The following is a 72,089-nucleotide window of genomic DNA, read 5'->3' on the forward strand; positions in this document are numbered from 1 at the left end:
CCATAGAAGCTTCACTGAAGAAAGTGGATAGAGGTGTTGGAATATGTAGACATACAGAGACACTATGGCTCAACACAGTGGCATGTACTTGTGAATTTCTTGCTTACATTTGACATATATACATTTATGTATGTGTACCACGGTGAGCATACATATTTGCATCTTATAAAAACTCATCCTCTTTGGGGCACCTGGGTGGCTCAGTGGGTTTAAGTCTCTGCCTTTAGTTCAGATCATGATTCCAGGGTCCTGGGATCGAGCCCTGAATCGGCCTCTCTGCTTAGCAGGGAGCCTGCTTCCTACTCTCTCTCTGCCTGCTTCTCTGCCTACTTGTGATCTCTATCTGATAAATAAATAAAATCTTAAAAAAAAAAAAACCTCATCCTCTTTAACAGCATTTTCCACTTTGTATCATGCTGTCAGCTATACTGCTTATTTAAAACTGAGGACAATCCTGAGAGCCAGAGAGAGGAGCATTATTCTCATTTCATTAAAGATCATCTGTAAAATGGCACATCAAACCAGATCATTGGATAGATGAGGAAGCTGACACCCCGAGTGCGAGAGGGACTTCCTCAAGGTCACACAGCCAGTTAGTGAAGAGCTAGTGTTAAAACCAGATCCCTGCCTCCTTTTTTATACCTTGGGAAGGACCCTGGGTGGGAGGCATGCCGCATGATGTGCAGGGGGTCCAATGCCAATCATGTCTTGCGTTTGATAGAATCCTACTGGTTAGGTGGGCCCCAGAGAATGCAGCCAACTGCTGTGGTCACTGAAGGTAAGGCTTGTGTTCTCCAGAGAGGCAGAATCAGGGTGCTGAGGCTTATCTGATTCTGGCCACACTTGCGCTGTGTGTAGGTGTGATCATTGTAATGCAATATTCATACCACTCTCTTTTTGTTAGTTTAATTTCATTTTAGTTTATCAGTAGTAAAATCCCTACTGGCATGTCATTTAATTTGCTCCCTGTGCTAATGATGATTCTGAAGCCTTTTACAGAAATGATTATATGGTAATACCAAAGCCGATGGTGGATTCAAGCCATCATTTACAGTAATAGGATCATAACGAAGCTCCCTGGGGGATTTCTTCTTGTAATACTGTTGGGAAGCGGGGCAGAATCTGCTCAACTTCATCTCACATTATTAGAAGATCCTCAGTGGGGACTTCTCACGGGAAGAGGCCCTCCCTGGCTTTGACGTTGAGGCTCAGGACAAAATAAAGTGTGGTAAAGCAGTGGCTCTAGGGTGAAGCTAGAGCTATCAGCAGGGCAACTCATGAAAAGGATGGGATCAGAGAAGGTGGTGAGTAGTGACTGCCTCTTTCCATGCCCACTTCCACTTCCCTGTGTAGAGCCTTGGCATGCAGACTGATATGTGGGGACATTCAGAGGAGGGTCATTCTGTGCATGGCTTTCCAGCAGTACTGTGTCCCACCCCAGTACTGATGTGCGGTATGAGCAACATCAAACCAGGCACTGAGGACCGAATGAATGAGATCCCATTTCTGCCCTACAGAGTGGGGACAGATGCGAGCACCTGAGTTTCAAGGGCTGGAATAGATGTTTCTGTGGGGGATGGGAGCCGGGGGAGGAAAGTTTGTACTTAGTGAGCATCCAGGGGAGGAGGGAGCTGTCATCCTGACCTAGGGGATCAGCAAAGGTTTCCAAGAAGTAGTTGAACTGTGTCTTAAGAACTGGTGGTGTTTTCCTGGCAGAAATGGGATAGGGCTCAGAAGAAGGTCATTCCAGGAAGATGGGCCTTGTTAGGCCAGAAACCCTTGGGGCTTCCTATTGTCTGAAGGGCCAGGTCAGGTTCTGTGATGAAGCTGGAGCTGTCCTGTGACTCTGTCATTCTTTCCTGCCTTGCTTCAAAGGACCATAGAGGAGCCTCCAACCAGGTATTCCACTGTTCCTCCTTTGTTGTAGGGACCAGCAGAAGTGTAGAGAGGAGGGAGAGCTCTCATTCTTTATGGCTCAGAGGCAGACCTCAGACCATGGGATAAAGCTATGGGAAGGCAAGTTCAGGCTCTGTAGTTGGGAGAGCATTCTAACAACATCGGCAGCTTACTGTTGAAATAGACTACATGGTGAGGTAAGGAGCTCCCCCTCAATCAGTGACTTGCCCAAACACCAAAAGCTAGTTAGATTTGGGTCAGGATGCTCACCCAGAGGGCCTGACTGCAAAGAGGGTGCCCTTTTTACTACCCAGAGGCCTGTGGCTGCCATATATAAAACACCACAGAATTCTAAGCCTAGGCTTAGTCCTGAGCTAATGGAGGTGACAGACTTGCTGAATGTGTTACGTCTTGGTTCCAAAATAGTGAACAAACAGTGAGCCATGACATCAGGCTTTTCCTTTTATTAGGTCTTAGAAGACTCAGAGGTCCTGGGAACATCATCTGCAACCTCACTGAAGAATGTGGTAAGAAAAATATGTGTGTGTTGGGTGGGTGTGCATCGCTGAGGTTGCTGCTTGCTCGTAGAGGGCTCAGAAGCGCTTCTGGAGGGCAGTCTGGATGTTCTTCAGCAGACCCCACTTAGCTCGGTTCTTCCCACGCCCATCTGGGGTTACTACCTGCAATGAGAAGCAAAGAGCCATGACACCAGCCACAGGGAAAATAGTAGCTTCCAGGAGCTCGGCCAGTACCACGTACCAGACCCTCACACGTTATCTCATTAACTCCTCATGATGGCCACATGAAGCAGGTGCCGCTGACCCCCTTGTATGAATGAGGACACTGAGGCTTAGGAGGATCAGGTAGCTTTTCATTTTTCTAAAGTCATACTCCTAATATGTGGCGAGACTGGGATTTTGGAGACCAGTTTCTACTTCCTTTAAGGCACTGCATTTAACTGAGTGCTGTGACTTCAGGTGGGCTTCTTCATAGAGCAGCCCTCCAGAGTGTCCCCTCAGTCCCTGGAAATTCCTTCTGTCATAGCTGTTATAATTTGTAAATTCCATTAATTCAGACTCTTAACAGACGGAACGACTTGACTGTGTTGTAGAGGTGATGATAAGTCTTTCATCTCTGTAACCCCAACACTGGTTAAGGTAAAGAGAAGGTTCTCAGAGAAGTGGATGAAAGGTGAATAGAACCACAATTTGTAAATCTGCCAATTGCCTCTCTCTGATGCTTTACACTGTCTTTGATTGCCATGAACTGTCAGAGCTATCTGGAAAGAGCAGACTGTGCTGGGCAAGTGTCCTACAGATCTAACCAACTCAGCCTACAGTGGCTCTCCCTGCTTTACCTTGAAGGTGCTGGGTTTCTCCAGGCTTCTGGTCTGGCAGCATTTCTGTTCCTTCCCAGTACACATTTACTGTAGAGGCATTTAGGAAGTGAGGCTGAGATCCAAGGATGAGGGATAACGCACTGGATCAGTGGGCTCTATCTAGATAGATCAGGACTCACAGGGCAGATGGGGTAGGGATACAGTTTGGGTGGTGAAGAGTGGTGTTTGTACAATGTCCCTATATGCAAAGCTTTTAACTTTTTATATTTGCATTCAAAAGGAAAGGGCAAAAAAAGACAGTTATTATCATTATGCCGTTTACTTTTACCAAATTTTTTTAATTTTAAAGAAAACAGGGCTTCGGGACGCCTGGGTTGCTCAGTTGGTTGGACAACTGCCTTTGGCTCAGGTCATGATCCCGGAGTCCTGGGATCGAGTCCCGCATCGGACTCCCGGCTCCATGGGGAGTCTGCTTCTCTCTCTGACCTTCTCCTCATTCATGCTCTCTCTCACTGTCTCTCTCTCAAGTAAATAAATAAAATCTTTAAAAAAAAAAAAGAAAACAGGGCTTCATACAAGGTAAAGATCATATTACATGCATAACACTAGGTTGCCCATCGCTGGATAAAGATGGAGATAATGCAGAGAGACAGCTTTGGTAAAGATAGTGGATATAGTGTAAGATATACACATCAAACTATCAGGGGTGATAATGAAGGGATAACAGGGTTGTGGTGGGGTTGGGAATTGACTCATGAAACATAGGGGATTTGAATTCTGCTATAAAGTAGTCAGGGTCTCCAGAGAGAAAGATCATGTGTGGTGTGTGAATGGGGCAGTGAGGATTGGGGCATGTTTATGAACAAAGGGATCAGATGAAACAGGACAAAAGAAATAGAGAACAGACCTTGAGATACTAAAGAATTTGAAATGGTAGTTGACATCCTCTTCCCTGCCCAAATGCTCGGATGGTTTTCCAAATGAATTCTAACAAACTTTTAGGAAAGCGTTGTTAAGAAAACAGGAAAAGAGCAAAAGTTGCCTACCTCATTTTATAAGCTAATAAACTATTGTTTCTGAAGCCAGATAAAAACAATATAAGCAAAATATTATAGGTCCAGTTCACTTATGACCATAGGTACAATAATTCAAAATAAAATATGAGCTAACTAAGACCAAATATGTTAAATAATCACATCATGATCACACAGGGTTTATTCTATGAACGCAAGTCAAGCTTAACACCGGAGAATCAGTGTAATTCATTTCATTAAGGCCTGAAGGAGAAGAGTCATATGATTGTCTCAAACAATACAAAAAAGGCATAAGATTGTACAGCTCTCAGAAATTTAGAAGTAGAAAGAAATTTCCTTAATGAGAATTATACTACCAAAGCTAAATACAAAATCATCACAGTTCAATGGAGAAGCATTAAGATCAGGAATAAGACAAAGATACCAAGTATTTCATTTTGTATTTTCTGTAGGACTCATGCTTCTAGCCAAAAGTATAGGGAAAGAAAAGGCATAGATGTTCAAGGATTGTAAGATAAAGCTATAACTATCATTATTCATAAATGATAGGTCATAGCCTAGAAAAACAAGCAAAATCAGCTGATAAACTCTCAGAATAATAAAGAAGTTTATCAAGATTGCTGGAATCTGGGACACCTGGGCAGCTAAGTCAATTAAGCATCTGCTTTTGGCCTGGCTCATGATCCCAGGGTCTTGGAATAGAGTCCCACATCAGGCTCCCTGTCAGTGGGAAGACTGCTTCTCCTTCTCCCTCTGCCCCTGACCCCTCATGCTCTCTTTCTCACTCACTCTATTTCTATCTCAAATAAACAAATAAAATCTTTTTAAAAAGATTGCTGGAATAAAGATTAATGCCTAAACACCAGTAGTTTTTATTTTAAACCAGCAATACATTAGAAAATATAATCAAATCTCATGCTCTCTTTCTCACTCACTCTATTTCTATCTCAAATAAACAAATAAAATCTTTTTAAAAAGATTGCTGGAATAAAGATTAATGCCTAAACACCAGTAGTTTTTATTTTAAACCAGCAATACATTAGAAAATATAATCAAATATAAGATAATATTCATAATATCTACAAAAGTCTGCAAACTATTTAGTTTATCAGGAACATATAATACCTCTATGAGAAGAATTTAAAAGCCCAAGTGAAGCACATTGAAAATGATTTGAATAAATGTCAGACCTATTACAAAAATATCAAATGACTCCAAATTAATTTAGAGATTCAATGCCTTCTTAATCCAATTCTGTTCTGGATATTCTTCTTTTTTTTTCTTTCTTTTTTTTTCAGGAATTCAATTTACTTACTCCAAAATTTATATGAAGGAACAAATTTTTATGATTATTTAAATAAACCTTAAGAAAGAAGGGTAATGGGCAGATTTACCTTAGCAGTTCATCAAGTCAGACCACAAAGCTGAGGTTAAACAATAAACCAGTGTGGTATTGATATAGAAACAGACAAATATACCTACAGGAGGCTGTAGAGAGCTCAGAGACAGACCCCTACATATATGTCACTTTATGTAAGATGGTAGAGATACCTTTACCATATACGAATGAAGAAGATATTGCTTGGTGGATGCTATTTGGAAAAGTGGCTCACTAGATGGTCAAAAGTAGTGCATCCCTATGCAGCACTACATGGATGAGCTCTGGATGGGTGAAAGCTCTAAATTTGCCAGGTAAAACTGAAGTTAATAAAGGAATTATGTGGGAGATTATCTTTGTGATCTAAGCCTATGGAAGGACTTTCTTAAACAAAACTTCAAAAGGTCAAACCAGAAGGAAAAAATAATTGATGAGTTTGATCATATCAAAATGGAAATTTTCTGCTGTTTCATGAAATACACTGTGAGCAAAGTTAATAGACAAATGTCAGAATGGAGAAGATATTAACAATGTCTAAAACCATTATCTGGACTATATCGGGACACCCTGCAAATCACCTAGAAAACGAAAAATGCAATAGAAAAATGGGCAAAGGATATTTTTCAGGCTATTTAGAGAAGAGGAAATCCTGAAAACTAACAAGTATATGAAATGAAACTTCAAACAATAAGGAGACAGCACTTTGTATATATTGGATTAGCAAAATAATAGAAAGCTGGATCGTGCCCACAATGAATTTGGGCCCTAGGTTATGAGGGTCCTTGTTCATTCCATATGGACCCATACATGCATCTACTGACATCAAGTATGCACGTACTCTACAACCCAGCAATTTCACTCATAGTATATATCTGATAAGGGCTGAATTGTGTCCTCCCAAAATTTATACCTCGAAGCCCTATCCCTAGTACTTCAGCATGTGCCTATACAGTTGACCTTTGAACTATGCAGGGGTTAAGGGTAGTGACCCCCTGCACAGTTGAAAATCCATGTATAACTTTTTAGTGCCCCAAAACTTAACTACTAGTAGCCTACTGCTGACCAGAAGCCTTACTGATAACATAAAAGGTCAACTGACACATATTTTTAATATTTATTATATACTATATTCTTATAATAAAGATAGAGCAAGGAAATGTTATTAAGACATCATAAGGAAGGGAAAATACGTCCTGCACAGTAAAAAATCAGTGTATAAGTGGACCCACACAGTTCAAACCTGTGTTGTGTAAGGGTAAACAGTATTTGGAGGGAGGACCTTTATTTATTTATTTATTTATTTATTTGTTTATTTATTATGTTGTGTTAGTCACCATACAGCACATCATTTGTTTTTGATGTAGAGAGGACCTTTAAAGAAGAGATTAAGTTGAAATGGGGTCATTAGGGAGGGCCCTGATGCTTATAAAAGGACTGGTGTCCTTATAAAAGTAGGAGATTTGGATACACAGAGATCTGCTAGAGGTGTTTTACACAGAGAAAAGGCCATGTGAGGACACAGGAAAAAGGCAGGTGTCTGCAAGCCAAGGAGAGAGGTCTCTGAGAAAACCAGACCGGCCAACAATATGATTTGGGATTTCTGGCTTCCAGAACTGTGAGAAAATACATTTCTGTTGTTTAAGCCAACCAAATTTGTAGCATTCTGGTATGGCAGCTCTAGCCAACAAATACAATGTTCCAGAGAAATTCTCACACCTCCATCCTGCCCACAAAGTGTTGGGGAAAAGGCTCTTCACTGCAGCACTATAAGAGGTCACCTGAGTGTCCATCCTGACAGAGTGGACAGGAATGTGGTGCCCAAAGAAGACGGCATCAGGAATATGGGGCTGAGTGTGCAAAACGACAGGGCTAGAGCATAAAAACCCAGTGTTCATGGATAAGAGGTAAGAAACAAAGTAAGCTTTGTGGCCCAATACTGTTTGTGCAAATTACCAACACATTCAAAAGAGTACACACCATGTAAGAACTGATAAAAGCAACAAGATCCACATAAACAGTTTTGGAATGGATGTCTGGGAAGGAATGGCCACAAAAAGGAATACATACAGAGACAAGAAAAGGGCCTTGCATAAACCAATGTTGAAAATGGATCATGAACTGAAGTGTATGATTAACTGAACCCGCTGTGGATGAGGTTAAAAATAATAGGTCTGGCTTGACCTAAATTATTCTCACTCCAGGGCTCAAGTCTATGTGCTGAGCAAGTAGGGAGAGACTAATAGGGTTCTATTTGCATGAAGATTGAGGAGCTCATGGCAAAGAACCAATTCTAAGGAGATAGAGTGCAAGCCCATTTTTATTTCATTTCAGGGCAGGAAGCCACTATGAGTATGTGTATGGTGTGTGGTAGGTTTTGGGCAGTTATTTCTGAGAGTGGAATAGTGTTGATCCCTTTGACTGGCCTGCAACCCCACCTCCTGAAGATGCGGCTATCAGCCTAGACAGAAGGTCTGATGTAGGTACTGAGGTAAAACCACAAAGTAAGATCCCCAGAAGGCTGGGCAGCCTGGCTCTGTGCTTGGAGTTCCAGCCTGGGCAGGAAGGGAGCAGCACTGTACCAACTTGTAGCAGCTGGCAGGGCTCCTGAGCACATGGGAGACACACCAGGGGTGGCTCCCAGTACAGATGGAGAAGGAATTTGAGAGGATGACTGGGGGCAAGGGTGGGAGCATTTCCTAAAGAGCTATCAGGAAAGCCCCTGAACAGTAGCAGTTTGTGATAATTGTTGGGCCTGAATTTTTACTTCCAACTTTGATATAACAGGGGACATCTGGTTTACAGACTGTGACAGACAGAGTAATGGTCCCCAAAGATGCCCACATCATGATCGCGGGAACCTGGGAACATGTTATGTTGCACAGCAAAGGGGAATTAAGTTTCCTCGTCAGCTGGTTTTAAGACAGAGAATATACTGAATCATCAAGTGGTTCCAGTGTAATTATGAGTTCTTCGAGTTGGAAGAGAGGGGCAGAAGAGAGCCAGGGAGTGTGAGAAGGTGTGAGAAGTGTGTGTGTGTGAGAAGGACTCAGCCTGATGTTTCCAGTTTGGAAAATGCAGGAAGGGGCCATGAGCCCAGGAATGTGGGCCGCTGCTAGCAGCTGGAAAACGCAAGAGAATAGACTTCCAGAGTCTCCAGAAGAAACACAGCCTTGCTCACAGCTTGATTTTACTCAGTGACACCCATTTTGGAGCTCCATTCTCCAATATAAGATAATAGGTAAATATGCATAGTTTAAGATGCTGATTTGTTACGGTGGTAATAGGAAACCAATGCATAGATGGAAAGTTCGATTTGTCACGGGAAGTCTTCCTGGAAGTTAGCAGAGATTTGAAGTCAGAGGGAGACATAGTAAAGAGGCTCTTTTCAGAAATGAAATGGGGTTGGTGGTCAGGAGGGACCCTGGGGACCAGAGGAAGAGCAGGAGGAGAAACAGGCTAAAAGATACATGACTTGTCTAAAAAACACATTTCTCCATTCCTTCAAAACTATCAGTTAGGCTCTTGGATGTTAGAGGTAGAGGGCTGTGTGCCAAGAGGAGTGAGAAAGACCAGCAGGACACCTGCCATCCTGGGGCTTATAGCCTAGTGGAGTTGAGGCTAGGCACACCAGGACAGGCAATGCCCAATCTTGCCTCTCAAAAAAAAAAAAAAAAAAAAAAAAAAGTCCCATTCTCACTGTTGTTGGCTTGGACAACAACATTCTCCCAGCATGGGATGCCTTGTCCCCAGGGTGGGGCCCCCCTAGCCCAGACTTAGCTGAATCTGACTGTGGAGCAGAGGACAAAGAACTCCAGCTTGGATAAAACCTAGGTTCCCATTCAACTCCTCCTTCAATTTACATGAGGGCAGACACTTTCCTTCCTGAGACTCAGTTTCCTTATCTGTAAAATAGAGGCAATAACTCCCCACCCCCAGTGGTTGGTAGATCAGTGATAATAGACAGGGTCTGACATCGAGTCAGCCTTCAATAAATGGGACCTTTAAAAAGCATTCAAGTTAATTTTCATGCTTCATGTATTATACTTCCAATAAAATCCCTTAAAATCAGCAAGTCACAGACTATGAAAATCAAATATGAAAGGTGTTATTTCACTTCCTTTTCAAAAGTACAGATGATGGAAATATTGTATTTTGGATAAGAAATGATTCGGCTACCTCATTACAGCATTTTAAATGAAACCTTTCAGGAATACCTGCATAGAACCAGTGCCAAAGGAAAAGTATTTCGATTTTATAGGAAAGAACTGAAGTCATTACTTTTATGAAGCTTTATAAATGTCATTCAAACACACCATCTTATTTTCATTTGCTATTGAAGCCTTTACTTATGCAAATCATGACAAATGTTAAGGAAGCCAGTGTTTCCCCTAGAATGCTAATATAATCACAAAGAGGGAGGAAGAATTACTTCTGAAGGAAAAATCTATACTGCAGCTTTGTGAGTCAGATAAAAATGAAGCTTCCAGAAAACCTCATTAATTAGTGCTCTGCTCATTTAGAAATTGTGTTAAAAAGCAAAGAAACTGGAATGAGTTTCTTTCCCATATAGGGAGTACAAATTAATCGCATAAACACAATTTTAGGGGGAATGTTATTTCTTGACTGATTGCATAAAACACTTAGCTTTCAGGCTTCTTATGGTACTTTGTAATTATTAATTTTATTTCTTCACTCTTTAATTTAGACATTCATTCATATATTCATTTGTTTGGTCACATTTTCAGTCATGTATTCATTCAATAACCATTAAGAACCTGCGATACGCACAGTGCTGTGGTAAGCATTGTGGGAGAAAGAGAGATGAGTTAGACATGAAGTTTATTTTCAGGGTTTGGAGCTCAAGATGAAGGACAAAACATCTACCTAAAAAGGGCCAACACATTTCAGTCTCTCAACCCCTGTCCTTGACCCTAGCATGGAAAAATGACAGGAGATACAGGGGAAAAAAAAATTGTAACAGCATTGAGTGCCCTTCATGGGCAAGACATTTTTGAGGTATTCCTAAAATATTAGACAGCGGTGGGAATTAGAGGAAGGAAAAATCCATAGTCCAAAGGACATACTGCAAATTATGGTAGCAGGTATGGGTGTTCCATGCTTGGGAGAGAAGGGTGGCAACAAATATTGGGCTCTGAGGCACCTGCCTGACAGGGGATCTGGTAGGGGTAGAGCAAGAGGAGCAGCAAGCATGACTGACTTTCTCATCCCACTTCCTTCCCAGGGGAGCGTCTGACCTCTGTGGGAGCAGGAAGGAGTACACGAGAGTACTGACCCCAGAGTCAGTCCGGAGGGACTAGAGAGCCTCCACCTTCAGCAGATTTACTACTGGTATACTGGCCAACAGCATAATCCTGCCCCTCCCCCTGCTTCCCCAACCAATCAGATTGAGGTAGCAACCAATCAGATTCTCTATTGCAAACATTGGACCTGACACAAAGGAAGCATTGCTAGTCAGATTGTGTTGGTCACACACAATCTGGGCCCAGACAATTGGGCCAGAAGTTGGGCCGAGACAATTCAAAACTACAAGCAAGCTGAATTTAGGGGAGGAGATACTACAAACTAGCTGAAAGTGGTACAGATTCAGACAGAAGCAGACATAGAAGGGTGGGCAGAGGGAGGACAGACAGAGACAGAGAGACAGAGAGAGGAAGGGAGAGGAACAAGCAATCAGTTCCTTGTCAGGTCCCGTGGGGATCAGATGTATGTCCTGGCTGGAAGTGGTCTCATGAGACTCCTCTCTGTACCATAATTTCCCTTGTCAAATGCTGAAATGAATGGACTATCTTTCCTCTAAAGAATCCCCGATTAAGCCATACTAATCTTATCCCAAAGAACATTATCATGGTTATACAGTAAGATAGCTCTGGGAAGTCTTGATATTTTTCTTCCTTTTCTTCTTTGAGTATCAGTAAAATTATACTCATGAATGTATATCCCCCGGGGATATAAAGAAGAGTCAGCCTTACATCACAAAGAAGATAGGAATAATCCTGTCCCTTCCTTTTGGGAGACCATGCTCAGTGGCTATTCCTTGATTTTCAGATAAACAGTAAATAAAAATTTTTAGTATAGCTATGTCCAGAATATTGCATGAGACACATTTATACTAAAATTATTTTTTGTATGCATCCTGTATTTATGTTTGTTGAATTTGGTACTGTACAATTGCTCTGAGTCACCACCAGGGCTAATAATGAGCTCTTTTTTTGTCCTTCTTATGCCACAATTATCTGTTTAATAGACCTGAGGTCCTTGAAGGCAAGGATTATATCTTACTTTCTTCTGAATCTCTACATCCTAAAAGACCGCCTGGCCCAAATGTTTTTTTAATCTAACTGAACTAACAATTTTCAGGCCTCATTTGCCAAGTTGGTTGAGGCCAGCAGCCTTCTCTTTCACCTGAGTTAACAAGTTTTCTGGGATTAGAGGGGGAAGCCACACAGTAGGTTCTGTGATCTTGTGATCATCCTAACAGAGCTGCATCAGAGCTGGTAAAGATAGTGTGTCTTAGAAAAAATGTGCACAGTACCTTGCAGATGTCACTCCATTGCCCAGGACCATTGTCATTGATGGCTCTAACTTTAAACAGATACTCAGTGTTGGGGGTCAAGTTGTGCAGCTCCAGACTCTGCTGCATTATATCCCGAATTTGCCCACAAAGCTCTGTCCGCACATTATTAGGAGGAGTAGTAATGAGTTCATAAAATTCCATCTCAAAGGAGTCCACGTCTTCTGTTGGGCATGTCCAGTAAACCTACGAAGCAATGAACATGTGTGTGTGATACTAATATACACCATTCAGCTTTCTTTCCCATAAAGATTTGTGTCATTAACTATCAGTGAGATGAGTTCAAGCTGACCCCATCTCCTCCAGCTGCTGAGGGTTTTGGCCTAGCTATGTGCAACAGTCTTGAAAGGCTGCTTGATAGGGCCTGACCTGAAGCTTGTGATGTATTTAAAGAACAGAAGAATGCTCCTCTGGGTTCTGTTACCATCAGTCAAATGGCGATGACCACTGGTCTCCTGACACAGCTAAGTAAGGTAGCTCCCATTTATTGAACACCTTCTATACATCAGATTCTGTGTCTGACATTGCCTAACTCACCTAGTCTTCACAACATCCTGGAAGGGAGATTTTATTATCCCACTTCACAATTGAGGCTCAGGAAGGTTACATTTAGCAAATTCTAATAGAATCACAGACTACTAGAAGATGAAAAATGTATCTATTCCATCCCTCTGTTTTACCCACAAGGAAGTAGAGTACCAGAGAGGTGAAAAGACTTACCCAAGTCATGAAGAATATATGTTCACACTCAAAACATGAAATATCAATGTTTGCAAAGGGATATACTAACAACTAGCAGTTTGTGCCTGGCATATAAATATTTTATACTGCTTCTATTTCTAAATAGATATTGCATTCTTTAAGTTTTAATAAATTCAAATGTTATGTTTATAAAATTAATTTATAATTACTCATAAGTGCATAGATTTTTATGACTATATATAGTTATTTTTTATATTTATACTTTCAAAATCTTTTATAAATTTATATAATTCATCAATAAAAATTAACTTTTTTCCTGATTACCAAAACTAACATACTCATTGTAAAAGACTTGGAAAAAATATAAAGGATGAAAATAAATATCACTTATAATTCTAAAGTTCAGTTAATAATTAATTTCTTTCCAATTTTGAAACATACACACAGAGATACATATAGTTTGGATTATATTGCTTTGATTCCTACTTTCTTTCACTTTTTATATTTTACATATTTCCCTATCTTATGAAAAACTTTAAAAAGCACCAGTTTAATAACTATCCCGTAAGTGATTTAATCCTTCTAAAGTTGAACATTTAGGTTGTTTCTAACTTTACACTCTAATAAATAATGATGCAGTGAAGACTTTTAGGGCATGAATCTTCATCTGAAATTTTAATCATTTCTCTGGGAAAGATTTCTAGAAATAAGATTGAGTTTTTAGAAAAAAAAAAAAAAAACTCCTTAGGATTTTTCAGATGCATATTGACAAGTTATAAGACAAACTTTGAGAATGTTTTTATGCCAAAAGCCTAAAGAGGACTCTCAACCATCATTTGTGAGAGAAGTCAACACAGATTTCATCTGGGCATTACTGAGCACTATGGTTCCCCTGTAAACTCCATTCTACAATCCTGATGGGGATCAATGGTATCTTCACATCAAATACCACTATTTGGCAGTAGGTTTAGGTGTCCTCCCTTGACAGACAGTGTCTTGACTAGGTTTTCCTGTGTAGGTCCCTTTCTTGGGCTTATCCAGGGACCACTAACTGGTGATGTGGTATGACGACAGTTTTCCAAGCCCAAGTATGGAGCTACCATCACCAGTTCTTCCTTTCCAGAGCAAGAAACTGCCAATCTCCTAAACAGTCTAGGATGCAGGGAGAGACCTAAGGCCATCACTGAGCCAGTGTCACACACACTTCAGGCTTTGCTGATCTAGGATCATTTGGAAATGAAGGTTCACCTGCTCAGTTACGGGCATCTCTTCTGTGAAGGGCAGATATACTTTGCTGTGTCTGAGAGCCTGTGGGAAGGTATATTCTACTTTGCAACGTAAGGTCATTCTTGCTGGCAATTATAGACTCTAAGACATAGATTATGATGTCTCAGGAGAATAGCAAAGTAAATCTTGGTCAGCGTCTGGCTTTCATTTTCTTGTTTTTAGACCTTTGATATTAAAGTGTGGTTTGCAGACTGGCAGCAATGGCAACACCTGGAAGGTTGTTAGAAACACAAAATCTCAGGGCCCTCTGAGACCCATTGAAACAGAATCTGCATTTTAACAAGACCTCCAGGGGCACATTAATGTTTGAGAATCAATGGTTTCGACTTCAAGGATGCTCAAAGGTTTTGGGAGTGTTCTCAGATTATGGGGGCAAAATATGGGTTCTGCCACATGAAAGCAGGCCATAGACTGGCCTGGGAGATTTTCCTTTAGGGAACCCTAAGAGAGGCAAGGTTTGCTCTAATAAAGTATCTAATTGCAAGTTAATCTGTTTCTCTCCCTGAATCTTAATAACACATTCTATAAACAGTTCAATTTAGGTTCAACTGGATTTGAAAGGAATGTGTTTTTTGTTTGTTTTGTTTTTAAAGATTTTATTTATTTATTTGACAGGCAGAAATCACAAGTAGGCAGAGAGGCAGACGGGGGGCTAGGGGGAGGCAGGCTCCATGCTGAGCAGAGAGCCCAATGCGGGGCTTGATCCCAGGACCCTGAGATCTTGACCTGAGTGGAAGACAGAGGCTTTAACCCACTGAGCCATCCAGGCAACCCTTGAAAGGAATGTTAAGGGAAAGGTCATTTGTCCATGTTAGGCCAAGAGAGTCAAGGTGGAGTCAGGCTCCCTGAAGTCAGATGAGAGCAGTTGTAGGGCTCTGTGAGAGATTCACACCCCCGAAATCTGAATCTCAGGTATAAGAATCGGAATTCTATTGGGACTTACCCTTCCATTCTTTCTGAACCATGAAGAGTATGGAGCCTTTCTTTAGGAAAGGTAGTAATTTGGAGGAATCACAGATGATAGATAATGGAGCCTGTATTTCTAATTTGATTTTCTGTGTTCTCGCTACTATTACAGGATTTCCCCTGGGAAATATAACACCCTCCAAGCAGTTTCTTCAAATTACTTTGGTTCCCAAATTGGGTTACCCTTGATATGGGGTTGGAGCTTTCAGATGTATTATTGACTATGAATTAAATACATTGTTTGGTTTAAGCTAATCTTGAGGTATTTAAGATTTTAGGAACTTATCCCTTTCAGTGGGTTCACCATGAAGAATCCAGAGGAACAGATTAGAGTGACCGACCCTAGAGATCAAGGAGGTAAGTGCATCCTTTCCTGACTACCCACCTCTACTCTGTACCTCACATTCCCCTGCCTTCCCCATGGGACCAGAGCCTTTCTTACCTTGGCAGCTCTAGGATACACCAGAGTCTGGTAGATCACAATTGGGCCTGGGGTCTTCACAGTACCATCATTGAATGAGTACCAGTTGTGGAAGCTGCTGCTATTCTGCACAGACTGGTTGTCTGCCCCTGCACTCCAGTAGGTATAGAGGCCATCTGTGGGTTTAGCGGGTGCTGCAGACTGGGCTCTCCCATAGGCTTCCAGACCCATCTTGGCCTTCTCACCGTTGGTGACATTGAAGGACAACAAGGAGGAGCTTCGTTGGTATATCTGCTGGTTGCCGAAGCTGTGAGTGCTGAAAGTGACCTTCCTGGCAATCATCATTTCTGAGTGCATGGGATAGGGGGAGGGCAGGGAGTCCCCTGAGGAGCATACCTTCTTGGGTCCTGTGGGGAAGAGCTCGTGAATGGCACTGGAGAGCTCAGCAAAGTCCAAGGGCATGCAGTTCAAGGAGTGTAGCCGGAGCTGTGGGTCAGGCCTGTAGGTGCTCTGGATGCCATCTTCAATCTGGTCCACCAGAATTTTGGCCGACTGCAGGAACGCCACCTGGCCTGTCTCTTTTAGGGCTTCCTTAGAATAGGCAATCAGGCCATCCATTTCACTCACTTTCATGGTTGTTACATATACATATTTTTCAATCTCCTTCTGCCTGGACACCTCCAGATTCTCTATCTGCTCCATGATAGACTTCTCCTTCTCATGTAGAATGCTGCGCAGCTTGAGAAATCCATTTCGGATCTCTTTTCGCTTCATCTCCTTGTCGGCCTTAAAGCTGTTTTTTAAAATGTTGAACTCCATTAGGTCATTATCAATCTCATAGCGGACTGTAAAACAACCAGGTTAGTTACTTTGGTTAAAATTTTCCTCTCCCCAGATGTCAAAGCCAGTAGAAGACTGGAGCGAATTCCCTTGGACCCCATGGAAGCAGGCAGAGAGGGAGGGAAGGCACTTATAGTTGAACTGAAATAGGCTAGAACAGGTTTATGAGGTGCATCTGGCCTCCCTCAGGAATCCCCTCTTGGCCTCCTTGTCTAATGCTTCCCTCAGGAATAACAGCCTTTCTTTCCCGGCACAGTTAGAGCTATAGTAGTCTCTGTAGCCCTGGGTCGAAACTGACAATTCAAGGCCATCCTTGATATGAGTTTTTACCAGACTTCACTTATCAGCATGTGGGACTTCAGAAGAGGTGATGTCACAAAGTGACTAGTTTTCAGTGTGTGAAAGAACTAAATTTTTGATGACTTCTTCTAAATGCTGCCTTGCCTCATTCACCAAAAACCTAGCCCTAGACAACAATAGGAAATCAGGGGGGCTCTCTATCTTGCCTTCCCCCTATTTTCTTCCAAGAAAGAGCCCACTGTTGCACTTCAAGGAGAACCCCAATTTCTCCTGTATCCTCTTATGTGGTTTTTGGATTATAAATTCACTCAGTCATTCAACAAACATTTACTAAACACCTCTTAGAGGTCATATGCCTTCCAAAGTACTAGGGATACATATATGAATATGAGAGGGCACCGATGCTCAAGGCACTCATAAATTCAATAATACTATAGTATAGAGGACTCTCTGAAAGAAAGTATGTAGCGCATCTCTGTGAAATGAGCACCTGTTTTGGCTTTACAGGGATTTAGGCATCAGGCAGAGACAACTATGTGAAGATGTGTCAACCTTCTGTGGCCTAGTCTAAAGGTAAGATCCTCCCCTGAATGGTCAACTTTGTAGTGAATTGATGGGCTATAATTCTCACCAAATTTTACTCAGGAGTAGGGTGCCCCAGAATTTTTGTACTTGTTCTTAACATAGTCCTTGGTACACAGTAAGCTAGACCTCTCTCAGTGGTAGCCACTGTAATAATAATGTGCATTTGAGTAAGAGAAATCCAGGAGTCCTGCTGGACCATGAGAACAGGGACTGTGGCTGTCTTGGTTATCACTATGACTAAGGGGTATAGAAGGGCTTGGGAGGTATTTATTGAGTGAAAGCCTGTCTGCCCTATTTTCCAACATCTTTGGGGTACATGACACTCTCTGGCTGCTTTTGTGAAGCTGCTGTTTCCTCTGCCCACCTCCTCCCTCATACTGGCTCAGAAGCAGTGCAGATGGGGGCTGAACAGGAAACAATCAGGGTGATTGCAGAGGTGCTGAGAAGTGCTGCCTGCTCTCCCCGACTCAAACCCTACTGTGGCTTATGGCAGTTGAAATTCCACATTATTCATGAATTTCTTTGACTATTCAATAAATACTATCCTATTTACTATTCAGTAGTTACTCACTGACTGCCAAAGACACCTGCATAGGGAATTCCTTGCTTAGGAAGATATTGTTCCCATTTACAGATGAGAAAACTAAGGTTCAGAGAAATTAAGTTTTGGTTCAGTGTCACAAAGCAAGTAAATGGGAGAAACCAAGGCCTGTCTCTAATTCTATTTGTCTGACTCCAAAGTCTATGTTCTTAGTTGCTCCAACAGTGGTTTTCAGCCCTCTGTGAGCATCAGAATCTTCTTAGGAAACTTTAAAGAAAACTCTATTCTTGGCCTCACTTGCTGAGATTCTGAATTGGCCTGAGTCAGGGCTCAGGAATCCAGAAAAGGCAGTTTGTAGCTGCATTTAGAATCTAGTCCAAGGGATCTTCTGAGGATATTTTTTAAAAATGCAGATTCCCATGAAATTGCTATGGGTGCAGTGTGATGCTGCATGCCTAACAGGCTCCTGGGTGATCCCACTGTTGCTGGTCCTTGTTATCAAAGCTCCCCAGAAGGTTCCCATGTGCAGCTGGGGTCAACACCACAGATATAATCAATTGGCCCAAACTTGATCTTCCCTCCAGGGCCCAGAGTTTCTCAATGTATTGTCAGGTCATCTGCTTTTGAATTACCTGAAGATCTGTAAAAAATGCAGATTTATGGCACCTTCCCCACCAGTGAATTGAGTTCTTAAGAGCAAGTTTGAACCCTGGTTAAAAAAACTGGGGAGGAGGTGGTGGTTTCCTTAGCAAAGATGGACTGGGCTAAATTCTTTACCTACGTATAAATGGATAAATAGATAAATAGATCCCTGTCCCCTTCCAATTGCTGGGCTCCCTGGAATTTGTACTGGTATCCCCTTACATTGAATTGAATTCCATTGTCTGACTTCTAGGTGCCTTGGACTCTGAGAAAACTATCTTGGGTTTCTCCTGTGTTAAAAACCTAGGCTTCCTGTGGTTACAGCAGACAGTAGGCAGCAGCCCCTTCCCTATGCTGAGGCCCTAGAGAATGCAGCTATGCCCAGGCAGTGAGTCTACCTTAAGAAAACCCACTAGGAAACCAAGGGGCTACCCATTTGCTTGGCATTGTGGCTCCCATAGAATTTCTTTAATATAAACACTTCCCTGGTGGTGGTTCTAAGACAGACTAAATATCAATTGATAAACAATAGTTCCTAGAAGAAGCAACTGAGTAATGGAGGTATTCCTGAAATATGCATGCTAGTGAGATTTCTTTTTTTTTTTTTTTTTTTAAAGATTTTATTTATTTATTTGACAGAGAGAGAGATCACAAGTAGGCAGAGAGGCAGTCCGAGAGAGAGGAGGAAGGGGGCTCCCTGCTGAGCAGGGAGCCCAATGTGGGCCTGGATCCCAGGACCCTGGGACCATGACCTGAGCCGAAGGCAGAGGCTTTAACCCACTGAGCCACCCAGGTGCCCGCTAGTGAGACTTCAACATTGACTTAATTCTTTCCTTCTGCAAATTGGGAAAATACCAAAGACATCCAACTCTAATGACAAAACACTTTAGATACTAGATATTCGTATCACAGATACTAGAAGATCAAATTTATCACTTTTCAAAGGAGGAACTGAGGTCCAAGGTCATGAAGATTATAATCAAGATTATAGAATCTTTCTGTGCTAATTATGTGGCAGATACTTTTTTGCGTGCTACACATAAGTAACCCATTTGGTCCTCACTACCACCCAAAGGAATTATTATTACTATGCCTGTTTTACAGATGAGAAAAACCAAGGCACAGGGAGGTTCAGAGGCTGCTGGTGGTTGCCAGGTGTGCACACTAGGCCAGTGCCTTGCAGCCTAGAAAAGTGTTTCTCAGTGCTTGGGCTGCCCCACTAGATGGGGAAGACTCCCCAGGCTTCCCAGAGCCCTTTTACCCAAGAGTTCCTGAACTAGGAGTTACTGTGCAGGAGAGGGAAGGGGACCAGTACCTGCTTTGAACTTGGCGATGGCGCTGAAGAGTGCAGCGGCCCTCTCGGAGCAGGCATCGATGAGGCTGATGGTGTCATGGCCATTGTGGAAAGCTGTCTTGCAGAAGTTGCAGAGCAGCTCGTTGTCATGGCGGCAGTACTCAATGATGCGGCTGGACGGGTGGTGGATACAGATCTTCTCGTCCTGGTCCTCAGTGCTGGTGTCGACAAAGATGTGGTCCTGCATGGCCACATCTGAGTGGAAGGTCTTGAGGCAGTCGTTACACAGGTTGAGCCGACAGGTGATGCAGCGCTTGTAGGCGATGCGCCGGTTGCGGCAGACCTGGCAGACGATGGGCCCAGAGGAGCGGTCAAAGCGCCACTTGAGGTAGCCATGCTGCTGCATGTAGCGCTTGGTGAGGCGCCCGCGCAGGTAGTTCTCAGGCAGCTGCATCTTGTGGCTGTAGGGCATGCAGTGCGAGCGGTTGCACACAGGGCAGATGAGGATGAAGAAGTTCTCGGTGACCTCGGCGTGCTTTTGCAGCTGTCGGAGGCACTTCTCACACAGGCTATGGTTGCAGGGCAGCATGAACGAGTGCAGGCGTAGCCGGCTGCACATGGGGCATGAGAGATGTTCCACCAGGTTGCTGTTTGGGGGCGTTGTTTTCACTTCGTCCACCTGGGTGTCGCTGCTCCCGATGCGCAGTGCAGTCTTGGAGCTGGAAGGAGAAGCAGATGTGGGGAGGGCTTTAGGAAGCAGGCTCCAGAGCTCACCCCGTTTCCTGCCCCTAAAAGAACTGGGATGGGAGGTGGATCACTGTGAGGCAGGCCAGTGTGAAGGCGGGGAGCATGGGCTCCAGTTCTAAACCTGCCCAGGCTATTCTTTTAGCTTGGTAACCTCAGGTCAGTTAATTAACCCCTCTCTGCCTTTTTCCTCGCTATAAAATTAGTAGTCACATTATAGAGTTTCTGGAGGGGATCAAAATTACATTTAATACCCACAAAGCTTGAAAGCAGCCCCTGGAACAGAGTAGGTAGAAGACAACCGCACATTGTGATTTTTGAGCAGGAGAAAACAGAAGAGACTGGCCTGGCAGTGCTAGCAGGGCCTTGGGGTTGGGGTGATGTTGGCTGAGTGATATGCCCATTGGTAATATCACAGAATAACAACACCCCACAAAGCCATTCTGAAACTGTGATGGAGCAAAGCAGAAGACTGCTTCATCCTGTTTGAGTGCTGGCAAAACAAGAATATTGTCCAGGCCACAAAAATGACCAAACGTGGCCTATCCTTTTTAGTGGGAGGGTGCTGCTTTTTCACCAGTTGCAATGTTAGGCAGCCTGTCTACCTCCCATCTTGCAGACAAGATTTTTATCCAGATATCCACTAGGAGCTCTACCCCCACTTCCTCATCTAAAACGAGGCTAAATCCCATAATAACTTGCTGAGGTCTTCATACTGAGACATTTCCCTCTTAACCGTGGTGTATGTTCTCACTTGCAGCAATGACTCAGTAAATCCAATCTTGTCTGCCTACAGCTGTGTTCTTGGTGAGGGTTGCTTGGCAGGCACTGACATCATCATTATTTTTTTGTGTTAAAATGGATGGGTAAAGTGTCCTTCCCAGGACACCAGGAGTTCTGTCCTGGAGCCAAGCCTCAAACCCGTGTGTTCCAATCAGCAGACTGATAGGTAAGGCTTTAGGGGCGGATTGGTCATGGTGGAGTGCAGCCTTTAGAGCTGCACTTTCGAGATGAGTTTCTTTACCTCTCCCATTCTCAGTTTCCTCCTCTGTTATCTAGAGCCCAAAGCTCACAACCCTACATCCTTCATGAGAATTTTACAGTCTCTATGAGGTAATCCGTAATAAAGTGCTTAACTGCTGGTACCTAGTAAGGACTCTATAGATGTAGCCACTTCAATCACTCCCTTCTGGTACTATCCACTAACGTTCGCAGTGGAGGACAACCATGGTCAAGTCCAGGAGAAGTGTGCTCTTTTACTGTTGTGTGTGTGACTGTGTGTGTGTTGATTCTTTGTCTAATAGCTGAGGCTGATTTTATATATTCTAAGAACCATGGATGAAGTAAAAGCATACTTATAAAATTCAAGTGCATGTTCTAAGAGGCTATAATCAGGGCAAAAGCAGTTTCTGAAAATAAGTAAGTTGGCTGTGAGGATGGATATGGAAGCAGATACACAATTTGTGACTATTCCTGTCTCTTCTCTTCTGTTCACATTAGTGATATTTGGGTTTTGATCTTGACATTGTGGATGCATTATTCTCTGCTTCTGGCTTCTTGGAGTCCCTGTATGCCCCTATCTACTTTCCCATCCCTTAGCCAGGAACCTATATCTTAGAGCCCAGGTAGTCAAAGTTGTTACCCAAGCATACTGGAGGGGACTGGCCCTGTGGTGACAGAGAGTGCCTCTTGTGGACACTCAGGCTCCTTTGGAAGCTCATCTCTTAGGGATTTGGATGCTGGGTCCTAGGCCTGCTGTTCTCAATGTCCTTAGCTCCATTCCCTCTCTGCTTTCTCAGTCTCGTGCTGGGCCCTGTATGGACTCACTGGAGGTACAGTAAGTCGTACACTTGGTAGCTGGATGACCTTCTCTAGTTCAAGAAGGTGGGACTCTGAGAATCATGGTGTAATATAAAGGGAGACAGCATGAGAAATCAGGAAGAAGGAGGGAGGGAGGGTGATGGTGGGGGAAGAGAGAGAGACCAGGGCTGAGAAACAGGTAGCCCAGGGATCTGGGGTGGAGATGAAAAAGGAAGTAAGAAAGAAATGAGAAAGTCAGAAAGAGTTGCACGAGACATGAGTGGGACTGAATGAGCAAGGTGCTGAGCAGGAAATGGCAATGAGGAACAGGGAGGCAGTGATTCAGAAACCAGGAGAGAGGGCAGTTGGAAGATAAACCTCAGTGTACCCACAGCCCACCTCCTGACACTTGCAGTAGCATCTCTGACCATCCTCTGAAAGCCTCAGGCTTGGTCCTGGGCACTCAGTGCCCATGGTTCCATGCCCAGCTAGCCACCAAACCCAGCAGCCTTGCCTTCTTGCCAAGATATCGGGTCTCTCCTATTTTGTACAGCCCCCTCCTTCCAATTTAGGCCTATTCCTCTAGTACCTGAGAGCCACCTGGGTCACCTGGTAGGTCTCCCAGCTTCCCTCCTATTCCCTCCAGGCCATCTGTTCTTTAGTATCACCTGGAAGCTTTTAAAATTCTGATGCTCAGGTGATACCCCAGACCAGGTGATACCCTGAAGTCAGGACCCTTATAAAGATCCCCAGGGGATTCTAATGTGAAGCAAAGTTTGGGAGCTACTGACCTAAGGCATCTTCCCAAAGCACAAAACTCATCCCTCCTCTGTTGAAATGTGGTCAGTGACCCTCCATTGCTGATATGCAGATGGGGCTGTTGAGTCAAGAGAGAGGAGTGTGGATGCTGCTTTCTGCACCTGAGAACTTTTGGACTTGTATCCAAGACCCCTGGGTTCTCTACTCATGCACAGACCACGAGAGATCCATGAATGGAGAGTAACATTTGTTAAGCATCTATCAAGTGCTGAACTGCAAAATGGATCCTATTTTTCTCTTGAATTCACTGAATCTTTGCTCATAGAATTGTTTTTCCAGCTTTGAAAAGCTTTAAATCTGCCTTTCATTTTCTGCCTCTCTAATGCTGCCATCTTATAGTTCTGATCTTTGATCATTTCTCATCTAAGAAGTCTGCCTTTGCTACTCCAGACTCCCCTCAAATGTGACATAAAAGGACCGCCTCCATCAGAACAAGAGGAGGACATGCAGTACTTGACACAGAAGGTTAATGCCCCATGCAAGTAACTGAGACCCCAAGCTGCATGATTTCCAGATAGAAAGAGAAGCCTGGCAGGAGTTGATGGCCATCTGGGGTGCTTATAAGGACATAAGGGTCAAAAGTGGCCTGTGGAAGTTGTTAACTTTTCCAATAAGTGTTAAGGTATCAAAAGTTCAAAGGAGGGAGGAAAAGGACAACTTATATTTCTATATCACATAATATATGACAAAGCACATGCATTAATCCCCATACCCACCAAATCACGGCAGACGCTATACTCTCCACTTTGCAGTACAGCATTTTTAAGGTAAGACACAGAGTCTGGGTTCAAAATCAAGCTGCATCTTACTAGTTAGGTGATCCTGGGCAACTTAACCTTTCAAAGGCTCAGTTTCCTCACTGGCGTGGTGGGTGTGGGGTGAAGGTTGTCTGGGGTCACACGTGCAGTGCCTGGCAGGTGGCTTATGCACTAAGTATCCGGTCCTCCTATCTAGAGCAGGTGAGAGAGCGCAGTGCTCGTTACATGGTGGGTGGGAAGTGGATTTGGAACTCCGGGCTAGATGTGGCTATTGGCTGTTTAGGACACGCTTGATTGCTACAAAATTCTTGAACTCCTTTGTTCGGATAGAGAAATGGTGGGGTAGGGGGCCTTGGGAGCCCTCGGTGGCTGAGGGCACCCCAGGGCTCTGGGCACTCACGAGGTGCGGATGCTGCGGAGGCGGCCCTTGTGGAATGTGATGGTGGCATTGCGGCAGCAGCGGCTCTCGTAGTAGTAGCACTGGAGGTTGCTGCTGGCCGTGCAGCAGCACTTGCAGTTGGGGTCATTGGCCCAGGAGCAACAGCACCAGTGGCAGTTGGGGCTCTCGGAGCAGGTGCAGTGGCAGCACTGGCAGTTGCGCTCGTCCTTGTAAGGGCAGGGGAAGCAGGTGCAGTTCCGCTCTGAGGTGAAGAGGAACTTGCAGCACAGACAGGAGCATAATCGAGGACAACATCTCTGCCATGTACAACATGGAGAGCAAACACACATGGCAGTCTCCATGGCACCTACATGATTGCCACCAGCTGTCTAGAGCTCTTGATACCTTCTCTCTCAGAATCTTGTGGTCTCCTAGGGAGGGAGTGCCTCCTTCCCCCAATGAGGCCCTCAGCTTAGAGGTTGCAAGAGGTTGGCTGTTATGTGGGCTTCACAGGTGGCATCCCTACTAGGAAGCTCCTGAGCTGACATTGACATATATCAGCCTGAGGCCATTTGCTTATGTCACAATCCCTGTCTCCCCACCATGTCTCACCATGCTGGGTGGGTGAGATGTGCGGGGTAGTGGCATGGGGTGGGGAGCTGATGGACACTCCATGCGTCCATAGGATCAGCTCCAGAGGAGGGTAAATGCAAAGAGTATCCTGGAGGTTTGGTTGTCACTTATTACCTTTTGGGTTATGGGGTGGATTTCAGAAGCTATTTCTCGTTGATGATGCTTTCCCTGCAGCTTGAGCTAGGTGACTTCAGGGTATGTCTTCATGGGCTGAAAGAACTGGGTATGATTAATTGGAAGTAGACAGACCTGATGTTCCTCTCCTTGGGCCTTTTCTGCATTCACTGAACACTTTATGTGATGAACAAAGCACAATGTTTACAAATCACGGCAATACTACATTTAGGGGAATCTTCATTTGGAGAAAGAATTAAAGGGAAAAAAGATAGGAGTTCACTAAGGCACATCCTTCAGTAGTTATTGAGTTTGTCCATTGCTGCATAGCCACTGCTGATTTTTATGAGGCTTCATGCATATGTCACTCTGAATATGTCTTGGCTTTTCTGTAGCATCGTGGGGTTTGGCTGAGGCTCAAGCTCAATTTTTGTACTCCCTCCCCACTCCATGCACCTGATGGTCTCTTATCAAGAGGCTGGAACTCAGGGACACCTGGGTGGCTCAGTCATCAGCTGAGTCTTCGGCTCAGGGAATGATCCCAGGTTCCTGAGATCCAGCCCCACTTTGAGCTCCCTGCTCAGTGGGAAGACTGCTTCTCCCTTTCCCACTCTCCCTACTTGTATTCCCTCTCTCACTGTCTCTCTCTGTCAAATAAATAAATAAAATCTTAAAAAAAAAAAAAAAGACGCTGGAATTCCACATGAGAATCTTTAACTCTTCTTTTAAGTATATACTCAGTATTTCTAGAAATGACCTTCTATTTTAGGGGAAAATTTTGCTTTCCATTTTATGCATCTTGCAAAGATGAAAAGAAATTTCATGGTCATACTACCTTATGGTATAAACACTGTCTTATTATTTTTCCAAAAAGAAGCAGAAGTGAGAGCTGAATTTGGCTGTAGGAGTTTATTGCATAATTTATTATCTCTCCCTGTGATTATCACCTTTATATTAGGAAAGAACATTCACTGAGTGCTAACTGTGCCAGCCACATATTGATTTTAGATGCCTACAAATGAAAATTCTGGATCATAGGGTATGTGTTTTATTATTTTTTTGATAGATTACCACTAAATTGGTTACCTAAACGAATATGCCAGTTTATACTGACACCAATGATGTATGGGAGACACTTTTCCCTCACATTTTCCCAAACTGAATTTTATCAATATTCCTCTCTATCCTCCAGGTACGGAGGTTTGGGTTTCACTCCTGATTTGATAGTACATTTTAATCACTGGTCTTTGCAAGGATCCTTCTTATTTTAGTTTTTTTTTTTTTAAAGATTATATTTATTTATTTGCCAGAGAGAGAGAAAGAGAGAGAAGCAGGCTCCTTGCTCAGGATCTGGGACTCAACCCCAGAACCCTGGTATCATGCATGACCTGAGCCAAAGACAGATGCTTAACTGACTCAGCCACCCAAGTGCCCTTAATTGTTTGTTTGTTAATTTTTAAAATTTTATTGAGATAAAATTCACTTATCATTAAAATCACCATTTTTTAAAAATCACCATTTTAAAGTGAACAATTCAATGGTTTTTAGTATATTCACAAGATTGTGCAGTAATCACACTCTAATTCCAGAATATTTTCATCACCCCAAAAAGACACCTGGTACCCCTACCCATCACTCTCTATGCCCCCTTCCCACAGCCCCTGGCAATCATTAGTCTACTTTGCATATCAATGGATTTGTCCATTCTGAATATTCCATATAAACAGAATCATATAAGATATAGCTTTTTGTATCTGGCTTCTTAGCATAATGTTTTTCAAGGGGCATCCATTTTTTTTAAGATTTTAGATATGTTTAATTTTTTTATTATTACCAATTAGAAGAGGTATCCATGTTTTAGCATGTATCAATATTTCATTTTTTATGACTGAATATTATATGTATATACCACATTTTATTTATCCATTGATGGACATTTGTGTTTTTTCCACTTTCTGATTATTATGAATAATGTTGCTGTGAACATTTGTGTGCAAGTTTTTGTATGAACATGTGTTTTCAGTTCTCTTGAGTATATACCTAGAAGTGGAATTGCTGGGTCATATGGTAACTCTGTGTTTAACTTTTTGAGGAACTGTCAAACTATTTCCAAAACAGATGACCATTTTACATTTTTCCATTCCCATCACCAATATATGAGAGTTAACAATTTTTCTACATCCTCACCAAAACTTGTTATTGTTCTTTAAAATTATTATTGTTATAGACATCATAGTGGGTATGAAATGAGATCTCAAAATTATATCTGTTTACTGAAGAATTCCAATTATAAGAATCTCTTCCAAAGATATACTGACAAAAAAAAAAAAAGAATTTCATTCATGGTGTAGTATATTTATTGCAGCACTATTTTGAGAGCACAAAACTAGAAACAATCCGAATACGCATCAATAGAAAACTGATCAGATAAACTGAAGACATCCACACAGGTGCATCCGCTGTCTAATACAGTTACATAGAAGAATGAAAAAGACCTTTGTTTACTGTTTCAAAATGATTTCCAAAATATGTTATTGAGTGCAAAAAGCCAGGTGTAGAAATGTGCATGTAATATGCTGCTACTCATTTCAGGAAAGGTCTTAAGTCATTGGTTTATTTTTTCTTATGATATGGAAAAATAAACTACAAGCTTAGTTATAAGGAAGTGTAGAAACAGGGTTGAGGAGCGTATATATCCTAAGTTACAGAACTGACTTGCAAACTACTTAAATAATCTATGGGGTACCTGGGTGGCTCAGATGGTTAGGTGTCCAACTCAATCTCAGCTCATGTCTTGATCTCAGGGTTGTGAGTTCAAGCCCCGTGTTGGACTCCATGCTGGTGTGAAACCTACTTAAAAAAAAAAAGAAAAAATAACTTAAATATTTTACATAATTATAAAACAAAATTAAATTAAAAAATGCAGTCCTAAAAAATAAAGAAAAATGAAGCAAGTAAATTAAGTGGATGGCACATATGAAGAGAAAATATTTTAAGTTAGTTTGAAGTACAATAATTTGATGATACGTCCTGGGGCTGGAGGTGTTAATCCCTAAGGAGAAACAAAACAAAACAAAGCAAAGAGAAATCTTAAACTCTTTCAGTAATCATATTGTTAATGGTAGTGTTGGTGTTATTATTCTGGAAGGCATGGGCATGTGAGATTTATTTGTACAGTAAAGCAAATGAGGAATTATGTTGATGTCAGTGAGAATCAAAGGTTTGGGCAAGGGGGTAGGGGAATACAGATGGACAACTGCTGACGTCAAGAAAACTTTTCAGTCATGAATATAAAACTCGTAGTGTGTTTTATCTGAGAAAAAAAATGTATTTCTTAATTCCAGTCAATAAAAAGTCCCAGAAACCATGAGTTAATCAGTAGTAATGAGTCTCTTTGTCTCCCAGACTGTGGTCCTGAATATCACTAAAAGGAGCCGAGGCTCTTTGGAGAGATGGATGATTGCAGGTCTGGGGCAGGATATGTACAAGACACATATGGGTTTAGATCTACATTTCACAAAACTGAGCAGGTCCTCCCCTCCCCTGACATCAGTTTATTTCGCTTTGCTAAGGGATATAGGACAGGAAGTTCAGCAGGGCAGCGGGGCAGAGTCCGAGTCGGGTGTGAGCACTCAGGTGTGAAGGAATGAGACCACATGGGTGGGTGTGGTGATGCTGTAGTGCACAGCCTGGGATCCTTGTTAAGACCAGGAAAATCATTCCCCCAGTCATACGAGTGCCGGCTGCTCACCAGTCACACCTGAATCTTTCTCTGGGGTTGCTTTCAGTGGAAAGAAGCTGTCTGGCCCCAAATTATGCACCTATTCAGGGAGCAGCCCTGGCCAAATTGGGACTTTCAAGGGCCATCCCAGCTACCGAGAAGGTCTGATTGGATTGGCTGAGGTTTACAGTTGAGACTGTATTATATAGTTTAGCTTTTTCTTCTGCACAGCCCTATCTCCCTCACTCCCCAAGACCCCTCTCCAATAAACTTTCTGTGCATAAATCTCCATTTCATAGTATGTTTCCCAGGGAATCTGGCCCAAGTGAATGAGTATAGGAGCTATTCTGGTTTATAAGCTCCATTCCCTGTATGAGCCAATATGTTTTATTTCCTCCCATGGGAACAGCTTCCAGAAGTCCTAGCAAGGGACATGCCCAGTCACAAGAATGCACTTCATTCAGAGGAGCTCAAACTGGATTCTCACTGGCTATTTATAGTTAATTTACAGTCCTCCCGGGCCAGGTGTAATTTACTAATTAGAGGTCATTTTTACCATAAGCAATGTTGCCTGGTAACATAGATAGCATTCACCTTTATTAGGTTTCCAGGGGAACAGAGCTAAAAGTTAACCCAAGGTCATTTTTTCCATACAGAAAGAGAATGAATTTATTAACCCCTTATTCACATTTGAAAACCTACAAGTTTATAAAGATAATTGAAACAAAACAAAAATTCCAAAAACCTTCATTGAGATGATACTAGGAAACTATTATTTTGAAACCTGGAAAGTAAAGGGAAAGAACAATTTATCCAGACTTTGTTATATGGATTGTGCCTTAGGACAATGAGTTAATAAAGGGAATTTTCTTATAGAAGTATCCCAGCTAAGAAATGAAAAATGATGAAATTAAGATATCATCTATTTACATTCATCTCCTACAGAAAAGACAAATGTAGGCAATATCAACAGTGGCTGCTATGAGCATAGGAGGAACAACCAGACATGATGTGCTCCTCATGGAATGAAGTCTTCTTGAAAAGAGTTCTGACCTGAATCTGATCAAGCTTCCACATATGAATACCCATTGTTGGGCCCAGATGATTTGGGGGTGAGGCAATTTGCAAAATACAGATGGTGGAAAACTGTACAGGACAGATGAAGCTTTTTTTCCCCCCTAAATGAAGATATCACAAGGAACACACACACACACACACACACACACACACACACACACACACACACACACATGCATGCACGCACACACAGAGATATGAAGGAGAACATTTATACACTAAAGGGAGGAAGAGACAAGAAACATTTTAGCCAATTGACATTCTTGAAACTTATTTAGATTCTGATTTGAGCAAACTGTAAAAATATTCATTATTTAGGATTCAGTTGCTGGAACTTGAACACTGCCTAAAGACTGGATGATAGGAGGTACCTGGATGGCTCAGTTGGTTAAGCATCTGCATTGGGCTCAGGTCATGATCCCAGGGTCCTGGGATCAAGCCCTGCATAGAGCTCCCTGCTCAGCAGGAAGCCTGCTTCTCCCTCTTCCACTCTCTCTTCTTCTATTCCCTTTCTCGTTGTGTCTCTCTCTGTCAAATAAATAAATAAAATCTTAAAAAAAAAAAAGACTGGATGATAAGAAGAAATAATAATTATTATTTTTAGGTTAGATAATGATATTGTTAGGTTATTTAGGAGTCCTCAATATTTAGGCAGAAATATTTACAGATTATGTGATAAAATATCAGTTTTTCCTTTTCCTCCCAAACAATCTAGACTGTGAGTAATGGATTCAATGAAACCAGATTGGCCATGAGTTCATAACCGCTGAAGCTGAGCATTAGGGATAGGGGAGCTCATTATACTGTTTCCTTTACTTGTATATGTTTGAGAATTCCATTATAACAAAGAGAAATATATATGTACACTTACTTTTTAATATAATAATCTCAGTCTTGGGAATCTATCCATAGATGTTATCCACGTATGGATGTTTAATGTAGCAAAACTAACAAAAAGAAAAAAGATTCTAGAAATAAACTGAATACCCAACAGTGACATATGGTAGAATAAATTGTGATACCAGGTAGTTGTTAAAAGAAATTTAGAGGCAAACCAATTCACCTTGGATGAGTTTTCAGGAATGTTGCTGAATGAGAAAAGCAAGATGCACACATTAATGTATGACTGTTTAAAAAAAAAATAAAGGCAGGGGCATCTGGGTGGCTCAGTGGGTTAAGCCTCTGCCTTGGCTCAGGTCATGGTCTCAGGGTCCTGGGATTGAGCCTTGCATCAAGCCCCACATCAGGCTCTCTGCTCAGCAGGGAGCCTGCTCCGCCCCCCTCCACTCCCCCCCTCCTGCCTCTCTGCCTACTTGTGATTTCTGTCTGTCAAATAAATAAATAAAATCTTTAAAAATAATAATAAAATTTTTTTAAAAGGCAAAAACTCTATACAGGCACATTTGTATATGTGTATATGGGAGGGTGTCCAGCAAGGTGTTAACATGGTTACTTGGGGTTGATGGGAGTGGGAAGGTGCTTTGGGTGGATGGTGGGAGACGAGGTTGCTGAAAAGCTCTAGAAAGACAGAAGGCAGCTGTGATGTGGCCCATGTTCTCCTGGTAGGGTGGACTATACAACATGAGGATGGGTCATGTGGCCAGGCTGAAATGCAATCCAGCTTTGCCACTTGCCAGTGGTGTCACAGTGGTGACACCTGCCTTGTGCCTGGCCAGGCCTGTGCACTTGTAACCCAGGGGTAACAATGCTGTTCCTGCCCCTCAAGGAATGCCATGCAAAAGAAGGAAGGGGAAGGGTCAACATGTGTAGATATTTTCCACACAGGATGCTATGGGCATATTATTTAACTTTCATGAATCTCAGTTTCCTTGCCCATAAAATGGAATTATAATGTCTGATCCCCGGGCTACTATGAGGATTAAATATGGGCAACATGAATGTAAGTGCATCCTTTTGGGCCACTTTCCTCTTAGCACACTGTGATTGTTCCTACAGATGGGAAGATGGGTAGTGAGAGTGGCTTAGGAGGGGGAGAGTTTTCAGTCACGGAAGATAAGTCTGAGAACTAAGGCACATAAGAGTAAGATCAGGGGCGCCTGGGTGGCTCAGTGGGTTGAGCCACTGCCTTCGGCTCAGGTCGTGATCTCGGGGTCCTGGGATCGAGTCCCACATCGGGCTCTCTGCTCAGCGGGGAGCCTGCTTCCCTCTCTCTCTCTCTCTCTCTGCCTGTCTCTCTACCTACCTGTGATCTCTCTCTGTCAAATAAATAAATAAAATCTTTAAAAAAAAAAGAGTAAGATCAAATTTTATGATGGATTCCGAAACACAGAAGAAAGGAAGTAAATGTATCTGTTTATTCATTTGATTTTTAAAATTATGTTCTGTTTGTCACCATACAGTACATCATTAGTTTTTGATGTAGTGTTCCAAGATTTATTGTTTGTGTGTACATACCCATCCTCCCACCCTCCTCCCCTCCTAAACCCTCAGTTAGTTTCTCAGAGTCCACAGTCTCTCATGTTTCATCTCTCCCTCTGATTTCCCCCCTCACTTTTCCCTTCCTTCTCCTAATGTCCTCCATACTATTCTTTATGTTCCACATATAAGGGAAATCATATGATAACTGACTTTCTCTGCTTGACTTATTTCTCTCAACATAATCTCCTCCAGTCCCATCCATGTTGATGCAAAAGTTGGGTATTCATCCTTTCTGATGGCTGAGTAATACTCCATTGTATATATGGACCACATCTTCTTTATCAGCTCATCTGTTGAAGGGCATCCTGGCGCTTTCCTCAGTTTGGTTATTGTGGACATTGCTGCTATGAACAGTGGGGTACATATGACCTTTCTTTTCACATCTGTATCTTTGGGGTAAATACCCAGTGGTGCAATTGCCAGGTTATAGGGTAGCTCTATTTTTAATTTTTTGAGGAACTCCCACACTGTTTCCCAAAGTGGCTGCACCAACTTGCATTCCTAACAACAGTGTAAGAGGGTTCACATTTCTCCGCATCCTCTCCAACATTTGTTGTTTCTTGCCTTGTTAATTTTTGCCATTCTAACTGGTATAAGGTGGTGTGTCAATGTGGTTTTGATTTGAATTTCCCTGATGGCTATTGATGATGAACAGTTTTTCATGTATCCCTTAGCCATTTGTATGTCTTCATTGGAGAAGTGTCTGTTCATGTCTTCTGCCCATTTTTTGACTTCATTATCTCTTTTTTGGTGTGTCAAGTTTGAGAAGATCTTTTTTTTTTTTTTCAAGATTTTATTTATTTGAGAGAAAGAGACAGACAGAGTGAGAGAGAGCATGAGAGGGGAGGTCAGAGGGAGAAGCAAACTCCCCATGGAGCCTGACGTGGAACTCAATCCCAGGATTGAGACTGGGATTGAGTGGGACTCAACTCCAGGATCATGTCCCAAGTCGAAGGTAGTCACTTAAGCAACTGAGCCACCCAGGTGCCCAAATTTGAGAAGTTCTTTATAGATCTTGGATATCAGCCCATTGTCTGTAGTGTCATTTGTGAATTCTTCTCCCATTCCATGGTTGCCTCTTTGTTTTGTTGACTGTTTCCTTTGCTGTGCAGAAGCTTTTTATCTTGATGAAGTCCCAAAAGTTTATTTTTGCTTTTGTTTCCCCTGCCTTTGGAGTCTTGAAAGAAGTTGCTGTGGCTGATGTCAAAGAGGTTACTGACTATGTTCTCCTCTGGGATTTTGGTGGATGCCTGTTCTCACACAGATCTTTCATCCATTTTGACTTTATCTTTGTGTATGGTGTAAGAGAATGGTCGAGTTTTATTCTTCTGTATATACCTGTCCAATTTTCCTAGCCCCATTTATTGAAGAGACTGTCTTTTTTTCCATTGGATATTTTTTCCTGCTTTGTCAAAGATTATTTGACCACAGAGTTGCAGGTCCATATCTGGGTTCTCTACTCTGTTCCATTCATTGGTCTATGTGTCTGTTTCTGTGCCAGTATCATACTGTCTTGGTGATCACAGCTTTGTAATAAAGCTTGAAGCAGTCACTTAATTCACTTATATTAGACATCAATGAACAGAATATATCAAGATCTGTGTCCCTTTAGAGGTTATAATCCAGAAGGAGGAGATGGACAACAGACATTAAAAGGAAGAAATGATACTGTGTGACACATTAGAAAGTTCTGTGGGGGAAAAAAGAAAAGCAGAGCAGAGGGAGAGTATTAGTTTCTAGAGGTGCTGTAACAAAGTATCAAACTGGGTGGCCTAAACAACAGAAATTTATTGGCTCACAGTTTGGGAGGCCAGAAGTCCAAGATCAAGATGATAGCAAATCCATGTTCCCTTTGAAGGTTCTGGGAAGGATGTGTTCCACATGTCTGCCCTTGACTGGTGACAGCACACCTTCAGTCCTCACATGGCATTCTCCCTGAAGGCATGTCTGTTTCTGTGTCCAAATTTCCCTATGTTTTAAGGACACCAGTTTTCTTGGACTAGGGGCCCACCCTACTCTAGTAGGACCTCATCTTAACTAATTACATCGACAATAACCCTATTTCCAAATAAGGTCACATTCAGAGCCTCTAGAGGTTAGTACTTCTATGTACGAATTTACGTAACAGGAGGGGAGGTTGAAGTGCCCAAGGGGGTGGATGAGCTGGTGTTAGAGAAACTTGTTGAGAAAGGGACATTGAAGAGAAGGCTTGAAGGAGGTAGAGAGGAGGCCATGTGGATATCTGTTGAAGAGTGCCCCAGATAGAGGACACAGCCAGCACAAAGGTACCATGGTAGGAGCATGCCTGGGATTTTCTTGGAGCTGCAGCAAATCCAGTGTGGTTGCAGCAGAGTGGGGGGAGGGGGGAAGTGAGACATGAGGCCAGAGAGCATCAGGCCCAAGTCACATGGCTCTTGAAGGCTGATAAATGATGTTAACTTTTACTTTGAGCATAACAATTGCAGGTTCTGGTCAGAGTACCACAATGACAGCATACTGTGGATGGGGTGGAGTCAAGAAGTCACAGTTGTGATTCAGATGGGAGATACTGAGGTAGAAGAGAGCCATGTCCTGAGCAGAGGATTGGGGATGGGATCTGGTGCACCAGAAAAGGGATTGGCATGGTTAGCAGGCCTCAGTAAATAGATGTAATTTAAATGCTTTTTCCTTATTGCATATTTAAAGGATCTAACAAAATACACAATGGATGGAAGACTCTCAATATAAGGTGAGCTTCTTTCCTCTCCTGGAGTCTAGCCTCCTCTGCACCTCTCCCACCATTCTCCATTTTCAATCATTCATCTTAATCTCTATTGGCTCCTTAATCTGAAAAGAGGGCAAATGTTATTGGCTTCAAGAAATGAATTGTAAATGGTCTTCTGAGGAATTACAAGTATTTGAGGCAGTGCCTTTGTGTCTTTTGTGGGGGTAAAAGAAATGATAATTGGAGAAACTCCCAGGTATCCCTGTCTGTTCCTCCTATCCCTGCTCCATTCCCCACTTCATCAAGAAAAATTCATTATCTATGGTTCGTATACAGGGGCTCATTAAATAGTTTTACTTTAAAACAAACGAACAAAAAAGATTACAGCTTCTTGAAAACAATCGATTTCTTAGAGGTTGTTTTTTTTTTTTTTTTTTTTTTGTCTGAGATATTTAAAACCCTCTAAAACCAAAAAAATGAGTCTCTAATGGTAGAATTTTAGATCCTGGTTCTGCTTTTTTTTGGTACAGATAGATTTTCTGACTTCATCAAATAATAATATGATGACAATGATAGCTAATATTTTTTGAGGGCTAAACTTGCCCTTGTGTAGGATGCTTGCTGCCTAGGAAATTGTGAAGAATGATGCTATGGGTTAGTTAAAGTCATAGGTTCATGAAACCAGAGTCTGTTGGAGCTTGGAGAGCTCTTCACAATATTCTTATTGCAACCTTCTCATTTTATTAACAAGTAATTCAAGAATTGTTGACTTGGCTGAGGTCATCCAATCACAGCTGGGTGTAGAGTCCAAGTGACCCATGTTCCAAGTCTCCAATTTCTCATTGCATTCCTGCTGGAAGGCAGGTGTGTTCAGACTAGGATAAGGAATACCGTATTACAGCTGTTGAAACAAAGGGTAGACAAGAAATGTGTACTGAAGCCATTTGATGTGACATTTACTGTCCCTGAGAGTTCAGGTTTATAAGCTCTACCACATTTAAGACCCTTTTAAAGTCTCTAATTACTCATTTATCTGATGTTACAAAAACAGTCTCCACAGATCCAGACTGACAGGTAAATAGCTTGTTGAGAATTTATTTAAAATTATAAACTAACATAACGCATCTTGAGAGAATTATGAAAAGCACCACAATTCATGACAATATTTCTTTTGTAGTTATTATTGGCTGTGCCCTTGTAATTTTCTTAGGAAGTGTTTCATTTCTTGATCCATGAACTACCACACTGTAAATAAACCTGGCAGTTCCCACAGGGACAAATAGATCAGAGCACCTGGTGAAAAGTAAAGAAAAACAGTTGGGGGGTTTCCCACATCTGATTATGAATCCAACATCTGCCTCTTGGATTTGTCTTACTTTGGGTAAGCACTTTAGCTCTCCATGCTTCAATGTCCCCTTCTGTAAAATGGGAATTACAATAATTACAAGTGTTAGGATGGTTGTGGGAATTAAGTGAGTACAATCTGTAGGCATCTGGTGTCATGTCTGTCTCATGGCAGGGACCAGAGGGTGTACACTCTGTCAGGAGGCAGGATAGAGCTGTGCACTGCACTCCAAGTGTGGTTCCAGACAAGTAGCATTGGCATATCCAGCTGGGGGCACACTGGGGGTGCACTGGGGCATCTTTTGAGTAGGCCAGGTTGGGGTCAAATTTCAGTATAGTTCCTAACTAGCTATGTAGTTTTGGATGAACCACTTAATTTCTCAAAGTTACTGTTTTTACTGTTTGTTAATCCGTGAAATCAGAGGGATGATGATAGGAGTACCTTCTTTATGGGCCATTTTACATATCAATGAGATGCTTCAGAATCTTCCACAATGTCTTGTGTGTGAAGAGTCACCATTATGATTTTCCAGAGACTGGCATGCAGGAGCAGCAAGCCTGTGTTAAATAAAACTGATATGACATTTTGGGATAAATAAAGATACATTCCATTCATATTTTCAGTTTCTAACAGAGTGTTGATCAAAATGCTCTTCCATGTATCTTTGAATTTTTCTCTGCATCTGTGTTTTCTCCTTTATTGATTCTTAATGTTATAATTTTGTGCTTTCTCTCTTTCATTCCGTATTAGACTGCCCAATGATGTATTAGTTGTATTGATTTTTTCCCCCAAAGAACCTGCTTTTAATTTAATTCTACTATTTGTTGATCACAAATTCATTGTTTTTGGAGTTTATATTTTTCTTGATCTCCCAACTTTTTATTTAATTTGAATGCTTAATTTATTTTTATTCTTGTTTGTTTAATATAAGTGTTTGGAGTTGCAACTTTCCCTATGGGTACAATTTTTTTTTTTTTAAGATTTTATTTATTTATTTGACAGACAGAGATCACAAGTAGGCAGAGAGGCAGGCAGAGAGACAGAGGAGGAAGCAGGCTCCCTGCTGAGCAGAGAGCCGGATGCGGGGCTCAATCCCAGGACCCTGGGATCATGACCTGAGCCAAAGGCAGAGGCTTTAACCCACTGAGCCACCCAGGTGCCCCTCCCTCTGGGTACAATTTTGAATGTATCCCAGTTCTAACTGGCAATGTTATTTTATTTTTTAGATATTTGACAATTAACAATTTATCTGTTACCTTTAAACTAATAGTGAGTTAGGATAGATGTTTCCCCCTAATTTCCAAGTGTTTGGCTTTTCTATGTTTCTATGTTTGCTATTTATTTATTGTTTTATTGTATTGCAATCTTAGAATATATTTCTTTGCATTCTAACAGCTTCTTGGAATTTATGCCTAAGAGAGGATAATTTTTGTAAAAGCACCATAACTACCTAGAAAGACATAATTTTAATTATATTGTTCACATATTTTATATTCTTACTTATTTTCATATACCTGATCTGTCAGGGATCTAAAGAGGTATCTTAAAACCTTTTATTACTTTCATATTTTTGTTAATTTCTCTTTGTATTTCCTACGGTTTTACTTTACCGGTGTTGATGTTTTGTTATTTGATTCTTAATGGTTCATGACAGGATTATCTCTGCTGTGGATTGCACCCTTCATCATTGTAAAGTGACCGCTTCTACTCCCACATAGTGTTTTTGACCTTGAATTCAACTTTGTCTAATAATAGTGATCACAATTCTTGTCTCCATTCAGGCTTCTGTTCTAGGTTAAGAAGCTGGTCTGGAGAAAGGAGAAGCTGGATTGGGGTATGGCTGCCCATCCTTCTCTCAGCTCTGCCTACTTGTTTCTCCATGTGGTGGAGGAACAGCTCCCACAGGAGGCCGTGTTTCTCCCCTGGCTTACCTAAACCCAATGTCTCCATCTCTTCTAGAAAACAGACCTCCAGATCCCATTTGCTGATGTTTCAAATTTCCTAAGCACTAGGGAGTAAGAGACAGACCCTGAGTCTTGGAGCCCTCTCATTATAGTGGAGATAGTCAAAGGGAGAGGTCCCGGTGTAGAATAACAAGAGTTACAACCAGTGTTGCCTCTGTTCTATGTAAGTGGATATTGTAGTCCAGTCTTCCTGAGGAGGTGGCATGGATCACATATGGTTTGGATAGGAATTCACAGGCAAATGGCAAGGAATATGTGGACATTGAGACAGAGAGGATACAATGATCAAAGGCATGGAGATGGTATTTATATATCTATTTCACAAAGAGGGTAGTAGAATTTCAAAGAAGTGAAGTACCTGACCCAAGGTTTAAGTTAGTAGGTAACAAAATCAAGATTTCTTTTTTTCTCTTTTGGTTATCTGGGTTTTCTTTCTTTCTTTCTTTCTTTCTCTCAGATTTTATTTATTTATTAGAGAGAGAGAGAACAGAGAAAGAGCAGAGGGAGCAGGAGAAGCAGCTCCCCACTGAGCAGGGAGCCCAACATGGGGCTTGATCTCAGGACCCTGTGATCATGATCTTAGCTGAAGGCAGATGCGTAACGAACTGAGCCACCCATGTCCTTCCAGAATTAAGATTTGAATCCAGGTTTTTCTGACTCCAAAGTCTATGCTCTGCCCACCTCAGTGTACCACTTGCCCAAACATCATTTCCCTTCATTGGTGTCCCATTTCCTTTTCTTCCTCATGTGTTTATGTTCCTAAGTTATCACACTTTCTTCTTTAATAACAGAGCTTTCACACAGAGGAACAAATGGTAGACAACAGTTTAATGTCTGAACCACTTTCTCTCTGAAGACATCTTTATCTTAATAAGATTAAAATTTAAAAATAAAAAACCTAAAATAAGACAACTTGAGCAGTGGAATTCCATTCCTTGTGTAGAGAAGGACATTTGGGGATATGTAGGTGTCTGTCAATGCCTGAGAAGTTGCAGCAGTTGAGCTGAACCAAGAACTGGCTATACCTTCTGCATCCTTCTTTCCTTCCTACCTTCCTTACTTCTTTCCTTTATTCTTTGCTCACACTAATTCCCAACTCCTTTGTATAAAGGAGTATCTGACTCATCTCTTTTTTTTAATTAATATATAATGCATTATTTGTTTCAGGGGTACAGGTCTGTGATTCATCAGTCTTACGCATTTCACAACACTTACCATAGCACGTATCCTCCCCAATGGCCATTACTCAGCTACCTCATCCCTCCCACTTCCCTCCCCTCCCCTCCAGCAGCCCTAAGTTTGTTTCCTGAGATTAAGCCTGACTCATCTCTTAAGAGGCGGAACCCACAAAGTTGCTGTGGACCTCTGGGAGGGAACTGCGGATAGAGGACATAGGCTTCAGTGGTGAAAACAAAACTTTGCTCAATTTATAATTTTCTAAATCCATTCCAGTTCATGTCTAGGTTCTTCCTTCAATTTTAAGTCTTGTGAGGACTCCTCTTCCTGGAGTCCTATGCCCTCCCTGTCTGAAAAGAGTTTTGAATTTTTGAGAATGCTTAACTTGCTAGTGTCAGGAGGAAGCCTGCTTCTTCCTGCTATGGACCTCAGAGTCTGTATGAGTTTCTTCCATAAATTCATGCTGTCCATTTCAGCCGTCCCTCTCATGTCCCTTTGATGTGGAAGGCACTCTGAGGCCCTGAATCTGATTTTCCATTGCTCCAGGGGTGCATCTGCAATGTACAGGTGGGGATGGGAGGAGCCTTCCCTGTTATGGGAGACAGGTGGCCTTGCCCAGAGATGGTCAGTGAGAGCCTACTTGCTCATAGACATTTTATTCTGTGGCTCAGTCTTTAGTGAGTTCTTCTCATTCAGCATTGGTAGATAGTTGCATATTTACCCTTCAGCTTCCAAATTCCAATGGTTGTTGCGTTGAAACTCAGGGATTCGCTAACACTTGTCAGAATTATGCTGTGTCTACTCATTCTATCAGTCCAACACACACACACACACACACACACACACACACACACACACACCATTTAGAAAGCTACTGTAGCCAGGACATGCTAGCTGCTTTAGGAAATGTAGAAATACAGGCTCTTTATCCTATCACTCAGTTTATACTTTTACCTACACTGAAAGCATTTTTCAAAACTAAAGTCAGGGTATATGGTAGGGCACTTAGAGTTTTTGTTTGCTTACATTTTTTTTTCTTTAATTTTATTTATTTATTTGAGATAATACAAGAGTGAGAGAGAGAGAGAGAGCATAAGCATGGGGAGCAACAGGCAGAGGGAGAAGCAGTCTCCCTGCCAAGTAGGGAGCCTGATATGGGGCTCGATCCCTGGACTCAGGGATCATGACCTGAGCCAAAGGCAGACACTCAGCCGACTGAGCCACTCAGATACCCTGTTTGCTTACTTTTAAAAGATTTATTTATTAATGAGAGAGAGAGAGCACAAGCATGTGGAGGGGCAGGGGCAAAAAGAGAGAGAGAGAATTTCAAGCTGATTCTGTGCTGAACAGGACTCTGAGATCATGACCTGGGCTGAAATTAAAAGTCAGGTGCTCAACGGACTGAGCCACCAAGATGCCCTTGGTTTGGTTTTGAAGTGAAAGAATGTTGTATCAAAACTTGCTTAAGCAGGAAAAAAAAAAAAATTTAGCTCATTTAACAGAACCATCCAGTTATAGTTTCAGACTCAGCTGAATTTAAGGACTCAGTTTCTTTCCACATCTCAGCTCTGCCTCTTTCTGTCTTTACTGTAATATCAGGTTTCATGTGGTAACGTGATGGTGGCAACAAATCTCAAACTCTTTTCTTCTTACAGTTTAAATCCAGAAATGAAAATACCGGTCTCTTTCCCAGAAACACCAGCCAAGACTTACTGCTTTTTTATTGGTTCTGGTTGGGTCATGTGACCATTGCTAAACCAATGGCCATGGCCATGGAAATGCAGTGTGGTAATTGGCTTAGACTCAAGTTATGTGTTCAGAGGTGGAGCTGAGCATGGGCTGAACCCGCTCAGAGGACCTGGTCTCTGTGTGGGAGGGGGTCCTTCTCCAGAGGGAGGCAGTGGTTAAGTGCAGAATGGTCAGTAGATGATGGGGAGCAGAACCTATAAATACTCACCACACCTGATCTGACCAACATTTTTGAACTTCTAGAACTAAAACAAGATTGAGACAAGTAATATGATGCCAGTGTATTGTATTTCTGGAACATATTTTTTTGTGCAATGACAAGTCTGTCACTGAACATCAGTGATTTATGTTACTGAACTGCTACCTCAATCCCTATGGTCTTTATAATTATTTGGTAATATCTCCCAAGAGAAACTAGCAAAGAAAAAAAAAAAAAAAAAAAACCAGTGTCTCACCCAGTCTATATATTGTTGGCAATTTTAAAAGAGATTGTTTTGAAAACCTATTTATTGTATGTGCTGAGAACTTATAAATTGCTTTCAACACTTTCCATGGAAGTGTGAAGTGCACTGAAGGCTGCCAACAAAATGCCGAGTCAGCCCATTGACAGAAAAAGGAAGAGAAACTTTTGGAAAAGACATTATTGTTTCCTATTAGCTTACTTTCCATCTGAATCTGAGCAGCTGACCTGAGGAGGGAGGTAGGAGAGGGTAAAGTCATGAAATGCTGAGAAAGCCCTTTACTAATGGTTTCAAAGGGAGAGAGGCCACCTTCATCATTGTCATTCTAAGGGAAACACCCATAACTTCAAAGATGTTGGAATGCTTCTTCTTGAAGAGGAAAACTTTACAGTATGAAATAGAGACCTCAGCATAAATTTCTTCGGGCATCTTTTATTAACAGACTCAGGCTAACCAAATGATTCCCCCAAAGCTCATCAAATTTCCACGAAGTCAAGCAAACTTATTAATCATGAAATATTCAGTATTATTATTGCACATATTTTAGAGTGAACAGAGAACAGCTAATTTGTTCCAGGACGGTGATCTGATCACGTTGGAGAGGGAGACATGCTGCGTAGACCAGAAAGCAGGACAATGGATGAATGAATATAAGTAACTAGAACCCGTTCAACCCATGAATTCCTATGAGAAACTTCTGTTCCAGTAGATACAGGGTCTCACAAACAACAGAGCAATAAACATCCTTGCATGATGTTTCTCCTTGTCCTTGGACTTATGTAAGAGTTTCTTCCAGGTGAGTACTAAGATATGAGGCTGTTTCTAGTCAATCATATCTGCTATGTGCCCCTTCAACATAGCAACCTCAGGTACTCTTCTCTTAGCCAGCCAGTAGAGAGTAATTGTTTCATTTTTGTCAATAATTGGGTGTTTTATCATGACATCAAATCTTGTGTCCCCCTGAGAGGGAAATAAGCAGAAGCCCATAAATGTTGAAACTACTGGGAAAAAAAAAAATATGGTGTTTTCTTATTTCAATGTGCAATTCTCTGATTGGCAGAGAGGTCAAAATTTCTTTATATACTTCTCAATAACTGGGGGTTCCCTTCTTGTAATTTGACAATATCTATTGTTTATATTTTTTAGGTTTTTTGCTTTCTTATTGCTGATAAAATAGAATAAAGGTGAAGGATATGTGTGTAAATCACAATTTTTTAAAAGATTTAATTTATTTATGTGACAGAGAGAGAGAGTGTAAATCACAATTTTTTAAACCATTGTCTTATTGACATATGGGCCATTTTCAGTTTGAAATAAAGCAGGATGTTTATTATTTGAGAATGTACCAATATAATTCACCATTGCAAAAGACTAACACATAAAGAAATTTATTCATCTCAGTAGATACAGAAAAAATATCTGACAAAATAAAATAACACATGATGAAAACTCTCAGAAAGCTAGGAATAAATGGAATTTCCTCAACCTGATAAAGCATTTAGGAAAACCTGCTGTTAACATCCATATTTAATGGTGGAAAATTGAATAATTTCCCCTTAGGCTAAGAAACAAGGGAAAGCATCACCACTGTTACCACATCTATTTACCATTTCCTAGAAGTCATAGCCAGTACAATAAGGGAGGAAAAAAGAAATAAGAGTCACAAAGATTGGGAAAGAAATAAACTGTCTTTATTCACAGATGACATAATTGTCATCTAGAAAATTTTAACAAATCTATTAAAAAAGCTATTAGAACAACTAAGTAATTTTATGGGTTTATAGGCCAGAAGGCCAATCTACAAAAATAAATTATATTTCCACATATACTAGCAACAAAATCATCAGACTTACAATTAATAATGCCATTTAAAATAACATCAAAAATATAAAATCATTAAGGAAAAGTATGAAATATTTAGGGAAACATTTAAAAATACACACAAAATCTGTACATACTAAATATATTTTTAATATACAGAAAAATATATTCTGAGAAAAATTTTTAAAGACTTAAGTGACTTCCAGTTTATGGTTCTGTAGTAAGAATCTTGGACATCTCCACTCTTTCCTAAAATAAAGAAAAAGCTGAATGACCAAAAAATCAACAACTCTTCTTAGATCCATTAGAGGGGGAAGAAACAGGGCAAGCTACTACCCCCAAGATTGGAGAGACAGACATGTGAATGCAGGGAGTCACAGCAGAAGTCAGAACAGGAACTAGTGCTGAGGTAGGAAACTCTGAGCTGTAATTGACAAATTACTGGAGCTAATTGTGGACAAATGTGAGTGTTAAAAACTACAGGGGGATCTAGTCGTGGGGTGGATCCCATAATTCTGTGAGGTTTACCTCTAGGGGCTAGACTAGTTTCCCACAGTATATATCTAGGAAAAATACCATTGTGATTGCAGAAGACAAAAGGAATCTTTTGAAACAGGCCCAGGTACTCTGTTCTTAACAAGGTATACCCTCAGGGGAAACTAGTTAATCAGAGCTTAACTTGAGGGGTTATTTATCAGACTAACTGGGGGAAAAGGAAATGACTAGTTCTAGATGGCTCTAGCAGTCTTTTTCAACCTAAGGTGGGGAAGAAAACAAAACAAAAAACAAAAAAACAAAACAATAACAACAACAACAAAAAACCAAAAATGAGAAAGTTGTGTGAAGTTCATAGTCCTGAGGCACAGGCTCACTGAAAAACTAAGACCTAATCATATGACTATGGAAAGCTTTCCCTCCTATCAAAACTCACCACCACATTTCTAAAGGCCTATTTACAACTTTCTGTCAACAGCACATCATATCCAGCTGTCAAAAAAAAAGAACAAGGCATACCAAAAGGTAAAACACAATTTGAGAGATAGAGTAAGCATCAGAATCAGACATGTCAGTGATGTTGGAATTATCAGACCAAGAATTTAAAACAATTATGATTTATTACGTTAAGGGAATCTAATGGATAAAATAGATATAATGCAAGAACAGATGGTGTATGTAAGCAGAGATATAAGTCCTAAGAAAGAACCAAAAAGAAATGCTAGAGATGAAAAACACTGTAAGAGAAATTTAAAATGTTTTGATGAGCTTATTCGTAGACTGGGTAGAGTTACAGAAAGAATGTCTAGCTAGAGGATATTTCAGGAAGTCCTTCAAAACTGAAAAACAGAGAGCAAAGACTGGAAAAAACAGAACAGGACATCCAAGGACTATGGGATAACTACAAAAGGTATAAACTGGTAATGGTAAATGGTAAATATCAGGAAAGAAGGGAATAGAAAGAAATAGAAAAAATATTTTAAGCAATAGTAATTGAAAATTTGCCCACATTAATGTCAGACATCAAACCACAGATCCAGAAAGTGTAGAAAACACCAAGCAAGATAAATCCCAAAAAACTACACATAGGCATCTTATTTTCGAACTACAGAAAAATAAAAGATAATGAAAAATTCTGAAAGAAGCCAGTGGGGGAAGAAATCTTATTTGTAAGGGAACAAAGATAAAGGATTACAACTGACTTTTCAGAAATCATTAAGGCAATAAAAGTGTAGTGAAATACTTAAAGTATTGAAAAAAATTAATCTAGAATTCTGTACCCTGAGAAATTATCTTCAAAAGTGAAGGAGAAATTAAGACTTTCTCAGAGAAACAAAAATTGAGAGAATGTGTTGCCAATATATACCTTGCAAGAAATGTTCAAAATTCTTAAAGCTTCTTTTTTTTTAAAGCTTCTTCTTCTTTTTTTTTTTTTTTAAGATTTTATTTATTTATTTGACAGAGAGAGATCACAAGTAGATGGAGAGGCAGGCAGAGAGAGAGAGAGAGAGGGAAGCAGGCTCCCTGCCGAGCAGAGAGCCCGATGCGGGACTCGATCCCAGGATCCTGCAATCATGACCTGAGCGGAAGGCAGCGGCTTAACCCACCGAGCCACCCAGGCGCCCCGAAATGTTCAAAATTCTTTAGAGGGAAGAAAAATAGTATCGTTCAGTAACTTGGATCTATATAAAGTAAGGAAGAATACTGAAGAAGTAATACATGAAGGTAAAATAAAAACTTCTATTTTTGTTACTCTTACTTGATCTAATAGGCAACAGTTTTTTCAAAATAATACCGACAATGTATTTGATTACACATGCTATGTAATGTGTGTGTATATATACACACACACACACACACACACACACACATATATATGTATATATATATATACTCATGTATGCATAAAATAAGAAATGGAGTAATATGCTATGTTTATGAATTTGAAGGCTCAGTATTATTAAGATATCAATTCTCCAGAAATTGATCTGTAGATGTCAACCAATTCCAGTCAAAATCATAGCTGGCTCCTTACAGCTTCTTTCACAAGCTGATTCTACGGTTTTTATAGAAATTCAAGAAGCCTAGAATAACCATAGCCATTTTTGCAGAAAAAAATAACAAGGGAGAAGGTACAGTTTCTAATTTCCAAATTCACTGTATAAAACTACAATAATCAAGGTAAGATTTGGCATAAAGATAGATATATAACTCAATGAAATGGAAGGAAAATTTCAGAAATGGACACATACATACATGTCCAACTGATTTTCAACAAGGTGCTGTGAAAATTCACTGGAGAAAAGCTAGTCTTTTCAATAAGTAGAGTGAAAGCATTTGGATAGTAATTTGGAAAGAAAAATCCTGACCCTCATATAATATACAAATATTATCTTAAAATGGATCATAGTATCATGTAGAAGCTAAAACTATAAAATTTCTAGAAGTAAACATAGAAAATGTTTGTGGCAGGCTTAGGTAAAGATTTCTTAGATAAACACAAAAAAGCAGAAACTATAAAAGAAAAAAGAAAGAAAAAAAAAAGTCCAATAAATTGGACTTCATGGAAACCAAACATTTTTGTCCTTTGGAAGACCCTGTTAAGAAAATGGAAATGCAAGCCTCAGACTAGAAGAAGATATTTGCCAGCCCTATGTTGGATAAAGGACTTGTATCCAGAATATTTAAAGAGCTCGTGGGGCACCTGGGTGGCTCAGTTAAGCGTCCGATTCTTGATTGTGGTTCAGGTCACGATCACAGGGCCATGAGATCAAGCCTCATGTTGGGTTCCATGTTTGGTGTGGAATCTGCTTTAGGTTCTCTCCCTGCCTTCTGCCTCTGTCCTTCCCCCCTGCTCGCTCTCTCTCAAAATAAATAAATTTTAAAAATATTTAATAAAATAATAAAGAACTCTTAAAACTTAGTATTGGGAATCCAAACAACCCAATTAAAAAAAATGGACAAAGATTTGGTAAGACTCTTTATCAAAGAATATACAGGTATGGCAAATAAGCAAAGATAATTTTAAAAAGATAATTAAAATCAGTTGTCATAAAGGACATTCAAATTAAAATATGCCTGAGATACTATGACACATACATTAGCATGACTAGATTAAAAAAGACTGGCAATGCCAAGTGTCAAAGAGGATGTGGAACAACTGGAGCCCTTGTAAATTATTAGTGGGAGAGAAAGATGACATTGCCACTTTGGAAAATAGTTTGGTATTTTCTTATAAAGTTAAATATACATTTACAGTATGACTCAGCCATTGCAGTTCTAGCTATTTATCCTAGAGAAATAAAAACATATCCTACATAAAATATTTTTAAATAAAATTCATAGCCCCTCTATTCAAAGTAGACAAAAATTGGAAACAACAGAAATGTCTGTTAACAGGTGAATGGATAAATAAACTGTGGTATATTCATACAGTAGAATACTACTCAGCAATAAAGAGGAACAACCTAATGGTAGAGGCAAGAACATAACTGAATTTTAAAAGCACTATGGTAAGCAAAAGAAGGCAGGCTCCAAAGACTATATATTCTAAACTTACATTTTATGACATTTTAGAGCCAAAGTCTAGAAGCAGGATGCAGATCAGTAGCCTGAAGCCAAGAACTTTTCAACTACGTGGTCCACTTACCTGAATTTTTTTCAGTAAATACAGTAGAGTACTATAAATATATGTTCTCTTTCATATTATTTTTTCTTTTTTTTTAAAGATTTTATTTATTTATTTGACAGAGAGAGATCACAAGTAGACAGAGGGGCAGGCAGAGAGAGAGGAGGAAGCAGGCTCCCTGTTGAGCAAAGAGCCTGATGCGGGGCTAGATCCCAGAACCCTGAGATCATGACCTTAGTCGAAGGCAGAGGCTTTAGCCCACTGAGCCACCCAGGCGCCCCTCATACGATTTTCTTAATAACACTTTCTTTTCTATAGCTTTTGTTTATGGAAGAACACAGTATATGATATGTATAACATACAAAATATGTATTATCAACTGTTCATGTTATTGATAAGGCTTATGGCCAACCTGCGCTATTAGTCGTTCAGTTTTAGGGATTCAAAAGTTATATGGGGATTTTCAACTGTGTAGGAGTTGGCCCTCCTAACCCCCACCCACACTGTTCAAGGATCAGCGGGATGTCTTGGCTGTGGTGGTAGTTATCAGATCGTATACTTTTGTCAATCACACTGCTCATTTAAAATGGGTGACTTAGTAAGTTAGAGAAAAAGAAATCTGATTTTTAAAATTGTTGTAGCACCGGTTGTGTTGGTTATAAAGTTTTCATGTTGTCACACAGGGAATCAGTTCCCAGAGTGCTGGAGAGCCTGGGTTAAGGAGGTAGTGGGGTATGGTGAGGATAGGGGAGCAGCCTGGACTGCCCAGGTGCTGGCAATTTTGGAAGGGACCCACTTCCTTTAGTACATTGCAGCATCCTCTAACACATCACAAGAATGTGATGTCACATTTCTTTCTGTTGGAGCCCCCCTCACCACGGTGGGATCCACATTTGACAGCACAAGTGAAACTCCCAGTGTCCATCTGGTGAAGAAGTAGTGGGCTGCAGAACAGATGAAGAAAGTGGAAGGGGAAATATCACTGTTTTTGTCCAGGGGAGAGAATAGTGGTCTAGGAGTTAGACCAGAGAAGCACCTGCCTCTAGGACTTGTGCTGACTCTCTGATGTAGGCTCCTTCCTCTGTTGACAGACTGACTCAACCAAGGTTGGATGGGCATTTTCCTGAGCCTGGCCCTCTGTGATCCACCAGGGCTTGGGTGGCACTCACATTTGTTCCTCATTTCAAGATTCTCACTGCCCAAGAGGAAAAGCAGACATGGGCATAGGTCACTGTCATAATGCATTTGATGAGGGCTGTGATACAAAGATGTGTTCAGGAGGGAACGGGGGCCAGGACTCTTGAACCTCGGCACTTTCACCTATTAAATGTAGGTAACAGCAACAGCAACCTCCCCAAATTAACAAATATCTAACCCCGCATTTTCAAACTCCACATCATTCATGTTGCCTAAAGAAGCAGCAGTCACAGCATGAACTAGTTCTCTTCTATGCCCTGGCTAGCTTAGCTCTATCTTTCCTGATCGGAGTATGGCCTGCGTCTGAAGAAACTAATCATAATAATAGCCACCAGGTGTTGTGCAAACATTATACAATTTAATCCTCATAAACATCATGGAGGATCTGTGCCGTTAAGCCCTATTTTACCCAGGAGAAAAGCAAGGCTCCTAAAAGTTATAGACTTGTCAGAAGTCACCAAGCCAGTGAGCACTGACTCTGGTGGAAGACAGATAGAAAGGCAGGACTCCTTGACTTCTTCTTCCTCTTCATTATCCTCCTGTTGTTTTCAAGGATCACACATCCAACTGCCTGCAGGAGCCAGGTAGGTGATGTGGAAGAGGGAGATAGTGTCAGACAGGAGGGTGGAACTGTGGAGACTGAGTGGCGGGGGATGTACCCTGTCTAAATTAGCAGTTCCTCAGCTCCAGCCAAGTTTTGCCAAGCATGAGTGCCAGCTCCATGTGACCAGCTCCTCTGGTTTTCCAAGAGAAGCAGAAATCTGAATCCAAAAGTTAACTCAACAGTAAAATATCCTGATTTTTAATTGTTAAATACTTCTAAAATTAACAAAAATTTTGCATTGGGACCCTAACTAAGCACATTGTAGGTGAGATAAAGTCCCAAAAGTTTGTAACATCTGGTCTGTATAATGTTATTTTAATGTAAGATTAAGAACTAAAAAAGGAATTTTGCCATAGACTATATTCAGAGATGTGGCATATTGTATCAGATTTTTGGATCACATCCTACTTTAAACCATCTTTGCTGGTATATTAGACAGGGTTTTCCAGAGAAACAGAACCAATAGGATGTGCGTGTGGATGTGGGTGTATGTAAGAAGAAAGAGAGAGATTTATTTAAGGAATTGGCTTGTGGGGTAACAGAGACTCGGGAAAGAACCAGTGTTGCAGTTTGAGTCTGAAGGCTGTCTGCTGCAGAGTTCCTTCTTTCACGGGGGAGGCCTTCAACTGATTGGGTGAGGCCCACCCACACAACAGAGGACTTTGTACCTTATCAAAGTCTATTGATTTAAATGTTAACCTCATTCAAAAACATTGTCACAGAAACCTCCATAGTTATGTTTGGCCAAATATCTAGGTACTGTAGCCCACCCATGCTGATACATGAAATTAACTATTGAAGTTGGTAATTTACTTATTATTTCCACTATGCCCAACATAGTCTGTGATACATATTCATAGGGGTACAGTTTGAAATCACAACTTTGCTGAGAAGTCATTTTGCATGTTTTAGTTTTTTTATATAGTATATGATCATTTGTATTTATTCTAAGAATCTGACATTGTACTACAATGAGTTTTGCTAGTGAAATGCCCCAGTTTATCCACTGTGGTAGGTGCATTAGGCGTAGTAAGGGTTCTCCAGAGAAACAGAGTCAATATATGTTCTGAATATAAGATATAATATAATATATTCTGAAATAAGAATATATAATATAATGAGAATAAATAAGTGAATAAAGATATTTATTATAAGGTATTGGCTTTTGTGATTGGGAGCCTGAGAAGTCCTGTGATCTATCTGCAAACTGGAGAACCTAGGAAGGCTAGTGGTGTAGTTGGAAGGCCTGTGACCCAGAGAGTCAATGGTATAGATTACAGTTCAAGTCTGAAGGCCTGTAATGGAGAAGTAACTTCCTTTGGGGTCTGGAGCCTGATTGTCTGAGCTGTGATTAACTGTCTTACATTTGGGTACCATGTTCCATATGCGTTGTCTTAGAACACAACCCAGCCAAACACCTAGGAAACAGAGAAATGGGGGAAACAGCCTCTCTTCCAGACTCTACAGCACTGTTATAATAATTTTCGAGGGAAAGGCTGAAGCTAGGTTATTTGCTACTGCTTGGAACAAATTTATCAGTGTAGACCTCTGGGTTAAAAGCTAAGAAGCTGATGATGTTGAAGGCTAAAACTTTTGAGTCAGTGAGTGAGATTTTACCTAGCTACAAGTCTATGGGTAGTATTTGGTGAATGGACAGAATGCCTTGATTTGCATGCATATTATAAGCAAGAATCCCTCATTTATTACTTTATTTACTTCAAGGGGGAAGTTCCAATTCGAGATGGTGTCAGTGGAAGACTCAACTCATGTCCTCCATGAACACACCAAATCATACCTATTAGTAGAACAGTTCCGCCTAAAGAAGACCTGAGGGCTGAGTGAACAGCTACAGAATGACCAAAGCCAGAGAGAATTGCAAGAGAACAGCAAGAGAGATGGACAGAGATAACAAGGAAAACCCCCAACCCCAGAGCTTCAAATGGCAATAGGGAGGGATAGCTCTGAGGGATCAGGAATAGATTCCTCTCTCCTTGGGCACAGAAAAACAAAAAACAAACAAACAAAAACCTGTGGTTTAAAAGCGCAACTTGAGCTATGTTCCCGTGTGCCGCATGTAGGAGGTTCCACTATACCAGAAACAGAGGTGTGTGCTGGAGACTGGGATTCCAGCTTCTAGCCCTGGCCAGCTTTTTAGGTGTTGGGAAGATGAAACAACCCACTCTTGCTCTCAGCATCCTCATCTCATGAATAGGAGAGTTTCCTTGGATGAGTATTTCTTGCTGCTTTTTTGGTAATTTACTCTTCGGGTGACTTTTCACATGTTAATCATTTTGTAATATCATTGTTTACAGAAGGAAATAAATGGCAATTCAGTCTTTCCTCTAGCATGGTCAATTCAAATTTCCTTTTTATTATTGATAACTCTAGAAATGTCTTTTGATTTAATAACTTATTTTTAGAAATCTCATGTAAATTTTTAGGATTGTTGTCACACTTGGGGAATACTCAGTTAAGTTTCCTCCATATGTGTCTCATCTAATGACATATATGCTTATATATTTGTACCTAACATCACAAAATTGGGCAGTTCTGTCTTTTATGCAATTTCTGCATTTTTTTGAGGCATCTTTTTCTTTTGTCTTCTTTAATATGTCAAAGCCTGTTACCCAATTCAGTTGATATGCCCTTAGAGGAATTGACCAAAGCCTATTTAAAATGCTTAAAAATAAGCAAAAGAGAAAAAGAATAATGGAAATTTTTAAAAGGCATTAAAGCAGCTACACAGATCCATTGAATGGGAAGAATTGCACGTGTGATAAATACCTATTTGTTAAAGATGGATATTCAGAGGAATTGCCTACTTTGGACGCCTGCTTGATGGGAGGAGCCGTGATAGACAAAATGTGCTCTGTACTCCAGCCTGGGTCCTTCAAAGGCTTCTGCAGGCCACTAGGGAATTGGGTCTCTGTGACCAAACACCTACCCATCCTGCTTGGTGTAACAGAAATGCAAGAGGTCCTGTATCCCTGACTTCTGTATGGAAACACACCTCCTTACCAATTCATACATTTGTATTTTATGGAAACTAAAAATATTGCACTGAATGTATTTTCTTCCTTGTTTTGCAGATTTAGAAGCTCCCACTGAACTGTGGGACCTTAGTAAGTGTGAAGGGCTCTGAAATGTACATTTTAGGAATTCCTAACTTAGGAATTAGGAATTAGGCTTCGGTGTCTTGTTCTGATGCTTGTTAACCAATTAATCTTTTTTGTATATTGCATACAGATTTCAAAGCACCACAAATCTTTTTTGGAAAAATAATAGAGATATAAATGAAAAAAAAAGTGATGTTTGGAGAGCGAATGGCTCATGTGGAGTTGAGCAGAGGAGATATGATTAAAAAAGCTGAGATGGAAGGGGATTGGGCTTTGAATTTGAAGAAATGTGGGGAATGGAATGGGGGAAGGGATAAGAAATTAAGGACAGGACCAAGATTTGAGAGAGTGTTAGCAAGGAGAGTGCACTGAAATCAGAGCAGTGAGGACAGCCCAGGAAGAGAGAGGAGTTTCCAGCCACACCCCAGGGCAGTCTAATCACCACATCTTATTTAGTTAGCAATCTTTTTTTATTTGTCTGGGTGTTTTAAAGATTTTATCTTTTTCACTGTGACATGTCAACTTTTGGATTAATCTGCGTCAATCCTCCTTTGTACTCAGAGCAAACTTTTTTCTTTTTTTTTTTTTTAAATTTTTTATTTATTTGACAGAGAGAGATCACAAGTAGGCAGAGAGGGAGGCAGAGAGAGAGAGGGAAGCTGAGCAGAGAGCCCGATATGGGGCTTGATCCCAGGACCCCGGGATCATGACCTGAGCCGAAGGCAGAGGCTTTAACCCACTGAGCTACCCAGGCACCCCCTTTTTTTTCTTTTTTTAAATTTATTTTCAGCATAACAGTATTCATTATTTTTGCACCACACCCAATGCTCCATGCAAACTTTTTTTTTTAAGACTTTATTTACTTATTTATAAATAGAGAGAGAAACAGAGCACAAGAGAGGGGGAGGAGGGACAGAGGAAGAAGCAGACTCCCTGCTGAGAAGGAAGCCCGAAGAGCAAACTTTTAATTTGAGATTTATATTTCTTTTAAATCCTGAAAATGCTCTACTTTTCCCCTCAAAATGACTCCTCCGCTGTCCCCCATGTCTCTTAGTGGGTTTTTCTGATAATTATCTCGGTTACGGCTGTCCTGCAGCTCACTTCCTCTGAGTCGGTTCTCCTACTGTATCCAGTTTCTTGCACACTTTGCCTATTAAGTTATTTCAGTGACTGTATATTTAATTTTCAAGGTTGCTAACTGGTTTTTCTTTTGTTATTTTAACTTCTGCATGATTTTGTCTCACACTTTCTGTCCCTTTATTGGTGATACTTCTTCTTACTGAGGACCTTAGATATATGCATTTTAAAGCCATTTTTAGACTATAATTTTACTTCTGTTTGGAGTGAATTCATGGATTTATTAGTTTATTTTGTTTTAGGTCTTTTATCAAATTGGATTTCCTCAGGTGTAGTGGAATTTTTGTTTGCAGGCTTATCTTAAGAGGGAGGTCTTGGCCCATCTCCCTACCCATACATACATGCACTATTTCACTTAGGATGCATTTGACTTCCACCAACATTAGTTAAACCATATGGCATGTATTATTTCCTTTAGGAGTATGGAGGCTGGATGGTCCAAGGGTCAGTGAGTGGTCCAGTAATATCAGGATGCCAGGTCAGTATCTTTCCTTTTCCTCAACAGCTGCCAGAGGCTGTCTCCGTTTCATGCATCCTGTCATTACATAATAACATCCCAGGTGAGTTGGGAGATACAAGCAGAAGACAGCAGCTTTTCCCCCACAAATGTTTTATTTCAAATAAAACCTTTCCCAGAAGCCCTGAGGAGTGAGCCTGATAAGGGTCCTTTACCTGGTGTTCAACACGTATATTATCTGGATACTGCAAGAACAAAGCTCCAAAAATGGAGAGCTCAGCAAGACAGCAGTTCCAGTGTCCACTCACCCCTTCGAATTTCCCTTCCAATTTACCTCCATAGACACTGTCGTCTCAATTTTTGGCTATAGTTTTTTACATTTCTTTTTATATTTCATCTGTCATTACTATGTGCTCAAGATTGGAGGAAAGGAAGGGAGCTTCAACTTTGTGGTATGTGCTATCTTGACCCAAGACCCATCTTCTTTCTATTTTGAATTATGGGATATGAGTCCTGTGTTGGGTAAATGATCAAACTCACACAAATAACTTGGTTTGAAGGATGTGGGCCAGAAGGATAAAGACAGAGTTACCTTTTATAATCTCTATGTGTGAGGCTTAAAATGAGTGAAGCTCAAATCAGCAAGACATAAACACCCTCAACAAGATACGTTCAACTTAAAAGGGCCCACCTGCCCTTTCAGCTTATTAACACTTGAGGGCAGAGACTGTAGCTCAGATATACTTTCCATAGGACTTGAATTCCAAAATCCACCTCTAAAGCGATAAATTTTTGTTACTTAGATCTTGAATTAGCTTCACTATGGCAGTTGTGGTGAGGATCAATATTTAGTCTTGGTTAATTTAACTGGAGTATGATTTCGTACTTGGAAACAATTGGGGTAGTATATGAATCCCTTGTCCCATGGAACCCTTTAGCCTGCCTCGTGGAAACTTGCAGTACACCCCCACAAGGCATGGAGTCAGAAGGGGGCTGGAGAGTAGAGGGACTCCGGGCCTTGTCTGCGTCTCTCCCACCAGAGGGCCTAGGTTACAGATACCTTAGGACAGCAAGCTAATAACACACTTCATTTAACCCACACTTACTTGTCAGTTGCTGGCTTTTCTAGGCTGGCTAGATGAGCTTTGGAGGCAAGGAGGGGCTGTTTCTAAGACTTATTTTCAGAACTCATTTCCTCGTGTTTCTTTCAAAGGAAAAAGAAAGCTCTGTACAGCTTATTTACTATTAGTTTTTCCAAGGGAATTGGAATTCAGTGTTTCAAAGGCCTTGTTTTCAGAATTTTTCCCCCCACTTTTTCCCTGCCAAAGACAAAAGTTAGCTCTATGCAGTTTACCAAAGACCAGTCACCCTAACACCTTTGTACCAGCTCATCCTTCTCCATGGCCCCAAGGTCAAGGAACACAGCAGAGCTGTAGGCTGCTACAGGTGTAAGATCAAGACAGTCCTCAAAAGCCTAGCCTACCAGGGAATGAGTTGGGTCTTCCTCCTTCTCAGGGTTTCTGCCTATGCATTCCTGGGTCCAGGTGGAATGGCCAAGACAGCAAGGTGCACAGAATGTGTAGTTTATCTACAGGGGGTGAATGAATCAGCGGGAGCATTGCCAGATCTTTTCCACCTAAGGAGTTCCGAAGCTTGCTCTTTGAGGATATGCTTTTTCCGTTTGTCCCGAGCAAAACCCCTGTGTCCCGCCAGGAGGTCGCAACGTGTAAAGAAGAGATAGAGAGATGGATATGATGTAACTCATTTGATCTTTATTGGGACGAGGTCCGCACCACTATCGTGGCCCGGTCACGGTCCGCTGACGTTGTCACGGAGAAGGAGACGTCGCCTCACAATCTAGACAGAGAGGTCACCGCAGAAGTTGAGACTGAGAACCAGCGAGTGGTCGGCAATGAAACCGTCCGGACGTTGGTAGCACGGGCAATGATGTTCTCCCGACAGGGATCTCGCTTCACCTCAGTCCCACCCGATGCCTCTTTATATACTGTGCTAAGTCTCCTTCACAAACATATTACATCACTTGTTTTTCTTATGCTTACACACCAAAAACATACACACGTCGTAAACATGTTTTAGTTTACGATATTTCGCACAAGTTAAAGTATTTACAACTTGTTACTCCCCGCTAATCTTATCACTACACGCATATGGTCTAGGCTTATTTGCTATGTGGTTAGTTTGTATTTTGTTCCTTTTGCCTGTTTTTCATTTAGTAGGGGTTTGCATCTACTACATATTATTTATTTATTTATTACACTTTATTTATTAAAGGTTCGTACTCACTACACCGTTCTAACCCGAGATTATTCTCTAGGATTGTGGTGTATCTCTTAAACAACAGTAAAGAAAATTTACTTGAAGCTAGACAATCAGGCTAACAGGCTCAACCAAGGGGCGCGTGGGTGGCTCAATCAGTTAAGCATCCGACTCTTGATTTCAGCTCAGGTGATGAACGTGGGCTCCATGCTTAGTGGGGGAATTTGCTTGGGATTCTCTCTCTGCCCTCCCCACTCGTGCTCTTTCTCAAATAAATCTTAAAAAAAAAAAAACAGGCTCAACCAAAGATTATTTGTTTATGAGATGCGACTGTGTTTGACCTTGTGTTTTACCATTAATTAGAGTTCAGACATTGCAAAGTTACATGCTGACTTGAGTTCTGCTTGATAGAAAAAAAAATTATGGTTTTATTGCTCTGTAGGACAGTAACTAGTTTCACATCTGGTATAGCACTTATTTTAAATACGTTTTATGTTTTGTTACTTTTTTCCCTGAAAATCTTATTCAAGTGTTCTTTTGTTCTAAATGCCTTTTACTGAGCCCTCTGCAAGGCTGTTCCTCACATACTCTTGGAAGAAGCTCTCCCAGCTTACTGGCATGTAGTGAGCAGGCCTAGCTCCGTCATTTTAAAGCCTCTTCTCCTTTAAGGTACTCTGACTTCCCAGGGGCCAAGGTAAATCCCATCAAACTCAAGGGCAATGAACTTCTCCAAAGGAGGTGGGAAAAAATGTTACCTAAACAAGTATCTAACCTCCTATAACACTTAATTTTTATGTGTCAAATAACTGGGCCATGGGATGCCCAGACAGCTGGTTAAATTTCCGGGGTGCTTGTGAGGGTGTTTCTAGAAGAGATTAGCATTTGAATTAGTATCGTGAGTACAGCTGATGGCCCTCCTCTGTGCGGGTGGGTCTCATCTAATCCCCTGAGGGCCTGAGGAGAACAAACAGGCAGAGGGAGGAGAGAATTCTTTCTCTACCTGAGTGCTGAGCTGAACTTCAATGTTCTGTCCTTTGCCTTTAGATTCAACTGGGGTTAACATCATCAGCTCTCTGGTTCACCGGCCTTTGAAACACACTACTGGCCTTCCTTAACAGGCAGCAGATCATGGAACTTCTCAGCCTCCGTAACTGCGTGAGCAGTAACTTATTACATATATTGGCTCTGTTTCACTGGAGAACCATGACGAATACACCTACCACAGTGAATGAATGGGAGAATTTCATTAGCAGAACCCATTACAGGTTCTTAGAACAAATAAAAGTGATCGTGTGCTCTACAAAATATAAAAGCACGCAAACTGACTTCTCAGCAAAAGCAAATTGCACCTCCGTAAATGTGTATCACAGACTTCGTGGAGCACGGTGGAGAGAGTAAGTAAATTTAACCGAACATGGTAATACTGTAATCTTGCACTCGTATCATGTAGAGTCGTGTGTGGCTTTTTGTTTCTGTTTTTGTTTTTAGGGAATGCCAGCTGTATGTAACTTTGTAGGAGGTAAACAGGGACAGGTGATATAACTGTTTATAAAAGACTAAGTTTACATCCATTGCAGAAACCTCTACGATGGAACAGCAAATTTGAGTCAGAAAGAGGTAGGAGATCTGGAGCCTGGGAGCCAAATACAGCCCACCCCCATTTTTGTAAATAAAGCTTTATTGGAGTCCAGTCACAGGCATTCCTATATGAGTGATCTGTGGCTGCTTTTGTGCTGCAACGGCAGGGTTGACTAGGAGGAAAAGAGATCACAGGGCCCATGAAATCTGAAACAGTTTGTCTCTGGCTTTTTTTTTTTTTTTTCTTTTTAAGATTTTATTTATTTATTTGACAGATCACAAGTAGGCAGAGAGAGAGGGAGAAGCAGGCTCCTCACTGAGCAGAGAGCCTGATGCAGGGCTTGATCCCAGGACCCTGAGATCATGACCTGAGCAGAAAGTGAAAGACACCCCCCCCCCCGCCCCCCCCGGTCTTTCAAAAGTAGAGGCTTTAACCCACTGAGCCACCCAGGTGCCCCTGTCTCTGGCCTTCTATGGAAAATGTTTGTTGACCCCTGATCTAGAAGGACACCACAGGTATGATTTTTACCTACTCTTGAGTTGTCTCTGGAGACCTCACAGCCTGCACAGGGTAGCAGGACAGGCCTTGCTAATGCTCCAGCCTGTGGCAAGTGGTGCCTGCCTGGAGGTGTGGGGCAGGGCTGCCCAAGGACCTACTGAGCACTCCTGCCTCCTGGCTCCTTCTCAGGCTTCCTAGAAAAATGTTTCCTGAAGGGAAAAATCCCTCAAGAATTAGAAAGGCTTACCTCTGTTAAACATCTTGAGCTGAAAACGAGATATTCATGTGAAAAATGTGAAAAACTGAATTTGCAGCAGTAGGGACAGGCACCAGCAATGTCAGGCTGCTCTCTCTCCACTGACATTGCTGGGATTAAAAATAGCTGTTCTGTTTGTCCTTCAGCCTGTATTGAACTGGAGCTTCTGAGCTGAGTTCTCCTTAGTTTCACGCTTAATGAAGCATAATTTGTATTAATAGCAGCTATTAAATCTAGAGTGCTTAATAGGAATTTAGAGTGGAGGCCCTGAGTCATTGTGCTCCTCCAGTGCGGTCCCCCGGGAGCTGAGCTCAGGCCCCAAACGTCGGTGGCAATGATCGGATGCCTGGTGAGGTAAAGCAGCTGTGGAGGAGGAGCAGGGCTCTGAAGATCCAGCTCAGCCTGGAGTCTGTCCTGCCCCAGGTCTTACTGTGGTCTTGTGGCGGCCCCTGGGTGGTGTAACTGCCGTATTCCGGAAGAGGCAGTGTTGGGTGCTGGAGTGCAGGTGGGCCTGGCTGTTACAGACATTGCATTCAGATTGGGGTTGTGCTGTGTGACCTGGCTCTGGCCCCCTGAGCTCTCTGAGCCTCAGAATGTTTTTTAGCCTGGGAAATTCTAGTAATCAAATGGGTATACTACAAGAAATGAGAGTTGCTATCAAGAACTGTAAGACGCAGAGAAACGAAGTTTTGATACTGCTTCTCCTGTGTGTTTTCCCATCCTCCTATAAAATCATCTCTATTGTAGATGTAATATGGAAGGACTTCTGTTGAAAATTACTACGGGAAACAAAATAGTTCTCTTAGACCTGCATTAGCAAACATTTCCTTACGTGTCCAGGCTTCCTTCCATTAGCATACATTGTACTCGCATTTTCACTGCGTTGTAAATCCCCTCCTCTAATGTCTGTCTCACGGCCTCTGCCCCCCTTCCTGTGGGCTCCTTACAGGCTTTGGGAGAAGAAAGTGTCTTTGTCATCTGTGACTTGCCATCGCCTCGCCCAGGGTCTCGCGCCAAGTAGGTATGTGGTTATGGGATTGCTGTGATCACAGTCATTTTACAGTTAAGAAAACAGTGTTAAACACAGGGTCTAATTGTCTTAATACTATCACCAGCTGCTTGTCCTTGCGCAGATCACTTAGTCCGTCTGGACTTCAATTTCCACATCTGCAAAATGGAGCTCATAAAAGTATACCTCCTAGGTGGTTGGGAAGATAAAAATCAGGCACTTAGGATGTGCTTGTGCCCTGTAGTTATTCTTAACCAGAATTGCCCTCTGGTTATTCCTTGCAGGAGCAGGAAAGACGAGGTGCTGTTGGTGCCTAGCCAGTAGCTCTTTCTGTCAGTTGTGTACTCAGGGTGAAAGTCCTCTTCTGTGCTGACCTATGGGGCTGGACCACGTGGTGGAGGCCTGACTCTGGGTGCAGCTTCTGCTCAGCACTAGGGTAGGTGGGAGACCTCAGCAGAATGGGGACCTTCTGAGAAGTGACCAAGTTGGCAGCTTCCCTTTGGAGGATACTGTTTGAAGCAAGCCATTCCAGCAACGTCCTGGGAACTTTAAGCACCCCCAAGAAAAATGCTTTTCACAATCTACGAAAGCACCCCCCCTCCAAAGCAGGGGGATTAATAACAGCTTTTGTCATGGTAGCCCGTGGGAAGAGTGACAGTGAAGACCGCCGGACACAGGCTGGATCCCCGCTGAGTGACCCTTTCCAAGGAAGCGGTGGTGGTGGGAGAAGGGGAGAGATTTCTTACTGCTTTAGCAAACAGTGAGGAGCTCTGCTTCGTCCACAAGCAGATGAGCCTGTAGACCACCCAGAGTGTCTCGTGATTCTCTCAGGTGGTTCTTCATTTCTAGGACGCTGGCTTAATTCTAGTGATTCAGGGACCCAGGTGGGCTTTGCTGGTCTGTGCACATCAAAACCAGAGTTCCCAGGACATTAGAGCTCTGGTGTGCAGCTGTGTGTGCCCTCTGACTTGGCACTTCCCCCAGCCCCAGGTATCACAGCCTTTGGGATGAGAAAGGCCTGGACACTGGCAGAGCACTACCCCATGCAGTGACCTTGGGATTCTAAGGGCTAGGGCAATATTAGCACAGTTGGCTCACAAGCTGCTTGTTTCCTGAGCAAGGCACAGGGTAAGGTCGTGGAGAGAAACCTGGAATGAGCGTCCCCATGCACTCGGGAGTGGACCCAGCTTTTGTGTGTCCTTTCCTGAAAATAATACAAAATGATCGTAAAAGTAGATGAACAGTTGGAATACCTAAGTGGCACAATCGGTTAAGCATCTGACTCTTGATTGTGGCTCAGGGTCATGAGATCGAGCCCTGCATTGGGCTCAGCTGCTTGAGATTCTGTCTCTTCCTCTGCCCCTCCTGCTTGTGCATGCTCTCTCGCTTTCTCTAAAATAAATAAAGCTTTCTAAAAAAGGTAAAAGGTATTTATTTATTTGTTTGTGTATTTGACAGAGTGAGGAAGGGAATAGAAGCAGGGGAAGTGGGAAAGGGAGAAGCAAGCAGGTTTCCTGCTGAGCCGGGAGCCTGAAGCAAGACTATCCCAGAACCCTGGGATCATGATCTGAGCTGAAGGTGGATACTTAAATGAGTGAGCCACCCAGGCGCCCCTAGATAATTTATTTAGAGGGAGAAAGAAATAGCATCAAATTTCAGATTTGTAAAAGCTGACAAAGCTAGCAAATAATATTATTTGAATTAACAGCTAGACTCAACTCTGTAATTTTTAGTAATCTGTTTTCATGGCATATTCTTTAACTGTCAATTCATGTAAGGACAATTTTGTAATGTGATTTACTGTGAGGACAGAAAGGTGATTCAGTCTCTCCTCTCACGTTGTTTATTAGACATTACTGTCTTTTATTGGTAGTTTAGGAAAACCTTTTCCATCCTCACGAATCCTTATAGTATGTCACGGAAATGTGAGAATTGTTGTAAATTTGGGAAAAAAAAAAACTTCTATTTTCAGTATATGGATCATATTTCCTTCTGCTGTTTGTGTCTTGTTTGGTGGTAGTCTAACCCTCATCATCTTTTATATCTTTTCTGTTATTTCATGATCTACACTTTTTGGATACCATGATTCTTTCCTTGTCTTTATCTGAATTTCAACATTTTGGTCTCATGTGATGTGAGAGGTTTGGATATGTTGACACCTCTCCCGGTCTGTCTTTCAGTTGTTATTTTTGGCTTCTGTTAGGATATTTCCTTTCTGTTGTATTTGAGTTTTGGAATGATCATTGATTCTGAAAAAAATATACAAACTTGATCTGTAATTAAGGAACACACAAAGAAATCCAGATACATTTTAAAATACTAGTACTTTGTATTTAACTGCATAATTGTGAAATCAGCTTACTTTTAGACAATATATATTGACTGTGTTGGGAGTTTTGCCAGGCAAATTTCAAGTTTTTTTTCCTGCATCAGTGGTAATTTTTTTTTCCTCTCAAGATTTTGTTTAAATTCAAGTTACTTTACCTACATCAGTGATAGTTAGTATGCAGTTTTATCTGAAACTTGCAGATTTTTTGGAGGAGAAATTGTATTAGATATGCCGTGATACATGGGGATATTTAAAATGTGCTATTTTGTACATAGACATGTTCTCTGTAGTATTGCTGTAGGTTTGCGCCTTATAGCACAAGAATTAAGATAAGATTTATTTTGTTACATTTCCATAAAAAAGAATTTTAAAATGTGTTTCAAATGTATAGTTTTGTATACAACATTATTAGATGTATTCCTGAGAAGAGAGACCTTTTTATCTCAGGTGGCACTGTTGAAGATAGTGCCATTAGGCACTGAAGCTTTTGCTTATAATTGTAATCTTACTGTGGTTGTAAGACGGAGCTCTGACTCCATGCATTTTTGAACTTGATTTCTCTTCCACCCCCAGGTGCTGTGGAACCTGTTTATGCTGTCCTGCAATCCCTGGATGTGTGCCTTTGTACAAAATGCTGGAGGAGTTGGCACAGTGGGTGGTAAGAGTATTCCCCTGGAAGTGAGAGCCCTGCAGAGCCCTTTTGTAAAATACTCACTAAACAATCCCACAGCTGTTCCAATGTCAACTACAGGAAGGGAAATGACACGGAGGGGAAGTCAGCTGGAGAAAGATGGCATTATTAACGGATTGTATTTAAATATCTTATGTCTACACATTATGTGACCATGAGAACACATTGTTGGGGCCGCTGTCAGGGCCTTGGGAAGGGACTGGGCAAGTGAGGGGCACTGAGGAAAGGATCCTCAGGTTTGTGGGGGAATCCACCTCTGTGGGCCCATAGGAGCTCACCCAGGAGGGAGGGAGCAGGGGAGATAGGCTAGGAGACAGACCATGCAGGGTGTTATGATGGGTCCATGTCAGAGAGAAGCGAGGGCAATGGAGAAGGAGAGAGGAGGAACCCAGGTCAGCTTGGAGGGCAGGGAAGGTATCCTTGAGGCCAGGCTGAAACCCAAATGATGGCCAGTGCTTAGCCAGACCAGAAAATTAGAGAGAAAATGAGAGAGGCATTTCAGGTAGAGGGGACAGTGAGAGCAAGGGCCCAGAAGTGTTGGGTATATGCAGAATCCAGGGACAGACAAGCAATTTGGTATGGCCGGAATTCAGAGTACCAGGAGTGCAGAGAAAAGTGGCTTAATAGAACAGCAGAGGTGGGACGGCGAAGGACCTAGAGACCATGGTAAGGGGAGGATAAGCCCTGGGAGACACTGGAAGATGCTGAGATGATCTGCATTGAGAAGGCTCACTTGAAGCATGGTTGATTGGAAAGGAGTGGGAAGAGACTGGGCTGGTGCATAGCATGGGGGAGAGAGGCTGTGTGTGAGAAGAGTAGTTCCGTGTATTAGAAAAAAAGAAGGAATGAGGGGAGAAAAAGAAAACTTTGGATAAATGGGAATTTCTAAGGATAACAACCCAGGTATCTGGATTGATGTGATGTCAAATAAGGGGATAGAGGGAGAGAAGCAGATTGGATGGGGGGGAAGATGATGGGCTGCTTGAGGTTCTTACAGTGATGATTCCTGGTGAAAGGGCCTCAGATACACCCACACCACCGGTGAGGAACCTGCCTAGTGGTGACTTTTGCAAGTCAGTGAAGCCAAAAGCAGGCATGAGCTCCTCAAAGGAGACAGCATGGTGTGAAAGAAGCAAGGGCATAGCTCCAAACCCTGAAACACTAATACCGAAGACAAAAAAAAGGGAGTGTTACAGGAGCCGGAGAAGAAATAGTAAAATGTAGGAGAAAGCTCAGACTCCAGGGAATTTTCTTGAATTTGAGCATGACCTAGAAAAAGCTAGAATTAGGTAGAGTTTTCAAGGAACACTGGATGGTTGGGGAAGCCCAAAAAAGGGCAAGCATGTTTTCCTTTTTATAGTTTCAGGTGATTTTCCATGTTGACATCATCTGGTGATTGGAGGGGAAAGCTACCATTCTCTTTTTATTTTTTCTTTGAGGGACTGGAGAGAGTATAAAACCATAACCTTCTCAGTATCTGAGGGAGACATTCCATGAAATTAGTAGAGAATATAGACAAATACCAGATAATGGAGGTTTTTGCCTAAAATTATCCTGTTACTATCTCTGACCTAAAATATGAACCCAGCTTTTGCATATACATTTGAATTTACTAAAGATATTCTTTAACTCCTATGATAATAGTTTTGTGTTTTGCCTTCTATGTAGATGAATATAGATACTCGTTATCTCAATTAATTAGCCAGAATAATGCTATGTAATTTAACACAGCAAAAGTTTATTTCCCGATCATAATTCCTATCTACCATGGTTCAGTTGGAGTTCTGCTCCATAAGGCTATTGAGGGGTCCAAGCTGACAGAAGGTGCCTCATCTTGAAGCTTCACCATCTGGAACACTTGGCTTCCTTAGTCACCTGAACAGAAAAAAAGCGAGCTGCCGTGTTACGGCCTGGCTCTACCGTGCTTTGTCCCAGAAGGTGTATGTACCGCTTTGATCCCCAGCCCTTCAACCGGGACAAGTTACGCAGCCCCGTCTGTCTAGGGGTTGGGGTGTGAAAGAGTACACCCATATATGGTAACACCCAATATTATATAAATCCCAAGTCCCCCAAAATAATTTATTTATTTATTTATTTATTTTTATTTTTTTCCCCCCAAAATAATTTAGATCAGAAAATACAAACCAATAAGAAAACACCTTACAATTAATATGAACAAATAACCGTAAAATGCTTTTATTGGAAATTATCTAAACAAATACAAATGGAAACGCTTCCATATAATTTTACAATGTCTGGTTTCATTGGAAGCAATTTATTTTTTAAAACCCTAGTAATTTAGATTTTGACATAATATTTTTAATATTAATTGTAATACCACATTAACATTCCACTTACATCTTTTCTGATACTAGTTTAATTAAGAGTAACCAGAGTATTTTTTATTGTTGTCATTTTTATATGAAAATAAGTGTAGGAAATTCAGAAAATTACAGTCATAAGAAGTTTTAGCTATTTTGTTTTTGCCGTAAAACCCAGTCTTAGCATAATTTAAGTATGTCATGGTATGTTTCTATCTTTGCTTTCTGTAATAAGTGCACAAATACTAAGAGATAAAACACATAGTCACTTAAAAGAAATTGTGTTTCAACAAAAACTTAATTCACCAAGAAATTTTTTTCTCATTCCAATTTATAAGGAAATTACTAGACTGTGAAATGTTAAATTCCCCAGTTTTATTATACAATTCATTTTTATTTGGAAGGTAAAGCATTCAGTACAAAGTACCTATGTCTGGAATTCCTAATCATTTAGAGAAAATAAAGCTCATACGTAACTTTTTTTTTTTTAAGTCAGGGCATAGTTTCATTTCCTTTTCTTCCTTTCTTTTCTTTCTTTCTTTTTTTCTTTTTAAGATTTTGTTTATTTATTTGACAGAGCCACAGAGAGAGAGGGAGCACAAGCAGGGGGAGTGGGAGAGGGAGAAGCAGGCTTCCCTCTGAGCAGGGAGCCCAATGTGGGGCTCGATCCCAGGATCCTGGAATCATGACCTGAGCATAACCTGAGCATGACCTGGGGCAGCTGCTTAATGACTGAGCCACTCAGGCACCCTTATTTTCTTTTCTTGGCTCAGAATCCACAACATTCCACAGGCCAAGATTGAAAGAGACACATCATTTTCTTCTTCTTCCTTTTTTTTTTTTTTTTTTTTTTTTTGAGGATTTTTAGGGGCAGCCCAGTGGCTTACTTGGTTAAGCATATGACTCTTGATCTCAACTCAGGTCTTGATCTCAGGTCATGAAAGTAAATCCTGTGATGAGCTCCACGCTGGGCATGGAGCCTACTTAAAAAAAAAAAGAGAGAGAGAGAGAGAGAAAGAAAGAAAGAAAAAGAGAGGAAGAAAGGAAGGAAGGAAATTTAGCTTCATGTAAAGAGAAATGCTCCTCCTTTATTTCTCCTTTACTCACACACATGAGACTTCTGATATCATATTGTGTGGGTTTTCCACACAGCAAGCAATTGTCTGTGACACCAACTGGGTGTCCTGTAATTCGCTTCAGTTCTGATACCATCTCCTTGGAGTGGTGAGGGCTCAGTCCCACAAGACCGCCCAACTTCAGATGCCAGTCACAGGCCCCAGCTTGTCACCTGTGCTTCTGACTGATAGGTTATAAATCAAGGTCCCTACAGCTCCCCCCTCCTTGTGCTTGATCATTTGCTGGAATGGTTCACAGACTCTGGGAAACTCTTATGTGTAAAGCTTTATTGCAAAAAAATGCAATAAAGGATACAAATGAATAGCCAGGTGAAGAGATACATAGGATGATGTCTGGAAGGGTCCTGAGCACAGGAGCTCCATCCCTGTGCAGCTGGTGTGTGCCATCCTCCCGGCATGCAGGTGTGTTCACCAGTCCAGATGTTCTTTGAATCCAGTATTACAGGGATTTTTAGGGAGGATCACATAGGCTTGATTGACCATTAACTCAATCTCCAGCCTCTCTCCTCTTCCCAAAGGATGGTGAGTGGGACTAAAAGTTCTAAGCTTCTAATTGGGCCTTGGTCTTTCTGGTGACCAGGTCCCTTCCAGGAGCCCACAAAATCCTGTCCGTAGAACAAAAGATTCTCCTATCACCCGGGAAATTCTGAGGGATTCAGGAGCCCTGGGTCAGGAACGGGGTCCAAGACCAAATATTAGAACAAAACATGTTCTCAGTGTTCTTACCACTTTGGAAATTACAGGGTGTAAGAGCCCTGTGTCAGGAACTTGTGGCCCTTTACAAATACCTGCATATAGTTTGGTTTTTTCCCCAGTTATAATATATTTATTTTTAGGAAGGCTTTTTAGAAGTTTTTTAATATTTTATTTTATTTTATTTTAATTCCAGTATGGTTAACATAGTATTATATTAGTTTCAAGTGTACAATGCTGAAATTCAGCAATTTCAGCAATTCTATACATTATTCAGTGTTCATCATGTTAAATGTGCCCTTTAATCCCCTTCACCTATTTCATCCAGCCCTCCACCCATGTCTCCTCCAGTAACTATCAGTTCTCTGTAGTTAAGAGTTATTTCTTAATTTGTCTTTTTTTCCCCTTTGTTTGTTTATTAAGTTCCACATATGAATGAAATCATTCAGTATTTGTCTTTCCTGACTGACTTATTTTGCTTAGTATTATACTCTCTACTTCCATTCATGTTGTTGCAGATGGGAAGATTTCATTCTTTGTTATGACTGAATAATATTACACACACACACACACACACACACACAACACCCCCCCCCCAAATCTTTATCCATTCATCTATCAGTGGACACTTGGGCTGCTTCCATAATTAGGCTGTTGTAAATAATGTTGCAATAAACATAGGGTTGTATATATCCTTTTGAATTAGTGTTTTTGTATTCTTTGGGTAAATACTCAGTAGTGCAATTACTGGGTCATATAGTAATTCTACTTTTAATTTTTTGAAGAACATTCATACTGTTTTCTACAGTGGCTGCACCAGTTTGCATTTCTTTTTCTTTTTTTTTTTTAAGATTTTTTTTTTAATTTATTTATTTGACAGAGAGAGATCACAAGTAGGCAGAGGGGCAGGCAGAGAGTGAGAGAGAGGGAAGCAGGCTTCCTGCTGAGCAGACAGCCCGATGCGGGGCTCGATCCCAGGATGCTGGGATCATGACCTGAGCTGAAGGCAGCGGCTTTAACCCACTGAGCCACCCAGGCTCCCCCAGTTTGCATTTCTACCAACAGTGCACAAGTGTTCATTTTTCTCCACACCCTCTCCAACACCTGTTGTTTCCTGTGTTTTTGGTTTTAGCCATTTTGACAGGTATGGGGTGATAACCTCATTGTAGTTTTGATTTGCATTTCCCTGATGATGAGTGATGTTGGGCATCTTTTCATGTGTCTGTTGGCCATCTGTATGTCTTCTTTGGGGAAATGTCTGTTCATGTCTTCTGCCTGTTTTTAAAATTGGATTATTTGATTTTGGGGTGTTGAATTATATGACTTATTAATATATTTTAGATGCTGACCCTTTAACAGATATGCCATTTGCAGATACCTTCTCCCATTCAGTATGTTGTCTTTTACTTTTGTTGGCTGTTTCCTTTGCTGTGCAGAATCTTTTAATTTTGATATAGTCTCAATAATTCATTTTTGCTTTTGCTTCCCGTGCCTCAGGAGACATATCTAGAAAGATGTTGTTATGACCAACATCAGAGACATTACTGCCTATTCTCTCTTCTGTGATGTTTATAGTTTTAAGTCTCACATTTAGGTTCATGTTGAGTTTCTTTTTTGTGTATGGTGTAAGAAAGCAGTCCAGTTTCATTGTTTTGCGTATAGTTGTCCAGTTTTCTGAATACCATTTGTTGAAGTGGCTGTCTTTTTCCCATTGCATATCCTTGCCTCCGTTGTTGACAATTAATTGACCATGTAATTGTGGGTTTATTTCTGGGCTCTCTGTTCTGTTCCATTGATCTATTTTTGTGTTAGTATCCTATTGTTTTGATTACTGCAGCTCTGTAGTATATCTCAAAATCTAGAATTGTGATACCTCTTGCTGCTGCCCTTCGGAACAATTTGTTACTTAAACTGTAACCCCTGGAGGATTTTACTAGTTGCCAAGCACATTTAGTTACGGCCTTAAGAAATACATACACTGGCAACAGGTCTTTGGAGAGAAGGACGATGTATGACCGTGAAGCTGGGCAGCTGGGGATGTCCGGCTCGCTCAGGGCGGAAGGTCGCCCCTTCACAGAAACCTTCAGCCCCTTCACAGAAACTGGGCAGCCAGGAACCTCCCGCCCACCCAGGGCAGAGTGCCGCCTGCTTCAGGGTAGCTGAGTACCTGGGAACGCAGGGTCAGCTCAGGGTGGAACGATTGTCTGCTTCCCTTTTCCGTAATCCCGCCTTTCCTCTTCCCAGAAGTGCCCCTTGTTTTTTAGATGAGTCCTTTGAATGTGCTTGTTTAACTATAAACTTTATTCTCCTCCTCGATTGTCTGCAAGATGTGACTAACATTTGACCTTCATTGGTCCTTCTGTTGGCTATTGTTTCTATATAATAAAAGTGAGACTGTGGAGTTGCTCGAGGCAGCAGTCCTTTTCGACTGTTGTCCCCTGTTCCCAATCTCTTGCAGCGGACTTGTTTGTGCCTAATTTTTCACCCGTTGCCAGCTGGAAGAGGCAACCTCTAGATTTACTTTCTTTCTTTCTTTTTTTTTTCTTTTGAGTGCTATGAGTATTTAGTGTCTTTTGTGGGTTCTGTATAAATTTTAGGATTATTCTAGTCCCACGAAAAATGCTATTAGTGTTTTGATAGGGATTGCATTAAAGTTGCAGATTGCTTTGGGTGGTATGATCATTTTAACAATATTTTTTCTTCCAATCCATGAGTGTGGAATGTCTTTTTCCTTTGTCTCATCTTCATTTCTTTCATCAATGTTTTATAATTTTCAGAGTACAGGGCTTTCCTCTCCTTAGTTAAGTTTATTCCTAGGTATCTCATTATTTTTGGCACAGTTGTAATTTGGATTGTTTTCTTCATTTCTTCTGCTGCTTCGTATATAGAAATACAATTGACTTCCGTATGCTCATTTTGTATCCTGTGACTTTAATGAATTTGTTTATTGGTCCTAGTAGTTCTTTTGTGTGGACTGTGTAGGGTTTTCTAGATACAGTATCATGTCATCTGCAAATAGTGAAGGTTTTACTTCTTACCAGTTTAGATGCCTTTTATTCCTTTTCCCCATCTGATTGGTGTGGGTAGGAGTTTCAGTACTATGTTAAGTAAAAATGGTGAGAGGGGACCTCCTTGTCCTATTCCTGATCTTAGGGCAAGAACTCTGTTTTTTCCCCATTGAGTATGATGTTAACTATGGGCTTTATTATGTGGCGATATGTCCCCTATAAATCTACTTTGTTGAGGGTTTTTATCATGAATGGATGTTGTACTTTGTCAAAAGCTTTTCATATTGAATAAACTATTGAAACGATCATATAGTTTTTCTACTTTCTCTTGTTGATGTACTGTATCATCTCGTGTTGATTGATTCATGCATATTGAACCATCCTTGCATCCCAGAAATAAATACCACCTGATTATGGGGAATAATTTTTTTAATGTATTGGTAGGTTTGGTTTGCTAATATATTGTTGAGCATTTTTGTATTATACTCGTCAGGGATATTTGTAGTCTCTTTTTTTGTGGCATCTTGATCTGGTTTTGGTTTCAGGGTAATGCAAGGAAGGAATTTGGAATTTTTCCTTCCTCTTCTATTTTTGGAATAGTTTGAGAAGAATAAGTATTTTAATTCTCTTTTTAAATGTTTGGTAGAATTCACCTGTGAAGTTGTATGGTCCTGGACTTGTAATTGATTACTGATTCAATTTAATTGCTGTTAATTAGCATGTTCAAATTTTCTGATTTAGTGTTGGGAGGTTATATATTTCTAGGAATTTAGCCATTTCTTCTAGGCTGTCCAGTTTGTTGGCATATAATTATTTATATTTTCTTACAATCCTTTGTGTTTCTATTTTATTGGATGTTATTTCTCCTCTTTTATTTCTGATTTTATTTGATTCCTCTTTTCTTCTTTTTGATGAATCTGGCTAAAAATTCTCAGTATTGATGATCTTTTTTTAACATCTTAATCTTTTTAAAAGTTTATTTATTTGACAGACAGAGATCACAAGTAGGCAGAGAGGCAGGCAGAGAGAGAGAGAGAGAGAGAGAGAGGAAGGGAAGCAGGCTCTCTGCTGAGCAGAGAGTTTCATGCGGGGCTGGATCCCAGGACACTGGGATCATGACCTGAGCTGAAGGCAGAGGTTTTAACCCACTGAGCCACCCAGGTTCCCCTTAACATCTTAATTTTATTTTTTTTTTCAGCGTTCCAAGATTGTTTATGCACCACACCTAGTGCTCCATGCAATACCTGCCCTCCTTAATACCCACCACCAGGCTCTCCCATCACCCCATTCCCCTCCCCTCCAAAACCCTCAGTTTGTTTCTCAGAGTCCACAGTCTCTCATGCTTCATCTCCCCCTCCAATTTCCCCCAATTCACTTTTCCTCTCCTTCTAATATCCTCCATGTTATTCCTTATGCTCCACAAGTAAGTAAAACCCTATGATAATTGACTCTTTCTGCTTGACTTATTTCACTCAACATAATCTCCTCCAGCCCCATCCATGTTCATACAAAAGTTGGGTATTCATCCTTCCAATGGAGGCATAATATTCCATTGTATATATGGACCATATCTTCTTTATCCATTTGTCTATTGAAGGGTATCTTGTATCTTTCCACAGTTTGGCAATTGTGGACATTGCTGCTATGAACATTGGGGTACATATGGTCCTTCTCTTCACTACATTTTTATCTTTGGGGTAACTACCCAGTAGGAATAGTGCAATTGCAGGGTCTTACTGTAGATTCATTTTTAATTTCTTAAGGAATCTCCACACTGTTTTCCAAGTGGCTACACCAACTTGCATTCCCACCAACAGTGTAAGAGCATTCCCCTTTCTCCACATCCTCTCCAACATTTGTTTTCTGTTTTGTTAATTTTTGCCATTCTAACTGGTGTAAGGTGGTACCTGAATGTGGTTTTGATTTGAATCTCTCTGGTGATTAATGATGATGAACATTTTTCTTAGCCACTTGAATGTCTTCTTTGGAGAAGTGTCTGTTCATGTCTTCTGCCCATTTTTTGACATGATTATCTGTTTTTTGGGTGTTGAGTTTGAGAAGTTCTTTATAGATCTTGGATATCAGCCCTTTTTGTCTGTAGTATTGTTTGCGAATATCTTCTTCCATTCTGTGGGTT

The 72,089-nt window shown here is 41.2% G+C and overlaps 1 protein-coding gene and 1 long non-coding RNA gene across 2 annotated transcripts; one reads left to right on the forward strand and one right to left on the reverse strand.

The window, feature by feature from the left end:
- Positions 1 to 2,351: 2,351 nt before the first annotated feature.
- On the reverse strand, positions 2,352 to 24,829 carry TRIM42 (tripartite motif containing 42). Its single transcript, XM_082740962.1, has 5 exons — positions 24,339 to 24,829; positions 19,839 to 20,536; positions 15,637 to 16,460; positions 12,201 to 12,425; positions 2,352 to 2,576 (listed from the first exon to the last, which is right to left on the reverse strand). The coding sequence occupies exons 1-5, from the start codon at positions 24,677 to 24,679 to the stop codon at positions 2,490 to 2,492; spliced, it is 2,175 nt and encodes a 724-aa protein (XP_082597088.1). The 5' UTR covers positions 24,680 to 24,829; the 3' UTR covers positions 2,352 to 2,489.
- LOC309869675 lies at positions 2,387 to 29,889 on the forward strand. Its single transcript, XR_014314316.1, has 4 exons — positions 2,387 to 2,423; positions 15,490 to 15,551; positions 17,263 to 17,328; positions 29,731 to 29,889. It is a non-coding gene; the product is annotated as an uncharacterized lncRNA (long non-coding RNA).
- Positions 29,890 to 72,089: the final 42,200 nt, after the last annotated feature.

Source organism: Mustela nivalis (genome assembly GCF_964662115.1).
Source record: "Mustela nivalis genome assembly, chromosome: 1".
NCBI classification, from domain to species: Eukaryota; Metazoa; Chordata; class Mammalia; order Carnivora; family Mustelidae; genus Mustela; species Mustela nivalis.

Bases quoted from the DNA above. Each gene is read 5' to 3' on its own strand.
- TRIM42 (XM_082740962.1), bottom strand. From the start codon at position 24,679: ATGGAGACTGCCATGTGTGTTTGCTCTCCATGTTGTACATGGCAGAGA. The intron at 16,461-19,838 runs GTACTGGTCCCC...GTTGTTTTACAG, and splicing joins CATCGCCAAGTTCAAAGCAG to TCCGCTATGAGATTGATAAT. The intron at 2,577-12,200 runs GTACTGTGCACA...TTCTCATTGCAG, and splicing joins AATGGAGTGACATCTGCAAG to GTAGTAACCCCAGATGGGCG.